This window comes from Pelobates fuscus, chromosome 2 (assembly GCF_036172605.1).
Source record: "Pelobates fuscus isolate aPelFus1 chromosome 2, aPelFus1.pri, whole genome shotgun sequence".
Classification (NCBI taxonomy): domain Eukaryota; kingdom Metazoa; phylum Chordata; class Amphibia; order Anura; family Pelobatidae; genus Pelobates; species Pelobates fuscus.
In genome coordinates, this window is record NC_086318.1 from 165,981,061 (window position 1) to 166,053,149 (window position 72,089).

The 72,089-nt window shown below is 42.2% G+C and overlaps 1 protein-coding gene across 1 annotated transcript; it reads right to left on the reverse strand.

Annotated features, from left to right (window-relative positions):
* Positions 1-16,847: 16,847 nt before the first annotated feature.
* Positions 16,848-50,883, reverse strand: GCLC (glutamate-cysteine ligase catalytic subunit). The gene is made up of 16 exons (XM_063442929.1): positions 50,397-50,883; positions 30,267-30,379; positions 29,798-29,980; positions 28,568-28,681; positions 28,405-28,463; positions 27,414-27,550; positions 26,176-26,250; positions 24,870-24,986; positions 24,228-24,366; positions 21,790-21,902; positions 21,449-21,541; positions 20,255-20,359; positions 19,896-19,977; positions 18,871-18,974; positions 18,663-18,783; positions 16,848-18,286 (listed from the first exon to the last, which is right to left on the reverse strand). The coding sequence occupies exons 1-16, from the start codon at positions 50,544-50,546 to the stop codon at positions 18,078-18,080; spliced, it is 1,914 nt and encodes a 637-aa protein (XP_063298999.1). The 5' UTR covers positions 50,547-50,883; the 3' UTR covers positions 16,848-18,077.
* Positions 50,884-72,089: the final 21,206 nt, after the last annotated feature.

Below are 72,089 nucleotides of genomic sequence, written 5' to 3' on the forward strand. Positions count from 1 at the left end.
CGCTAGGAGCATCCTTCAACGGAGGTACCCAGTCGGGGTGCCAGGTGATCCGTTACAGGTTTGGGCCCCTTTTGCAGCAATTACTGCCTCAATGCGGCGTGGCATGGAAGCTATCAGCCTGTGGCACTGCCGAGGTGGTATGGAAGACCAAGATGCTTCAATAGCGGCCTTCAGCTCTTCTGCATTGTTCGGTCTCATGTCTCTCATCTTTCTCTTGGCAATGCCCCATAGATTCTCTATGGGGTTCAGGTCAGGTGAGTTTGCTGGCCAATCAAGCAAAGTAATCTCACGGTCAGTGAACCAGGCTTTGGTGCCTTTGACAGTGTGGGCAGGTGCAAAGTCCTGCTGGAAAATGAAGTCAGCATCCCCATAAAGCTCGTCTGTGGAAGGAAGCATGAAGTGCTCCAAAATCTCCTGGTAGACAGTTGTGTTGACCCTGGACTTAATGAAGCACAGTAGACCAACACCAGCAGATGACATGGCTCCCCAAATCAACACAGACTGTGGAAACTTCACACTGGACTGCAAGCATCTTGCAGTGTGTGCCTCTCCATTCTTCCTCCAGATTCTGGGTCCTTGGTTTCCAAATGAGATGCAAAAGTTGCTCTCATCAGAAAAAAGCCTTTGGACAACTGAGCAACAGACCAGGTCTGTTTTTCTTTAGCCCAGGTAAGACGCTTCTGACATTGTTTGTTGTTCATGAGCGGCTTGACAAAAGGAATATGACATCTGAAGCCCATGTCCAGGATCCGTCTGTGTGTGGTGACTCTTGATGCACTGACTCCAGCCAGTGGCGTACACACAACCCATGGGGCCCCGGAGCGAAAACTGATCCATGGGCCCCCCCCCCCGCCCGCTTACTCTGCGCGAACTGGCGGTGGGCACCTGGTCAGAGGGGTCACAGGGCTGCGACCCCTGCGACCGCGGTATGTACGCCAGTGCATGCAGATAGACATACACTTAAAGGACCTATACGGACACCCAGATCACATCAGCTCAATGAAGTGGTCTGGGTGCCAGGTCCCTCTAGTTTTAACCCTGCAGCTGAAAACATAGCAGTTTCAGGAAAACTGCTATGTTTCACTGAGGGTTAATCCAGCCTCTAGTGGCTGTCTCATTGACAGCCGCTAGAGGAGCTTCTGCGATTCTCACTGTGAAAATCACAGTGAGAAGACGCTGAACGTCCATAGGAAAGCATTGAGTAATGCTTTCCTATGGGCGGTTTGCATGCGCATTCGGAGCTGAGTGGCGGAGAGATCCCCAGCGACAAGGGTGTCCGGCGCTGAGGAAAGGTAAGTGCTTAAGACATACACACTCTCATGAACAGACACATACACACTAGCTAACAGACACACACACTCAGTGACAGACATACACACTCACTAACAGACACACAGTAACACACTCACTGACACACTAACACTAACACACACACACTATAACACTAACAGACACACACTCACTGACACACACTCACTAACACTAACAGACACACACACTCTCTAACACACTAACACACACACACTCACTAACACACACACTCACTAACACACACTCACTAACACACACACTCACTAACACTCACACACTCACTAACACACACACACACACACACACACTCACTAACACACACACACTCACTAACACACACACACACTCACTAACACACACTCACTCACACACACACTCACACTCACTAACACTCACTAACACACACTCACTCACACACACACACACTCACTAACACACACACACTCACTAACACTGACACACTCACTAACACTGACACACTCACTAACACTGACACACTCACTAACACTCACACTCACTTTTTTTTTTATTTAATCCCCTCAGCCTCCCTACCTTTAGAAGTGCTGAGGGGATTCCCTGGGGTCCAGTGGTGGTGGTGCTGCTGGGCGGGTTATCTGGCTGGCGGGCGTTGGAGGGAGCACTTTCCCCTGGGTGCTCCCTCTTCAGCTCCCTCGCGCGCCGCGTACTGATACCGGAGCCGGAAGATGACGTCATATTCCGGCTCCGGTATCAGAACGGTGCGCGAGGGAGCTGAAGAGGGAGCACTCAGGGGAAAGTGCTCCCTCGCGCGCCCGCCAGCCCGGTGATACCACGGCCAGCCTCTGGGGGCCCTGAGGTGGCCGGCTCCTGGGCCCCCCCAGGGGAAGAGGCTGGCCACAGTTGGTACATACCGGGTCGCAGGGTGGCCGGGCCCCCTGGTGGGCTGGGCCCGGTCGCAGCCGCGACCCCTGCGACCCTGGTATGTACGCCACTGACTCCAGCCTCAGTCCACTCCTTGTGAAAGTCCCCAACACTTTTGAATGGCCTTTTCCTGACAATCCTCTACAGGCTGTGGTCATTCCTGCTGCTTGTGCACCTTTTACTTCCACACTTTTCCCTTCCACGTAACTTTCTATTAATGTGCTTTGATACAGCACTTTAGGAACATCCAACTTCCTTTGCAATTACTTTTTAAGGCTTTCCCTCCTTTTGGAGGGTGTCAATGATGGTTTTCTGCACAACTGTCAGGTCAGCAGTCTTCCCCATGATTGTGATTCCTACTGAACCAGACTGAGAGACCATTTAAAAGCTCAGAAATAGAGTTGAGCGGACACCTGGATGTTCGGGTTCGGCCGAGCTTCGGCAAAAAGTTCGAGTTCGGGACTCGAACTTGACCCGAACGTGACCCTGAACCACATTGAAGTCAATGGGGACCCAAACTTTTGGGCACTAAAATGGCTCTAAAAAGTCCTGGAAAGGTCTAGAGGGCTGCAAAAGGAAGTAAAATGTATTGCCTAAGTACTAATATACTTACCCAGTGGAAGAAGAAGAATGTTACACTATATACAATTTTAAATAGAAAGTATACAAACATAGCCAGAATTCAGCTGTAAGCATTTGCAACACTTACAACAATCAAGTAACACACATTCATATAAAATGTAAGTTACATGGCCAGTCAATGTAATGACAGGAATGAATAAGTAGATAACTCCCTAATTCCCACGGTATTAGAGAGCTATCTACTAAAAGGTTTAAAGATTACTTAGTAATGTGTCATTTTACACAGCGTGGGAAAGTTATTTGGAATTTTCCCACGCTGTGTAATTTGACTCACAACAAATAACTTTCCCACGCTGTGTAAAATGACAAAGAGCACTCTCATTGGCTTAAACCAACCAATCAGAGTGGTCTTAGCCTAATTGCAGGGCGGGGCAAGGCTTTATAAGCCTGCCCCCGCCCTGCAGAGCTCAGTTTGTGCGGAGCCCTCCATGGGTGAAGATGGATTTTTTTTTTGTGTCAGGTTTTTTTTCTTTTTCGTCTTTTTTTTTTGCGCTTGGATTTTTTATTTTATTTTAAGTTTGACGGGTATGATAGTTTTTTATTTGCCCTTTTTTGGGGCTGAAAAATGAAGATTTTAGAAGAAAGAAGACATCAACTGGTAAGTTGTAATTTTATTTACAGGTTAGTTATTTTATTCCCCCCTCACTATTGAGGGGGTAGGTAGGGGATAGTTTTTATTTGGGTGGGGGGGTGGGTGACTAGGGGCTTGGGGACCCCTAGTTACCTTTGAGGGGGGGGGGATTTGTCTTTCAGCCTTTTGGTAGATAGCTCCCTAATACCATGGGAATCTACTATTATAAACAGTAAATAAGGTTTGGCGTCTAAATGACGTCATCAGGTAAGGTGCATTTTCAAAATACAAAATAAACTATATATATATATATATATATATGTATGTATATATATATATATATATATATATATATATATATATATATATACACACACAATAGTAGTCATGGCAGCTTCCCCAAAAGTTTGAAGTTAAAACGAGGGTTATAAATAGGGTAAAAGTTATATTTTATAACGCGATCGGTCCGTTTTCCAAAATGGAAGCCGATCACGTGACCAACGAAAATATAACTTTTACCCTATTTATAACCCTCGTTTTAACTTCAAACTTTAGGGGAAGCTGCCCTGATTACTATTGTGTGTGTATATAGATATATATATATATATAGTTTATTTTGTATTTTGAAAATGCACCTTACCCGATGATGTCATTTAGGCGGCAAACCTCATTTACTGTTTATAATCAGTTCCCCTATATAAACCCTACCCTACCAAGCGTGTTTTTTTGTCTCCACTTGATAAAGCCATTATAGGTGAAACGCGTTGTGGATATTTTATATATTTTATTCTGTACTCCAAATAAAGGTATTTTTGCTACTTTTATATCACTCTGATTGTGCTATTTTACTCTTTTATTTATTATTTTTATTGAATTTTTGCCTGGTATCCTGATTTTATCTTTCCTGCTGAGTATTACTCCAAAGACATCCGAGGGGGGGATTATACCACTCACGCCTAAGTCATTGAGAAGTCCGCCTGCTCAATCCTATACTCCTTATATAAGATTTTATACAGCAAGCACTATTAGTTGTCTCTCTTCTCCCTTATGATCTACATATCGGCAGAAGACTTAACCCTCTACACGTATCCTACAAGGGGGGGTTATACCGGTGTACGCTAATCATACTAGAGCTGGCTTAAGCTCTACTAAACGTGAGTAAGACTGTATTAGACTCTGTTGTTATATATACCAGCTTTACCAGACATACTGCCCTACCATCTGTCTATCTCTTCCACATACTGAGTAAAAGACCAATACTTCTCTACGTATCCTATAAGCGGGGATTGTACCGCTGTATGCCATCCACACTAGAACTAGTTCAGCTCTACTACACGTGAGTGGGATTACCATAGATCTCTTCTTCCTGCATATCAACCCTCTTATCAGACGTATTTGCACTATTATTTGTTTCTTTCTTTACATACGGATCCTGGAAAGCCATCTTCACGTGACCCTTAGAGAGAATACTCCTCCACATAGGCTGTTTGTGAGTGAAATAACTTACGAGCTACTTTTTGTGTATTTGTATGTTTAATTGTGCTGCACTAGGAGCCCTCTCTTGTTTTTTGTCTCCTCTATAGATACCAAAGTGTCTATTGTTGCAAGTATATTTATTTGTTACTTCTGTTTGGTCACAAAAATCAGTTTGCTCCAGTTATTAATATTAATACACCTAGTATGCACCTAAGTCTGTAACATAGATGCATATTGTTTCTGTATAGAGGTTCTAATTTTTAAAGACACCCATAGCGAGTGTTATATTTATTGTTGCACACCATCACTATTGTAGATATATTATGTTAGCATAAATTCAAAAATCAGATAGAATAGAGTTCAGCTGTCATACCAGTTTTATAGCATTTGATCATACATTGGCTGCAGTACAAAAACAAATGTACCAGACAAATTATTTGCATGAAATAAGTAGAAAATGCACGCTGTGTTTTGCAAAAGAGATCAAAGAACATTAATCATTGAATGTCACAAGTGCCTAAGTGTGTGCAATTATAGTTTATAAAAAGTATTTGAAAGGTTAATATAGGCAATAGTGAGTCAGCTTATTTTCTAACAATACATTTTAATCCTTCCTTTAGAGGGTACAAGCCATCACTCATTTCAAGCTAAGTTTAAATCCAAAGAATTTATTTGACAACAAATTCATGGTAATCTTCTGGAGTTCAGGCTTTGTTTCCTATTACTAAATATTTTTTTCTGTCATTTCCGTCATGCACAGATTGCTCATTTGTGTAAACAGTCAGACAGGGTGATAATAAGCTAGTCCCTTCAATATTAGCATGGTTTATTTGTGCTTGAAGTTGAGGCAAGATAACATCTCATGTAAAAATGTTGCTGTGCTCTGACGATTGTGACCAGAGAATAGGTTTTAGTACAAATAAGGTCTATCAATGGCAACAGAGGGGAAGGTCACTAGCAAACTGGGGTTGTGGACTAGTATCTCACAGTGACATCAGCAGGCAAGGTGCAGTCAATTGTTAACTCAACACTGGATAGGTTTGTGCTTGTGAAGTTGGCCTGTAATCTCAGTTCTCTCATGGCCTGGATTGACCCACTGCTAACTCAAAACTGTTTAGATTTGTGCTTGGGCTGTTGACCTGCGAACTCGGTGCTCTCAAAGCCTGGACTGACCCACTGCTAGCTCAACACTGTATAGGTTTGTGCTTGGGCTGTTGGCCTACGAACTCAGTGCTCTCAAGGCCTGGACTGACCCACTGGGATATTTCCTGTGGGACAAAACATGCAGTTTCATAAAGGTTGAGAATTATGGGAACTGTAGTCAACCAGCAGTTGACAATTTGGCATGGTAATTCCACCAACTAGAATTAGTTAAAGTCAGTGCTTGCATTTTAGGTGAAGATAGCATGATAGATTTGTTATTGTAGGTTCTTGCAATATGTTGGATCATTATATACCGTATTTATCGGCGTATAACACGCACCTCATTTTAAGAAGGAAATGTCCCCCCCTCCCATAGTATTCTCCTCCCCCTCCCATAGTGTTCCCCCACCCTCATCCCATAGTGTTCCCCCCCTTTCCATAGTATTCTCCCCCCCTTCCCATAGTGTTCTCCCCCCCTCCCATAGTGCCCCCCCTCCCCTTGTCCCATTTTGCACTTTCCCTCCCCTTGTCCCATAATTACTTCCCTGTCTAGAAGCGTGGTCCGGCTTCACAGCACGCACCGCGGTACAGGAACTTAAATTTCAGGTTCCGGTTTCCGGCGGGACTGAAAGGAAGTGTGCACACTGAGTGCGCACTTCATTTCAGTCCCGCCGGAAACCGGAACCTGAAATTGAAGTTCCAGTACCGCCGTGTGCGCTGAACACCGGCCCACGCTTCAAGACAGGTAAGTAAACATTCGCTCCATAAGACGCACAGACATTTCCCCTCACTTTTGAGGGGGAAAAAAAGTGCGTCTTATGGAGCGGAAAATCTGTATATCGGCGTATAACACGCACACATAATTTGCCCCCTATTTTCAAGGAGAAAAAGTGCGTGTTATACGCCGATAAATACGGTAATAACACAGATTGCAATATTCTAGTAAAAAGTGACACAACCCTTTCAGAAATTGGTAACATTGGCTTGAGTAAATACAAATCATAACCACTTATATAGTCACTATTAATTTATTAATATTCAGGAGATGATAAGCATAGGATAGAGATATGTGTTGTCCTTTTGTGACTACAGTGATCTTGCTTTTTGCATAATAAAAACATTTTGGGGGGGAATGAGTGGAGATTTGAGCAAATCCATATAGCAGGTTTTTTTTTTGGTTATGGTCATTTTTTGAACAGGATGTTACTTGGTAAACATTGCCCAACTCTGTGTTTCTGAGAAGAGCTCACAAATTCTGACATGTTCCAAAAAAGATTGTAACTAATGTCTAGAAAGGAACAGACTTTGTATAAAAATATTAAATGGGCAGTGATCTTTGAGGTCTGGATTAATAGACAGTGACACAATTGTATAGGTATACTCTGACAGGATAGTAAGCAATATATGGGTCTTACTGACCATCAGAGGAATTTTATTTACTATTTGTTCCCCTTTTAGCCAGTCTCCACATAATTAACCCTTGCACTGCTGAAGGTTTTCAACTATTTGCCTGCTGACTGCTAGCACTGTCAGCAGCCAAATAGTTTTTCAAATGTGCATTCACTTGCAAATAGCAAGTGGCTGATAATTTGCAACACCAGTGCTGTAGATTGGTTTGGATGAGGTCGGAAAATCAATGATTTCCTCATCTGAACCAACGTTAGAGAATTGGTCAGATCGACCAAATTTGGAACTCATTTGGCTTTAGTAAATCTGAGAATTGCAAATGCGATCAGAATTTGGTCCAGGCAGAACACACAGGGTGATGACTGATGACATCACTGCTTTGGTCGGATTTTAAAACAGTCTGACCGGACATGTATGAATATGGCAGAAGGACCTAGTGTTCTGTCAAAGTTGGGGCCAGATTTTATGTATTTTTTTTTACATATACTTTATATATGTATATACAGTGAGGGAAAAAAGTATTTGATCCCCTGCTTATTTTGAACGTTTGCCCACTGACAAAGAAATGTAATGGTTGGTGTAGTTTAACAGTGAGAGACAGAATAAAAAAAAAAAAAATCCCCAAAAAATGCATGTCAAAAAAAGTTATAAATTGATTTGCATGTCAATGAGTGAAATAAGTATTTGACCCCTTCAACTTAGTATTTGGTGGCAAAACCTTTGTTGGCAATCACAAAAGTCAGATGTTTCCTGTAGTTGGCCACCAGGTTTTCACACATCTCAGGAGGGATTTGGTCCCACTCCTCTTTGCAGATCCTCTCCAAGTCATTAAGGTTTTGAGACTGATGTTGGCAACTCGAACCTTCACTCCTTTGTTGCCTTGGCTGTTTGTTCTAGGTCATTGTCATGCTGGAATACCCATCCACGACCGATTTTTAATGCCCTGGCTGAGGGAAGGAGGTTTTCCCAATATTTGACGGTACATGGTCCCTTTGACGCAGTGCAGTTGTCCTGTCCCCTTAGCAGAAAAACACTCCCAAAGCATAATGTTTTCACTTCCATGTGTGATGGTGGGGATGGTGTTCTTGGGGTCATAGGCAGGATTCTTCCTCCTTCAAACACGGCGAGTTGAGTTGATGCAAAAGAGCTCGATTTTGGTCTCATCTGACCACAACACTTTCACCCACTTCTCCTCTGAATCATTCAGATGTTCATTGGCAAACTTCAGACAGGCCTGTACATGTGCTTTCTTGAGCAGGGGGACCTTGCAGGCGCTGCAGAATTTCAGACCTTCACGGCGTAGTGTGTTACCAATTGTTTTCTTGGTGACTATGGTCTCAGCTGCCTTGAGATCAATAACAAGATCCTCCAGCATAGTTCTGGGCTGATTGCTCACCATTCTCATGATCATTGAAACTCCACAAGGTGAGTTCTTGCATGGAGCATCAGACCAAAGGAGACTGACAGTTCTTTTGGGTTTCTTCCATTTGCGAATAATCACACCAACTGTTGTCACCTTCTCACCAAGCTGCTTGGTGATGGTCTTGTAGCCCATTTCATCCTTGTGCAGGTCTACAATCTTGTCTCTGACATCGTTGGACAGCTCTTTGGTCTTGGCCATGGTGGAAAGTTTAGAATCTCATTGATTGATTGCCTCTGTGGACAGGGGTCTTTTATACAGGTAACGAGCTAAGATTAGGAGCACTCCCTTTAACCACTTAGTGACCAGGCCGTTTTTCAATTTTCTTACCATTGGGACCAGGGCTTTTTTTTTACATTTCTGTGGTGTTTGTGTTTAGCTGTAATTTTCCTCTTACTCCTTTACTGTACCCACACATATTATATACTTGTTTTTGCGCCATTAAACGGTCTTTCTAAAGATACCATTATTTTCATATCATATCATATCATATAATTTACTATACAAAAAGTATAAAATATGATGGAAAAAAAATTGAAAAATAAAACACACTTTTTCGAACTTTGACCCCCAAAACCTGTTACGCATCTAGAAATGCCAAAAAACACCTGTGGTAAATAGTTTCTAAATTTTGTCCTGAGTTTAGAAATGCCCAATGTTAGCACGTTCTTAGCTTTTTTGGGAAAGTTATAGGGCTATAAGCACACGTAGCACTTTGCTATTTCCAAACCTGATATCTGTCAGGAATTCCCTAATAACCCTTAACATGTATATATTTTTAAAGACAACCTAAGGTATTAAACCTGGGATATTTTGAATCTTTTCATGCAGCCATTTTTTTATAACCAATCTATGCCAAATTAAAAAAACAAAAAAAGAATTATTGGTGAGTTTTTTGAGACGTAATTTAAGAATATATGTACTGAGAACTTTAAGGGTTACTGCCAAAGAACACCCCAATATGTGTTCAGCACCTTCATCATCCTGAGTACAGGGATACCACCCATGTATAGGTGTGTCGGGTTCTCTGGGGGCTAAAAGACCTTATTTGGAGGGTGCGCATTCCAGTTTTCACAGTAAGTCATCATGCACCCATTTCCCATTGGGACATTTTTGAAGCCGGACAATATAATTTACCCCCATCAAACCATATATTATTTAAAAGTAGACACCCTAGGGTATTTCAAATGGTGGTATCTTAACACTTTCCATGCACTAATTCTACCACCAGCCTTTGTCAAACTTTTGGATAGTCTTTTTTTTGTTATTTTTCTCTCACATCACATGTACTTTAGGCATGGATTTTTAGTTCCGTTTATGTGTTACTGACAAAGAAACCCCCAATATGTGTTCAGCAACATCTTCCGAGTACAACAGTGCCCCCAATGTCAAGGTTTTATGGGCTTTTGCAAACTTACAGGGGTCAAATGTAGGGCTTTCCCCTTTTCCATGTTTGCACATTGAAATTTGCCAGATTGGTTTGCTGGGCCTAGGTTGCCTTTGAGACCATATAACAGCCCAGGAATTAAAATTAATCCCCATCATGGCATACCATTTGTAAAAGTAGACAACCCAGGGTATTCAAAATGGGGTATGTCCAGACTTTTATAGCAGCCACTTAGTCAAACGCTGGGCAAAGTTATAATTTCTTTGTTTTTTGCATTTTTTTTTTTTTAAAACAAAAACTGCACTTTTACTGGTGATTTAAACGTCAGAATACGTTTTACGGATTTAGAACACTCTTATTTGTGTGCAACGAAGTCTCCCGAGTATAACAATACCCACCACGTACAGGTTTTATGGTGGTTTGGAAAGGTACAGGGTCAATATACGGCTTGCCAGATTGGTTTGCTGAACCTTTGTTGCCTTTTGAGACCCAATGTGGAGGAACCCGCCTCGCCACTGGACATTGGAGAGGCCTGGCTGCCCGCCTCCTACCTGCTGACTATGGCCCCTGGTAAATTTGTACTTTTGAATGCAATATTTGGGCATGTGGTATTTTATAGTGCTGCTACTGGCCCTTTAAGGGCTATCCATGGACATATTACTTTTAGGAACAATGCCCCTTTAAGACTGTGTAGCCGATTACATTCAGGCGGTCTTAAATATTATGTATGTTATTATGTGTTCAGTAAATTGTATATGTGTATGCAGCATTCGGCTGATTGTTCTGTAGAATCACTCCATTCATTATATTGAGTGAAACTACCGAACAACCAGACCACCCAGGAATAAATGTGCCTCCAATTACCGTTTGCAACAATGTTGCAAACGGGTAATTGCCCATTTATGTAATGTGTTGTTCGTCCTCTGGGTGGCCGCCATTCGGGAAACAAACGCGTGGCGCGGGCACCATCTTTAACTTCCGAACAGCGGTGTTTTGCCGTCGAGTGTCTGGAACTAAAATCAGACACTCGACTAGGCAAACACCGCTGAGACCTCCAGACTTCCAGCAATTCGTATAGAAACTACTGAACGGCCCGCCGTTCGGTAGAAAAAAACCCACAAACAAGGGGATTCATTCGAATCCTCCCCAGGCTCCATAACCCAGGCAATTAGTGTGTTTTCATTCCCTTTTCTGTGACCGACTGCAGGGCCAAAGTACATAGAACTATTTTCGGATACTTTTGCCATGCAGTCGGTCAAAACTTTAACCCTCACCCAGATCAGTGCTACCAGGGGATGTAACATTTAAAGGGGTAACCCTATTTTTAGGGGTGCATCCAGAATCCCAGGGAATGTGTGTCTGGAATAATCGTATTATGTGTCACACTAAGAGGAGGAGATGTGTGGGAGGTAACTGGTACATTATTGGCTGTGGTACTAATTGTTGTGGATCCCTCCCTTGCATGGGAGAATGTCTTAAAAAGAGGCTGTGTGAATAAATCTGGAGTTCCTGCTTAACCCTCAAAGTGAAGTGTCGTCTCATTATTGGGGGAGGATTTATGGTATGCTGTTCCAGTTTGACTGCTAGGAGTGTAAACCTGTTCACATGGGTTTTCCTATTCGGCTGTATACAACATTCATATGCTTAAAATTACTCATATGCTTCTCCAGTTCGGTGATTGTGGTGTCTGCCAGAGTGCTTGGAGGCCTCAGGAAAGGCTAGGAGCATCCTTTAACGGAGGTACCCAGTCGATCCATTACACCCTATATAACTAATATAAACATATCAGCCTATGTGAGATGGGATCATTGCCTCTGATTTTCTTAAATTTCTACCTATTTTCTTTTAACAGCATACCCGAATATATTAATCATGCAAATCAAAACAAATAAAAAGAACAAACAATGAAGCTGAACAAATGTAGCCATCCCAGCACAACCAGTGTATTCACCATAGTCAGAGAGAGACCTGTGAATAAAACACATCCAAGTAAAAAAAAAAAGTGCAGGAAGAACAAATGTGAAAAGTGAATGAATCGCACACCCGTGTCTTATAAATAGTAAAATCGTTATTTTATTAAAATAATTGTTGAATTGGTTTAAAAGAAAACTGACAAACTCCCAGACCAGCCAGTAATATGCATCAAACCCCCTGATGTCCACCAAGCAAAGCAGCCGCTTATATAAATGAATGCACCTTAAAAGTAGCAGTATTTACACCTGCTGGGACATGATCCATTTATCCTAGCAGGCCAGAGCCGTACTAGAGACTAAGAATGGGGGCTGGCAGGAAAAAAAAAAAAAAAAAAGCGGAGGACAGGAAGGTTGCCTATAAAATATTGTACGTTGGGTGTATTCTTGTAAGGAAGAAGTATCCAAAAAAGCTGTATTAGTGACAGATCAGATGGAAGTCTTGGTGTGCTGACATATGTCAACCACCAGCCCATCGAGGGTGAAAGAGCGAACCATATAGTCTTAGCGCCCTGGACAACCACAACCTTTTGCACGAAATAAGGCAAAAGACGGTGACAAGCTAAGCTCAAACTTGCTGCATCAAAAGTTTTGAATTATAGGACCGGAAGTTGAAGAGAAACATACAGAAGATCCAGCATTGCCAAATAGCAAGGTCTGGGAAGACGAGAAAGCTGAGCACCATTTAGTAGCTCGCAAATCAAAACTTCATTAAGTCTAAGAAATTGCAGACCTGTACAAATTCACCACCTGGTACACATTCTCATACAGGACAGCAGTCATGGGGTAAAAACGGGATCCAAGAGCCGAGCCAGTTCAAGCTTGCCAAGTAGTTTGTACGATGTTTGAGAACTGAGAGCCCATGTGCCTGCAAATAGTCTAGTTGCATCCAAAACTCTCTGGACCTCCTAAGGTCCACGGAAATCAGGCAAGCCAGAAGTTCCAGAGCCCCCGATCAAGAGAAGCTGATAAGGATGGTCTTTCCGGATCCTGAAGCAGAAGGGGAGATGCTGGAGGAAGCCTGGGGCAGTCCACCAACTGATCCAGAAGTTGAGGAAAACAAGACTGCACACCTTCCAAAACACCATTGTTGCCAGCTGTCGACAAATCTACAGCAGTGTGTGCGTAAACATCAAGAACAGGGGAAATGCGTAATAGTAACATGCTCCAATCCTAGAGCAATGTATGCACCGCCTCCGGGTCCGGACACCAGCTGAAGAAACAGGGCAGTTTTGCATTGAGTCTCCACACAAAGAGGTCTATCTGGGAAGGGCCCCAAATAGACACAATCGAAGACGAGACCATGGCCTCCAGTTACTGTTGTCTGAAAAAAAATCTTGAATTTCTATCTGCTTGAATGCTGCGGAGGTCAGGGATTTATTCTACCTAAACAAAGATATTCCACTCCAAGCAAAAATTCCAGAAATCAAAGGTTCGGTTCGCCACAACTGCAGAATGAGAGCCCCTGAGAAAAATTACATATTGGACTGCTGATGCATTGTCCATGCGAAGATGAATGCAGGTGTCAGCCGGATCCCTGGAAAACCTTTGCACCACAAAGGAACCCACCAGCAGCTCCAGACAGTTGATGTGCAGTCGCCTCTCGTCCGATGCCCAATCTCCTCAGGCCATAAGACCAGCACATTGGGCAACCAAATCATAAAGCTGTTCTTTTTGACTCTGCCCTCTTCTTCACGCCTCACGTCCAATCAATCGCCAAATCCTGCCGCTTCCATCTCAGAAACATAGCGCGTATCCCACCCTATTTAACGCCTGATACAGCAAAGGTGCTTGTGCATGCCACTGTGCTCTCTCGCCTTGACTACTGTAATCCGGTTCTCAGTGGTCTTACGTGTTCCCAACTTGCCCCGTTACAGTCTAAAATGAATGTGGCGGCGAGGTTCATCTTCCTGTCCGCCCACACCTCCCCCTCTTTCAGTCCCTACATTGGCTTCCCATAAGAGATAGGACTCAATAAAAGATCCTGATACTTGCTTACAAATCTCTACACAATGCTATGACCTACTTATCCTCACTAATACACAAATATGTCCCATCTGGACCCCTATGCTCTGCCAGAGACATCCTTCTCACCTCTGTTCACACTCCTACATCTGATGCTCGAGGACAGGAAGGTTGCCTATAAGATATTGTATGTTGGTTGTATTCTTGTAAGGAAGAAGTAGTCAAAAAAGCTGTCTCAATCTACGCTCCTTCCAAAAAATAAATAAATAATCTTTGAAAACTTACTTCTTTAGGAAAACATATTAAACTGTGAACAGCTTTCCCTCCCTGCACCCTGATTCCTCTCCTGCAACGTTTATCAAAACAAAACATTAAGCAATGAATACTGTCCTAGCAACCTACTTTTCTACCCCACTCTCTCTAGCATGTAAGCTCATTGAGCAGGGCTCTCAATCCCTGTTCCTGCGCGTCCAACTTGTCTCGGCTACAAATATGTGTCTGTTAGTCCACCCATTGTTCAGCACTGCAGTATTTGTTGCTTTATTAATAATAACGATGAACACTGGCATCTTAATCTATAGTGAAGTTCGTCTGAGCTTGAAATATGGCCCGCCCATTTCAGATGTTCATGTTGTGGATCCACCAATGAAGTTAGTCTTTCGTTTGGTGTTCCAGAACCACCACGTCTGCATGCTCCGTTACATAGATGTGTGATCTTCAGACCCAGTAGTGATCAGTAGTGCAAAGGTCTTGGAAAAATGGCCTGGATCGAGGATGCCAAGATACGGATTATCTGAGGCCAAATTAGAGCCTTGCAAAACTCCTTGCAAATAGTCCATGGCTAGAGGGAGACAGAGAGACTCTGCTTCTACATCCATGAGGAAACCAAGAAACTCAATCTCCGTGGATGGAATCAGGCCAATTCCTTAAGAAATCAAGGAAATTCTCCCAATTTATCAAGAATCTGATGTTGGATAGGAGATCCATTGCCCAACTATAATGAAGCAAAAGTACATCCCAGATAAATAACTAGACTAACCCTGCCACTGCAGAGCCAGGCTGCCACTGCAGACCCTTCCACCAAAACTAAAGGAGGCCCCGAAAGGCTTGGTCAATGGGAACTATTAGGTATGCATCCTTCAAATTCAGTTTCACCATCAATTTAGGATGTATCGCAACAGATAGCTGCACTCCATAATCAAATGAGGGTGGGAAGGTACGCACGAACGGCCGACAATTCGGTGGGAAGGTACGCACGAACAATCGCTACCTATGAGCCAGGGGAACCGTCCAGTATTTTATTTTTTAGGAACTCCCAAAAGTGACTGACAACGTGTGCGGTCGGTCAAAACTTTACCCCGGTGGCGATTCAGCTGTATTCGTGAGATATGAGTGCTATTTGGACACTTTAGGTGCACAGATCCAGGGATATAAAACATTTGGGGGTTCCTATTAATATTGTATATGTTTTGGGGTGTTTTATTCACTGTACCTATTAGTTTAAGTAAACTTATCTCCCAAACACAGAGTTTTACATATATTTCCATGCTGGAGGTTTGTGTATAAAAGTGGGCCATCAGGCCATAATAAAAAACATTCCTGTTGTACCCTTCATCAAGTCTCGACTGATGTTTGGGTATGCGAACGACAGCTATAATTGTTGGCGGGAGATGAGTGGAGGCTGAGCCTGAACTAGATCAGAGGGACATCTACGTTGGAATCAGGCAAGTGACAGATGGGGCTTCCTGTTAATGTTATACTACGGACTCTTCTGAATGATTACGGATATGTGAGGTAATGTGAAGTTTTCGGTTTGGCTTATTTTTTGCTAATATTGGAGAAGGAAAGTTAAAAATAGAAGCTTCTTGAAAGAAGTATTTTATCTTCAGAAGTTCAATACACTTCTGATGTGCCATCTTCTTAACCTTCTATATCAGAAACTGCATTTTCTACAGGTTACCATTAGATGGAAGGGTTTGTAATTTAAGATTAGTAATAGCTCACATTGCAAATGCATTACATAATATTAGAATGGGTCCCTTAGATAATCTGACAATCAACACAGCACTCTAGATTTTGAGGACTATACCTCCTCCGATGCTATACCAAGCTTATGGCTGTAAATGCGTTATGGGAGATTTCTTTCACAACATTTGGAGTGCCCAAGGTTGCCAACCTCTGGAATAGGTTTCAAACGGAAGTGTTTAATCAGGCGGAGAGAGACTCCATAACAGTGAAACCTGTATTAATGCCTTGGTGGTGTTCAAAAAAAAATAAAAAAAATGAATAAACCAAAAGAGCAAAGGTGAACCGTTAAATGTCTACCACTTAAACATTTGCTTTACTCATACCTTGAAAAGAACTGGTTTCAACCAATGTTAATTTTGTTGACTAACAATTCTAGTCAACTAAAATTTTAAAATTTAGTCTACTAAAAACAATTCAGATGACTAAAATACAACTAAAACTAAAAATTTAATTTTAGTCAAAAGACAAACTAAATTGAGATTTGCCACCAAAATGAACACTGGTTTCAACGTATTTTTTTCCCCAAACCTTGTGCCTGTACTTAGGCCAAAACACTCTTTGATAATTAAATACATGCTTGTTATTAAAACAGTTGTAGACCAAAAGCCAAGCATTAGAAGTCTAAAAGAATTTAACAGTTTGAAATATATTTCAATTTTATTTTCCTTTCAACAGAGGGTACCAGCTATAATTTTTTCAATGTACATAGATATTAAAACAGTGTTGTATGACTTAACTACATTATTTCAGGTTTTCAAAAACACATCCTATGTAAATTTGTATAGCAAACCTTGCAACAAGGAAACATGCCTTTCCCAAAGACCGTGCAGGGCATTGATAAAAATATACTTTTCGCATCACATACACCTGAAACCTAGAGTCAAGATATATACAGCTCTTAAGCACTTTTGAGTGTTACTTGAACCTAATCAGCATACAAATTTCCATATCACAAAAAGGAAGGAGCATTACTGCAGACAATATTTACACAGTGGACAAACTATAGTTCATTAAATTTCATTCTGAAAGAGAACAATGTAAGGCCAAGTAAGGTTTCCCAAAGAATCTTTAGTGTGTTTAAACAAACACAATTTTGGAACCCCAACAGCAATGCCAATACCTGCCAGTTTAACAATCCACGTTTGTTGAAAGTCAGGAATTCTGAAGATTTGATGGGCTAAGCAGTTTTTATCCTTCAACAGGCAGAACGTGTCTAAACTAAATTGTGAGAATAAAATGCTGTGAAAACAAATGGAATTCAGATCCAGCTTCCCTTCGGCAATACCAGTGCACCAATGGGCATAAACGCTTACTTCAGCAATTAGGTCTTTCAGCTCACTGCTTAATTTTGGGGATTATATAAATAAGTGACACTCTTTCTTTGCCAAGAAACTAGCAAGATAACTTGTGTGCGCATACAAAATTAAAAATTACAAAATAAAATAATCAAGTATATTCGTAGTTGAGGCATTAGGTATTGTACAATGCTTGCGTATTACATTCATTAGTAAAGATACAAATTAATGAAATAAAAAGGGCTAAAAATACACAAACTGGTACCACACTGAAAGAAAAAAACCAAACATTTACCCCCAAGAGCATACATAAAAAGTTTACTTCACAGTAATGATTTTTTTCTTTCTTTCTAGATACAAGGTTAGTCATAAAAATATTTTACTATTTACATATACATCGTATAAGCTTTGACAATAGGAATATGTTACTTTTTAAGAAGAAATCACTGCATGAAGCCATTTTGGCTTAAATTGTAAGCGCAGTGTGAGTTTGGTCATTAAACCAAAACAATGCAGTTTCATTTACAAACTACATTTTTGTGGTCTACTGTACTTTTGCACATCATGAAGATACATTTTTAGTTCCACTTGTCTTGAATTTATTGATTGTAAAACCAAGCAATTCTGGGCAGTTTGCCTCTTCATTTGCAATTTGGTTGCATTTCACAATAAGGTCATAGTTTATTTTGTCTGTGATTACACTGTCTTGCTTGTATTCTGGGTGGTTTGACACAAATTCTCTCATCCACCTAGCTGCAGTCATCAACTCACCTAATTAAAATTAAAATGTAAAAAAAAATTAAAGCAATGTTATTGGAAAACAAAATATACAAAATATTTATAAGGCACTATAAATACGAATTATAAATTTTACTCTAGACCAGCAGAGAGGGAAATGGTGTGGGACTGGCCACAGTGTGGCCTATTTTTAAGCTTTGAATTGTCATTATACCCTATGGCACCAAAGCCATATTTTTATTCTTTGTTTACAGAGTAAAACGTTGGAATTTTGAACATTTAATAAAGGACTTTGCCAATGATAATTGGCTTATAGCATAGCACAAAACCGCAACCAACGCTGAATAAAGTTCAAAGGAATTACATTTAACTATGAATGTTTCGTAAAAACATAACACTGCATACATACCGGAAGCCCTTTTCTTAATAAGCTTAAGATAGTTTAAGATTGTACAGCGGGTATCCACATCCACTTCCATGTTTTCAAGATAAGAGTTTAAGATTGGAATTAACCCTGGAAATACACCTTCCTTTAGGAATAAACATAAAAATAATGAGAACTCATAGCTGTATTCCATAAAGATAGATAGGGTAAACATGAATATGTGAGTATTCACCTTTCCATTGATGATTGTATCAATGCTCATTAGGGTATATTCTTCTGGGTCAGTTTCTGTGCCATTATATGCTGTACAACAACCATCAACTACAGGATTTCCCGCTATCAAACAAATTTACATTTTACAAGGCATATCAAAACTATTACACTAAACACAGCATTCTCCTACATTACCACAGATGTCATACACATATTGAGAAAAATATTTACATAAACATTTTTTTTTTTTTTTTTTAGGAATTTCTCTTACAAAAACAAAACACTTAAGCTTGATAAAGTGTTTTACGTATATCTGAAGTCACAGCCTATATAAAAAAAAAAAAAAAAAGTGCTGAATTCAATAAAAATAAGAAGACAGTCTATTAGACGACAGTCTGGGAGTTTTTTTTCCTGTCAGCAGATGGTGTGCTGGGCTACCAAGTGCCTGCCTTTCCTGTTCTTAATCTATACTGCAACTCATACAAAAGCATAGAAAAGTGGAAATAGCATGCGGCCATACAGCACAGAGGCTTCCCAATGAGAAAGGTTTGCAAAGATTGCATGTTTTGCAAATAGGTTTTTCATGTACTTACAGATAAATCATGCCAAAGGAATACATGCACGTTTTCTGTAGGGGTACAACTACTAAATGGTTTTTAAAAAATTAATAAATAATAATCCGTGTTCATTGAGAAGAAGTTACATATTTGTTAAATCAACAAAATAAAATTTATAGCGTGGCATGCGCAGGGATTTGAGATCTGAAAATATCTAAGATTGTAGTTTAAAAAACAAGATAAAACACTGCAAACATCAAATATAGACAATATGGAATCACAGATTCATAATGTATAAAACAATTAAACTCCAATATAAGACACTTAAAACCTGTGAAACACCGCCAAAACCCACAACCTTGCATTGCGTCTATATAATTAAAATCTGCTTTTGAGTGTGCAGTTGAGAGTTAATGAGCACAATATTTGAATCATTGGTTTATACATAAGATTATGCCCAGTCATTTTTAACTATAAAGCGAGTTACCTTTACATATATCTTTTTTAAAGTAGAACATTCCCTGTCGCACTGCATCTCTTTTCTGGGCCTCCTTCATATTATCATCCACCTGTAAAAATTAGTCATTAAAAACATTTTTACAGTCAAATTAAAACCGAATATGTGGACTATAAACCTAGATTACACAGCTATCTCCTAATATTAAGACTATAAAGCAATATTTGTAGGACTTTGCAATGTGTAATATCAATTGGCAACTTGAAAACCACTGGAAGAAAAACTAAACCACACATTTCCGCTCTTCACCTATTTGTAAATGGATAGATATTTTCTGCCAATATTTTTATTGAAGACCACAGACATTCCATTATATTGACTGCATTTACCTTTGACAAGGGGATGAGAAAATCCAACTTATAGGAAAGAATAACTCTTGTCAGCAAAACTACAAACACAACATAAGCAGAGTTTTCAAAATCTGTTAACTGGACCTAGAGAGAAAAAAAAATAAAATAAGAAAACGTAACAACTGCACATGACAGAAATAAACATGCTACAATAAGAAAATGCATTTAGGCAACTTGTTGCGAAATATCAAGCAGAGACCACCATTCCTGAGGAAGTCTAGAAGACGAAACGCGTCACATATACACCCTTCAAGGACTGTGTATACCTGTTCTGATTTTGTTTTTATTTGAGTTATATACTTCTTTGAGAGGTTCTATCATCTCTAAGATTAGTGTCCATTCTGAAGCTTCACCCATCAATTAAGTGGTATCTAGGGATCCATATATTATGGAGAGATGCTGTATTTTATCTATCTTGTAAGTGCATTTTTAATAAATCTATTGTGAATATTACCATCTGCATTTTTTCTGTTCTTTTTACGTACAAAAAGACCTCTAGCCAATTGGAAAACATATCTATCACCCCAATATGGAAGGATGATAAGCCAGAATATTCTCAACTTGTGAGTTTTTAGCATTATCGTTGAGTGTGTACATATTTGTTATGTGATTACACTATTTCCAGTTTGTTCTTCCCTATAGATTCATCTGGCCATTGTCCTAGCGTTGATACCTAGGTGGTATTTATTTATTTTATATCTTTTTCACACCTACTACTCTATTTGCTTCAAATATCAAGCACCAGCAAATAAAAATGGCAATTTCACACCAAAAAGGAAATCAGTAAATTTCTATAAGGTATGGTCAAAAACCATAGAACTTCTAGAATATAAAACCTGCATTATGAGGTTCCACATGGGCGCCAATACTTTAAGTATTGCTTTAAATATTCATCTACTGGCACAATATTCCAACTCATTGAGAGAAAAATAAATATTTTATTCAAGTAAACATACTATTTATTTTTGAAAATTCCCCCCAACGTTATCCTTGTAAAAGCTCTTAATGCCAGAGGTAATTTCAAAATGGGTTACAACTACATAAGGTACAAAGACCATATTCAAGTTATTACATTTACTTTACAGCTTGTCTAATTTGTGCCTTTTGTTATTGGGGCTCACACGTTAATATTATTCAACTGTTTTTTTTTTTTTTAAACGATCATTTGTATACCTCCATTGGGCGGAATTCCACTCTCCAGCCTATATCAGAATTTGGTGGGGGAGGCTTAAATCTCATGGTCTGCCAGTTTGTTGACTGAATGTTCTGTAAAATGGAGAATAAAAAATAAGTTTCCAGGTTTTTGTTTTTTTAACCAAACTGTGCAACATTTATATTTGAAGATATCTGGTTGGGTTTGTTTACTGTAAAATTAAAAGACTGACTATACAGGGGTGCATAATTAGCAACACTGATTCACAGTACGGACAATTGGATATTTAAAGCAATGTCATTCTCTATACATACACACACACACACACACACACACACAAACACACACACACACACCTTACCTCAAAATGGTCTGATTCATTGACATCATCCAGGTGTATTTTTTCCTCAAATAAAGTCAGTGGGTCTCTAATAAAAAGATGTGCAATGTGTTGGGCTAATAGATGATCAATTCCTGTACCAAGAGAGAACAATTGGGGTTCACAACATAGCTAAGGCTTACACATGTTATGGAACTATTGTAAACTATCCTGTCTCTTGATTACAAGCATTACACTAATGAAAGCAAATCAAACCATCTCCCCACACGTGCCTTTTTTGTATTAATGGATATAATAGTACTAGGAATACAAATCTGTATTCCTAGCCATATAGCTCCCTCAGTCTCCCGACGCCCCACCAGTAGATCAAGGGTTTGTTTACTTATGAGAGTGTATTAGACCAATTCAATATACATTTTGTACTAAAAATATATTTTTGTTTCTATATTGTGGTATTAACAGTGCTTTGACATGCAAGCAAAACATAAAAATATAGCATTGTGAATAGCCCAATGCATATATTAAAATATCTGGGCAACATTGTGCACCTCTACCACTTTTAAATCCCAAAGGGCAGTATGCCATTTGCAAAATAAGAGTACAAATATATACTGCAGAACACAAACAAAACCTTCAGCTAGTTCAACAGAATTCATTTTAACAGACATTGGATGCTCAGCGTTGTTGTATCAACAATTCCTAACAGCAGAAAGATATATGAATGCTAGAGGTGTAAACACTGTAACCTACCTGCATACTTTATATTAGAGATCATCAAAACAATAACTGCTCTTATTTTATTTTTTACAATTACACACATATATACATAAACACACACACACACACACACACATATATATATATATACACACACACACACACACACCTCTTGCTCGTCTTGTGTAAAGAAACATACCTATAAAGGCAGTTAAACTATTTAGGTCTACTAAAATTTGTAAACCAACATCACTAATTTCATACCAGTACTATTATATACAGCTTCCCAGTAATCCACTCAATATAATTAAGAACATGCAGGCCTGATTCCGGTAGCAGGGACATTTACAGATGAATAAGAAAAATATGCTAAAATACCATATCATGTTATTAAAATTTAAGTTGCTACCTGGTTTTACTGCGTAGCATATTCTATTAAGTTTGAGCCATTTCCCTTGTCATCGGCCCCCCCCCTCCATCCTGTTCAAATACATGTATAAGACGACCCCTATTTTTGAGCCCAAAATTAAGAAACATATTTTTAACATCTATAGTACTTAAGTCCCCACCAGTCTGGCCACTGGTTCCCTGGACTGCCATCTTGCTGTTGGCGGCAACTTTGCCCACCGCCCACGGTACCCCTGCGTCTATCTGTAGTGCAGAGCTGTAAGGTCTTGGCGTGGTCCAGAGTAATGCGAGAAAGCATGCGGTTGCGCAAGATCTCCCAACATCTTACACAAGTATTCAAATTCAAGGAGAAGGGCCTCCTCTGCTTAAAGTATGTCAAAAAGGTCGCAGACGAGTACAACACAGCCTATGCCCGCAGGAAGCTGGCAGTAGCGAACCCAACAGTAAGCGGAGTGTTCTGTCAGCTGGTAGCCAAGTTTTGTGCCCAAATTGCGCTAAGTACCGTAAGTATTTGGCTTAATAATTAGCTTTTTTTTTTTTTTTTAAAGGAGCTCCAGCCACATGCAACTAGCTTGGTTGGCTGTCGGGCCCTGCACACAAGTGTTTATTTTAACCCGTGCAGTGACATTCAGTGTATAAGACGACACCCAATTTTAGACTAAATTTTTTTAGAAAAAATAAGTTCCATACGTGGAAAAAAACAGTACTTTTCTTGGCTATACTATTTCTGCTTTCTCTTTTATCCTTCTGTTTGATATGCACCTCAAGCGGTGATGTTGCTTTATATTCTAGACAAAGGAGAAATTTATCTTCCAAATCAGCTCTTTCCTTTTTTCCTCACACACACTTTTTTTTAGGGTTCTGATAGTGAGGCTGCCTTGTCAGCTGTTGACATATTGATCTCTAAACTATTACATGTCCACAAGCATACTGTCACCTTCATTAGATAGATGTGATTTTCCCCCTTATCTTTATATGAAGCATTACTGAACTGTGCATTGCTGTAATTTCTGCAATTCATGGCTTACTACTACAAATACGCTAAACGTTAACAGTCTTACTTTATCGTACATACATTTTCACATACTGGAAAACAAAGCTAAATATCATACAATCTCATGGAATGGTCAAAGTTTCAGATTAATTATACGTCTTGCATATTTGTTATTCTATTGGTCCGATGTCGCCATTACTACCAATGCCAACAGTACTAAATCGGTGGTGTACCAAGTTCTAAGAAAACCTTTTGTATTTATCCTACTTTGTTTTAAATTTTGTTCACTTTACATTTATGAAAAATAAATCAAGAAAAAAAAAAAAAAACAACAACTTACCTTCACTTGTTAATTGACTATAGATCTCTTTGTCTATTGTCAAGTCAATATCATTGTATTTTTCTCCACATTTAGACAAATAACTGTCTATGGAATCATAACGAGATTTACTTATTTGATATTTATTATTGTTCAGAGGCTGCAAAGACAGAAGACACCATGGTCAATATACCATCCTCATCACACACTTCTACAATGACTGATATTACATGGAGAAGTGGGTGATAGTCAAGATCAAGTAACTGCAGGTTTTGAAAATTGTTACATGTACATAAAAACACTAAACAAAAAAACAATCATGCTTGTTGTTATTGGGAATACATCTACCATTGAGTAATTAATACCGTGTGAGAATGTAACAGTTTGGTAAACAACTTGCCAGATTTAGATAAAATGCAAGCCTATTCACAGAAGTATGATATCCTTCAAGAAAACATTGGCAAAAGTAACTGCTTTAACCCCTTAAGGACACATGACGTGCCTGACACGTCATGATTCCCTTTTATTCCAGAAGTTTGGTCCTTAAGGGGTTAATCAGGGACCCTAACTATTCCTTGTTATGACTGGCATTTATATTGCACCAAATACTTTATTTTACTTCTACTAATTTTAATTTAACCACTCGTGGCACCTGAATCATACCTTCAGCCCCCTTTCTTCTTTAGTTCGATCATCAACTGATGCAGAAATTACACCCCAGCGGCAGTCTCTATCAGACACATATCCTCTGTAAAATGGTGCTGCAGCACTTAAAGCCATCTAGAACATGAACAATTTAGATTTGTTAACTCAAACAGACAACATGCAAAACATTGAGAAAAACACTTCAACTTACATAAATTTATCAGAAAAATAAGGAAAAAGGTTGTCATTAGGCTGTAGTGGTTCTAGTGACTATAGTGACCCTTTAAAAATGATTTAAAAGTTCAATCTAGAAACCAAGGAATTTGAGCTTAACATCTGTGAGCTGAAGGGCTTTTAAAGGATAATATTCAATTAATAATTCATTTTGACCAACAATATAATTCGTATTTATTCACGTGAACAAAATACAAAATGTTGCTTCTTTACTTCTTTACAAATCAGTGATAATACTCCCCAATTAGTGCGATTTTGGGCACCAACTTTCAAGAAAGATATTGTAGAGATAGAAAAATAAATTTCAGAGGGAATATGATTGCACTACACTGATATATACAGGGATCTGCAAAAAAAAAAATGAATATTCAAGGATAGAATATGTAATGTATACATAATGTTGATCCAAGGAGAAATCAGGTTGCCATTGTGAAGGAAGGTTGCCTCCCCCCCCCGCCCCCCCCGTCAAACTGTAAATTGCTAGAGTTGTGGGGTTGTTTCACATTCTTTTTAATCAATAACATAAAGGGATAGGTTTTAAAGGTTGAATGTTATAGACTTGAGTTTTTCAATCTAGCTTACAATGCAACTATGAGCTGCATTTGGAAGTCTGTGGTTGGAGAAAGGATCTGCAGTTTTTGCAAGCTCTTTTTGGATTTACTCCCAATGAAAAATGCATTATTAGATGCATGCAAGTGGCAATCTCCACAATTGTTTACATTTTTTTTGTATTGGTGCAGGATGTCCCTTTGCCACCAGCGGTGTAAGTATCAGAACTGGCTTTTTCATTGTAAATAGTTTGCAAACACACACACCTGCCAGACATCACTGCAGTTTGGCACAGATTGCCATCTTACATTTAAAAAAAAAAAAAAATCCAAACAATTGACTGGCAGCGTGCCTCCCAAACCCCACCCCACCCCCCCCCCCCTTTTTTTTTAGCTCAAAACCGGTTTTGTTCAGCCCTAAAACCAAAACACACACTAACCCCATTAACATCAATGTTCCTTATACACATAGCCTTATAAAACAAATGCAGATCACAGCAACATTTGCATCTGTAAATGCCTTAATTAGCAGGAACACTTACCACAATAGGACATATGGTAGCTAGTTGATCATACAAATATCTGGCTTCAGAAATGCTGCATGCTTGAAAAGTTACCTATTGAAAATAAGATGAAAAAAAAACCCAAAAACATGTAGTTTAAAGAATCAACAGCAAGGAAGCCCTATGCAAAAAGCATAAATATATAAATCGGCAAAACAATATCAACATAAGTTAAACATAAAAGACATATAGAATGTGACGGCAGATAAGAACCATCCGGCCCATCTAGTCTGCCAAAAGACATACACTATTTTAATGTTCAGTAAAAACAAACAACCCCCATTATTATATATTTGTGATTGTATTTTTTTGTAAGAGGATTGCAATGAGAAGCAGTGGGTATCAATATTGGTAGTTGTGCAAATACAAAAATATAAGTCCTGCGCTCACTCCCATCATTCCTGGGCGGCACCAACGACCACAGTACACATCAGCCCCAATATATAGTAAAAACCAAAGGAAAAAAAAAAAAAAAAGTTACCTGCGCGCTCTCCTTAATCCCTATGTATATTTAGACATATGGAGGTGATTTAGTTACTCCAATGGCCATTGGATGGAATGCCCACCTGCCAACGTCAAGGCAGACCCCCCTAAGCGGGTTCCACACTGACTCTTCACCTTGCTTCCTTGAGCTTCTGGCAAAGATATCTCCACTGAGACAGAGAGGGGTATTTTTTTATATCCACCCTCCATTTGTCTAAATATACATAGGGATTAAGGATAGAGTGCAGGTAACTTTTTTCCCTTTGGTTTTTACTATATATTGGGTCTGATGTGTACTGTGGTCGTTGCTGCCGCCCAGGAGCGATGGTAGTGAGCGCAGGACTGCTCTTTTTGTATTACACAGCTTTGTTACAATGCTGCCACCCATCCCATATGTTCCCTATTAAGGGTTAATAAGTATATAGAGGTGTATATAAAAAATACCCATCTCTGTATCATTAGAGATATCTTTGCCAGAAGCTCAAGGAAGCAAGGTGAAGGGTCAGTGTAGGACCCGCTTAGGGGGGTCTGCCTTGACGTTGGCAGGCTGGCATTCCCTCCAAGGGAGTAACCAATTTTTTTTTTTTTTTTTATCTCAATACATACAATTTAAGTATTACAGGTGAACTTGTAACAGTTGCAATGATAATATATAGAATACTTATTTATTTTACAAAAACTTCGGAAGAAAGGACATGTTTAAACATCAGTCATCTTAATTTTGCAAAGCTTACCTGAAGGCAGCAGTTGCCCATGCCAAATCCCATTGCATCCATGTATATATGATTTGGCAAAGCTGCTTTGGCATCATCTCCACTATCATTATGAAATCTTTCAATAAATGGAGATGGTGTGTTTCGATCTTTAAAAACTGCAGATGGTGAAAATGGAAAAAAAAAAAATGGGAAGATTAAAATAGAGGCAGAGGAAACAAAACAATACAATTTATAATGGCCAATACTTACTTGGTACATTAATAGCCACCTTTTCCCCTCTTCTGTGTCGAATATTTCTTGTTAGGAATGAGCGCAGCATAAAATCCCTTATACTTGGGGATTTCAATATACCAATCAACAACCCCAACTGCACTGATGCCTCTCGTCTGCTCTCTGTTAACCTCCTCCTTTGGCCTTATGCAATGGTCCAATTTAGTAACCCATACAGAGGGAAACACTCTTGATCTCACCTTCACCAATCTCTCCATCGCCTCTAATCTCACCAATATTCCTTTCTTCTGACTACCATCTGTTGACATCGGCATACCTAAGACCCAATTGACACCACCGTCTGGACATCAATCTCACAGAAACCTCCAATGTCTTGACCTAGAGCATTTCTCCACTGATCTCCAATCTCTCCTTTTACCTATCTTAAACCTCACCTGTCCTAGCTCTGCAACCTCCTTCTACAATTCCACCCTCTCCTCTCAACTAGACATCATGGCACCTCCTACATTTAAACGCAGCAAGTGCCCCCCAACAACAACCATGGCACACCAAGCTGACTCAATATCTCCAAATATGCTCCAGAACTGCTGAACGCGGTTGGAGAAAGTCTCCCTGTGCATCTGACTTTCTCCACTATAAATTTATGCTGCGCTCATACAGCTTAGCTCTCCTCTACAAAAGTTAATTACTTCTATAACCACACTCTCCCACGAACCCAAATGACTATTTCACACATTTAACTCTTCTTCGCCCTATTCTGCCTCCTCCACATACTTACTTGGTACATTAATAGCCACCTTTTCCCCTCTTCTGTGTCGAATATTTCTTGTTAAAGTACTTTGGAGAGAAAAAGAGGAAAAAAAGAAAAATAAAATACATTGGACTACAGCCAATTTAGTTTTTTGTGCAAGCTCAAGTCCATAAAGAATTCTTAAACTTACCTAAATCTAGGGTGTTTGTTAATGGCTTCATCAGGGAAGAAGAGGGACTTTGAAGCCCCTTGTTCCACTGGCGTTGGTGGAAATTCAGGTAACGTAAATCCTGGACATCCAAGCCTACGAAGGTAAAGCATACTATGTACAGCAGTGTTCACACCATATGTATAGGTCTTAAAGCATTATAACGACTACACTCAATGTACAATTTCATATAATCACTTTGCACCTTTAAATGTAAAAAAACAAAACAAAAAAAAAAACCCGCAGTAAATTATCTAGGGCAATGATTACTACCAAATACTTAATTTTGCAAGATTACCTCTAATTTGAGATTCTGTTACACAACTTTACAGTTGATTTCAAGCGGACATACAAGAGAAAATACATTGCATCTCTACATACACTGATCATTAAAACCACCTAACATCATGTAGGCCCCCCCTTGAGCTGCCAAAATAGCTCTGATGCGTCAAGGCATGAACTCTCTAAGACCTCAAAATGTATCCTGCGTAGGATTCTTTACACACCCCAAAGATGCTTCAGATAGAGACCTTGGAAATTTGGAGGCAAGGGCCCTAAACTCTTTGTTATGTTCCTCAAACAATTCATAAAAAACTTTTTTTGAGGTGTTCATTATCCTGCTGAAAGAGACCGCTGCCATCAGGAAACTCCATTGCCTTGAAGGGGTTTAAGTTGTCTGCACCAATCTCTAGGTAGATGGTACATATCAAAGTATTATCCAAATTAATGCAAGGACCCAAGGTTTCCCAGAGCATAACACAGAACTGGACCATGGAGCAATGGAAGAAGGTTGCTTGGTTTGATGAATCAGACATCCCCATTGAAAGAGCTTTCGGAAGTGGTTATTATAGCCATTCTGGCTTTTGGCTATGCAGCAAACTGCAAGGCACTGTATGTTTCGACATCTTTCTATTGTGGCCAGCATTATGTTTTACAGCATTTTGAGCTACAGTAGCTCTATGTGATTGGAATATATAAATATATATATATATATATATATATATATATATATATATATATATATATATATATATATATATATATATATATATATATATTTTTTATTAGAAAGATGGAAAGACTGAAGAAAAAAAAAAAAAACTAATTCACAAATGCTGGCCTCTAAAGCACTTAAATACTAAAAACGTGTGATGTAAGGTTTATTTTTGAAAGTGGGAAAAAAATAAAAATAAAACTAGCCAATTTAGTTACCTTGGAAAGGATGTTATTGTGCAAATTGATGTATTCTCTCCCAGTAATGAGGAGGCTTCCAGACGTCTTTTCCTCATGTTGTCTTCCACAGTGTTAAATTCAGACATGGTACCACCATAAGGTTGTCCTGGCGTACCCTCAATCATGTAACTACCATATTCTGGTCTCCAAAGTGTTGGATGGCTGCATCCAGAGAAAACATTTCATATGTTAAAAATGGTGTCTAAAGATTGTTTAGAATTAAATCAGCCATTATGAAACAGTTCCAGAATATAATATAGAAAATATTGCAACAGCCATAGTTTTGTAGGTTCAAAATGTCAAACAATTCTTGAAATTACTTCATGTGGTATTAAGTGAATGAAAATTTAGAGCCACAAAGAAATAAAATATACACTAGAAATATACACTGTTTGTGTTACATAAACAGAGCTCAAATACAGGCAGATCGCAATTGTTCTACACTTACTTAGGATTTATTTTTTCTCCTTGGTCTTGAAGAGTGTCCAGCATTTCCTCTCCTTTAAGCACTAGCCGTACTTTTTGGTGTTCATGATCAAACGACACTAACATGTACTCCACCTGAAGAAGAGAAAAAAAAATAAAAAAAAATAATGTCTCACACACTGAACTGTGGGGATTGATGCAAGAAATTAAACCTGACTAATTATTGGTCCTTTAGAAAACTATAACTAATAGGCTGTGGGGAATAAACAGTGGGAATAAAACACAGGGGGAGGGGGGACAATAAAAAAACACAAAAAAAAACACAAAGGGGGCCTGGGGGAATAAAACACATGAATGGATGGGCTGTGGGAATGCGACACATACAAGGGCTGAGGATGAGAAATAAAACATGGAATGGAAGTGCAGGGACACAGAGAGAGGCTGGGGAAGAAAAAAAATAAAATAAATCAAGACAGAGGGGTGTGGGAAGGTGAGAGACACAAAGGGGGCTGGGAGGTACAAAAAGACACAGAGGGGATGGGGAAAGGGCAAAAGATAGGGGCTGATTTTCAAGTTGATAATTTTGATAACTAACCCTACCTCATACTCAGAGTACACAAACACGAACCATATACTTGCCCTAACCCAACAGTTGCTAACCCTAAAACAACATTACCCTTACACTATACTTTTCTAAATCCTACCTCTTTAGTAGGCTGCAGCACTAGAATTACTGCAGCTGATCACAATCATTCAGCAGAGGTGTTCTGAATGGATTTGAAAGGCTGCATACAACTCAGTCAGTCTGGGGCCTCCAAAAATGACCCAAAGTGATAGAGATTAGTTAGTATTGACTAACACGTGGAACTACCTGATGTGTGCAGGCATTTGAGCACCACAACTGCAGGATGTTACATGCCATCCTTACAGTGTTAAAGCCCACTCTGTGGATGATGGCATTGAATGTCCTAATGTTGGGCAGGGGTTAATGGTAACCTTTATTTCCTGACCCTCAATGTTAAGTACTTGAGCTACATACACAAAATATATTTTCCCAAATGAAGACACTCAGAGTATGTGCTCTTGCACTGATGCTTGTCGTTTTGCAGGATTTAAGTAGACAAAACCTGGTGAGCACGGGGATAAATCCCAAAGTGCCCCAATGTGAGGCCAAGATTTGTAGAAATGAAATCTGATTATACAGGAAAAATCATGCAACAAGGCTGAAACAATCGTCTGCGGTTGCTGTATCTCTCGTGCAGAGGGAACTTGCTGGCATTTCGGATCTGGACTGCCCGTTTGGGTGGGACCAGTCTGATGTTTCAGAGATGTTCTCTCTGTAATGGCACAAGATGAGCTAAAACATGCTTGAGTTCTGAGCGGGGACCCACCGAAGGGCAGGCTATTTATGTTGCTGTCCGTTCTCAGAATACTCTTGCGATCCTTTTTTTTGCTCTCCAAAACATGCAACACTTTAAAAATTAGCAACTGCTTCTCACATACATTAAAGGGACATTCTAGTCACCAGAACAACTATAGCTTAATATAGTTGTTCTGGTGAGTGTAATCACTCACTGCAAGCATTTTTCATGCAAACACTGACTTTTCAGAGAAAAGGCCGTGTTTACACTGCCTCCTTGGGACACCTCCAATGACTACTGGAGGTACTTCCCGGGGCAGTGCTGCACAGTATGCAGAGTCTCCACGCTCTTCATGAAGACGCTGAATTTTCCTCATAGAGCTGCATTGACTCAATGCATCTATAGGAGAATATGCTGACTGGACAAAAATAAAATAAAAGAAGCCTCCTCCTTTGCCAATTTCAGCCTATCCTTGTGGGAAAGCATTGGAATGGCTAAAAATCGTACATTTTTATGTCACCAAGGAGAGATCGGGGTGGGGCCAGCGCCTGCATACTTGCGCGGCCTTTAACATAAGGTGCTCTTTAACCCCTTCTAAGGGAGACTTTGTGCAGTTCCTCATACTGCAATTATCCTATTTAAATATATTGCTTTACTGGTATTATTACAAGATGCACTAGTTTCAAAAATGAATTTAAAAAAAAATTAAATGTTTAACATGGTGATGCAATTTAAAAATTATCACTTCCATATGTAAACGGATGGTTTAAGAGCCAACTTCACTGTAATAGGGTTCTATAAAAATATTGATCAGGTTGAAAAAGTGGTTTAACCAGATTTAAAGCAACTAATGGCAAACCAAAAAAAAAAAAAAAAAAAATTATATATATATATTCAACTGACTTTAATCTGAACTTGGCACAATCAATAAGGAGATTTCATAAATTTCCACCTTAAATATAAACTATATCTCTAACCAGCACAAAAATGTGTGGAATACAACTGTAAATCAGTGTCAAGATCATGCTGCACTGTGTAGAGAGACTTTGTTTAATAAGTATGCAATAAAGTTTGAAAGCCAAGTTGAGAATGGATTCAACAAAATGTGTGAGAGAGGAATGGAGTGAAATTAATTAATGAATTACTTCATTAATACAAGTCTTACAGGAAATATTAATTTATAGCTCCCATTAGGTAGTGTTCTGCAGTCACGTGGTAAACCGAATAGGTGCACTTAACGGAGGTATATGATTGATTTTAGGAGGAGTACAGTTAAAGTAATTACATTTTAGCTAACGGAGAAATCCACAATAATACAGCTATCTGGCATTAAAGAATGTTTTGCTTTATACTGGGAGTGAAGAAAGACTTGTTAAAACTAGAGCTATTAGATGCACAAAATGTTAGAGCCATGGTTTTATAGCCGTATGTGCCAGAGATGGCCACCAAAGAAAGATAGGATTTGAGCTATATATGACAGATTACAGATGCCAATAAAAGGTGAGTAAAAGGCACAAACAACTGTATCAAATACATAAGATGAGTCAAGAAGGCTGATAAGGGCATTTTAGATTTAGCCTTATTAAAAGACATGCAAAAGTAGACCTATGACCCCTTAAGGACACATGACATGTGTGACAATCATGATTCCCTTTTATTCCAGAAGTTTGGTCCTTAAGGGGTTAAGAGTTAGAGATGGTAACAAGGCATTAGTAAGCTAGGTGTCTAAGAATTTATAATGCCCTGGGAAAGAGTAAGGTTTTAACAATATTCAATGACTGCAAGTTCATACAATGGTTAACCCGGTCTGATAAACACCAAAGGGACACTACAGCCACAGCTTAATGTAGTACTGCTGGTGTTTGTAGCCTGTACCTGCAAGCTTTTTAATGTGAACAGCTTTTTCATAGTATTATGTTATTTATATAGCGCCAACAAATTCCGCAGTGCTTTACAGTGGGTGGACGAACAAACATGTAGTTGTAATCAGACAAGTTGGACACACAGGAAGAGGGATTGAGGGCCTTGCTCAATGAGCTTATATGCTAGAGGGAGTGGGGTATAGTGACACAAAAGGTAAGGATAGTATTAAACTAATGACAGTTGCAAGAGAGGAATCAGTCGGGAGCTATTACCAGTTTAATTGATATGCTTTTATGAAGAAGTGGGTTTTTAATGATTTTTTTTGAAGGAGTGGAGACTGGGTGAGCATCTAACAGAGGGGGGGATGTGAGTTCCACAGGAACAGTGCAGCCCTTGAGAAGAAGTCGAGCATCAGAGGTGAGAGGAGGAACAGAAGATAGACGCAAGTCTTCAGCAGAGCGTAAGGGTCTACACGGGACATACTCGAGTATTAGAGAGGATAGATAGGTGGGAGCAGCATTATGTAGAGATTTGAAAGCAAGAAACAGAATTTTAAATTGAGCTCTATATCTTACAGGAAGCCAAGGTAGGGACTGACAGAAGGGTGAGGTGTGGGCGGTGCGGGCAGACAGGAAGAGGAGCCTCGCCGCCGCATTCATTATGGACTGTAACAGTGCAAGTTGGGAGCACGTAAGACCACTTAGAAGCAGATTACAGTACACAAGGCGAGAAAAGACAGTGGAATGGACCAGCACCTTAGTCGCATCTGGCGTTAAGTAGGGTCGGATGCGCGCAATGTTTTTGAGATGGAAGCGGCAGGATTTGGCGATAGACTGAACATGAAGCGTGAACGAGAAGTCGGAGTCAAAGAGAACACCTAGGCAGCAAGCCTGCATGGTGGAACGGATGGTAGCACCATTGACTTGGAGGGAGACAGACACAGGAATAGCAACAATTGAGGGAGGAAAGACCAGAATTTCCATTGGTCAAGTCGAGTTTCAGGAAGTGGGCAGCCATCCAGTTAGAAATAGCAGAGAGGCAGTCAGAGACACTAGTCAAGAGGGATGGGGAGAGATCAGGAGAGGACAGATAGATTTGCATGGCATCTGCATACAAATGATATTGGAAGCCAAAGGAGCTAATGAGTTTACCAAGGGAGGTAGTATACATGGAGAACAGTAGGGGACCAAAGACTGAACATTGTGGGACACCAACAGAGAGGAGATAGGGAGAAGAAGTAAAGCCAGAGAAAGAAACACTAAAAGAGCGCTGGGAGAGGTAGGAGGAGCACCAGGAGAGAGCAATAACTTGTAGACCGATATTGTGGAGGATTAGAAGAAGCGGTTAATGATCAACAGTGTCAAAAGCCGAAGAAAGGTTGAGGAGAATTAGAATAGAGTAGTGACCACGAGATTTTTGAAGCGAGTAGATCATTGGATACTTTGGTCAGTGCGGTTTCTACTGAGTGCTTAGCGCGGAAACCAGACTGAAGCGAGTCTAGCAGAGAATTGGACTTGAGGTCCAAGTCTGTCAATCTCGCATACACAACTCTTTCAAGGATCTTTGATGCAAAAGGCAGTAGCGAGATAGGACGGTAGTTTGACAGTGAGTTAGGGTCAAGGTTGGGCTTCTTTAGAATTGGGGTTATAGTTGCATGTTTGAAGGGCGATGGAAATAGAGGAGAGAGATTGAGAATTTTAGTGAGAGGTAGAGAAAGAGAAGAAGCCAGTACGGATGAGATGCGAGGGAACTGGATCTAGGGAGTAGGTGGTGGGGCAGGAGGACTAGAGCAGAGCAGAAACCTCTTCCAATGTAGCGGGTGCGAATAAACATAAAACAGCAGAGGGAGTGAGGTTACGGGAAGTAGTGTAAGGGGAAGAAGACAGATGTGCGATATCTTCCCTGATTGAAGAGATCTTGTCAGTGAAGTGAGTTGCAAAGTCTGAGGTGGTTAAGTTAGTAGGTGGAGGAGGTAGAATAGGGCGAAGAAGAGAGTTAAATGTGTGAAATAGTCATTTGGGTTCGTGGGAGAGTGTGGTTATAAAGTTATAGAAGTAATTAACTTTTGCAGAGGAAAGAGCCAAGCTGTATGAGTGCAGCATAAATTTATAGTGGAGAAAGTCAGATGCACAGGGAGACTTTCTCCAACCGCGTTCAGCAGTTCTGGAGCATATTTGGAGATATTGAGTCAGCTTGGTGTGCCAAGGTTGTTGTTGGGGGCACTTGCTGAGTTTAAATGTAGGAGGTGCCATGATATCTAGTTGAGAGGAGAGGGTGGAATTGTAGAAGGAGGTTGCAGAGCTAGGACAGGTGAGGTTTAAGATAGGTAAAAGGAGAGAATGGAGATCAGTGGAGAAATGCTCTAGGTCAAGACATTGGAGGTTTCTGTGAGATTGATGTCCAGACGGTGGTGTCAATTAGGTATGCCAATGTCAAAAGTCAACAGATGGTAGTCAGAAGAAAGGAATATTGGTGAGATTAGAGGCGATGGAGAGATTGGTGAAGGTGAGATCAAGAGTGTTTCCCTCTGTATGGGTTACTAAATTGGACCATTGCATAAGGCCAAAGGAGGAGGTTAACAGAGAGCAGACGAGAGGCATCAGTTCCGTTGGGGTTGTTGATTGGTATATTGAAATCCCCAAGTAGAAGGGAAGGATTGAGAGGAAGTGGGGAAGCCAGGAAAAAAACAAAAATAAAGAAAAGTGCTCAATAAATAGCCTAGGATGACTGGGGAGGCGGTAGATGATAGCAATTCTTAAAGGAGTGGGTTTAAATAGGCGGACAGTGTGAACTTCAAAAGAAGAAAAGGATAGGGCAAGAGAAGTTATGATTGGTGAAATGTACATTGATGGGAGAGAAGAATGCCTACACTACCTCCTTTACAGTTGAGTCTGGGAGTGTGAGAGAATTGGAGTCCACCAAAACAAAGAAGCAGTAGTAGCACTATCAAAGGGGGACAGCCAGGTCTCTGTAAGTGCCAGTAGTGCGAGTTTGAGATTAAAGTTGTGTATGGCTGTTGATTTTAAATTACTGCAGGTGGAACGGGCGTTCCAAAGTGCGCACTGAATGTTGGTGAGTGAGGGTAAAGGGCAGGGTATTGTGATAAGGTTTGTGGGGTTTCTGGTTTTCTTAGTGTGTGCAGAGAAGGTGAAGTGCCCTGGATTGGGAGAGACTTCACCAGCTGCTAGAAGCAGGAGGAGAGAAAGTGACAGGAGGTGTGAATGGGTTTTGTATGCATGGGGGTCTAGGATGAGATTGATTGTGGGTAGGAGTGAGAGAGTAGAAAAATAAGTGCAAGGCATGAGATGAGAGAATAGGTGAGTGTAGTAGAGAGGGGCATATGTAAATGGAGGGATGAATGAAGTGGGTGTAAGGAGAGATTTTTATACGGAGGGAGAAAGAGACAGATCATTGCTAAACTGGGAAAAAGTAAATTGGAAATAATTGGAATATCAAGAGCAGGTGAAGGTAGGGTAAATATTAAGTTTAATGAGAAAGTGCAGGAGTGTACAACTGTTATTTTTACTCATAAAATTTGGTGCGACAGACCGTCTATAAATGTAATAATGAGCATGGGGTGGGGTGATGAGGGGAGGGTGGGTATCAGACTTTTTTTTATAGCAGTATTGGGGCTTTATAATTCTGAATTCAGGCTGTTGAATAAAGATATGTGAGGGTCAGATAGGCTTGTAATAAAGCTGAGGGAGGGGGATATGTATCTAGGCACATAGATGAAGGGTTAGTTATTCAAACAAAAACAAACATATCCATACAAGAAGGGAGGGGTGAGAGGTCAGTCAGAAATCAGAGGTGAAATAGAGGAATGCATATAGGTGAATAAAACAATTACATACAGGGCTAGCAAAACTAGACATTAGCATGACAGACAAGATATAAAGGCAGGAAAATATAAAATACACACAAGATATATAAAATAAATGTACAGGTTGGTTAAAGTAAATATAAATGATGCTATGCAGGATGAAGTCTTAGTGTGGTCTTCCAGAAGGCTACCTTTGCTTAGTGTAGACGATCAGCTGATGGAGCTCAGACTTTCTTACAGCAGTAGTGGGGCTTGATAGTAAAAAGAGTTTACATTGCTCCCTAGTAACACCTCTAGTGGCATTCACACAGATGGCTACTACAGGTGACAACTGGGTCAGTGCTGTCCAATGTGCAGTACGGACGTTCAGAGTCTCCACATTCTGCATGGAGGCACTGAACTTTCCTCATAGAGATGCATGTCTATGAGCAGAGGCTGACTGGTGCATTATGGCGTTTAGCGTTGGGATAAAAGGTGAGCAAACTCCCCTTTTACTTTTACAAAGGGGCTGGGGGGCCTAAACGGCACATTTAGAATGTTTGTATTCATGACACTATAGTGTTCCTTTAACCTATCTGCCAAGATCCAGCTAGATCAAAGGGTTACTGCAATTAGATGTCCCTTTTGAATAGTCTTTGCCATTTTCTGCCCTTAACACCACTGCTCTATGTAACCTTCGTGCTCTTGAGGGATCTAACACGGGCTATTTTTCCTACTAGCCCCACCAGAGCATTATCCCTATCCAGAGATGTTGAACAACTACTAGTTACACAAGGACCCCGGTAGGGAAATTCAAGAACAGTCAAGAGGTTGGCCTGGACTGACACACAGTCCAAATTAACGGTATAATTGATGAATAATAACTCTAGGCTAAAGAATGCATCCTGCGGATTTCCATTGGAGCTCTTCTGCAATGTGTGGTAAACCTTATGTTTGCTGTTGTATCTGCATGCACGTCAGAGTAGGCCATTTAACTTTATTCCTCCCATAGCTCCACTTATCTAATGGATTTCCAAAAATAAGTAATTGACTGCACTCTGCTGTCCAGTAATTGAGTTTCTGGTTACACAGCACTTGTATATGCAAGCTTACAGTGCATATAATTGTTAAATAGGTAGAGGAAATTAAAGCAAAAAAGTGTATAATGAGATTTCATAAATTTCCACCTTAAATATTAACTATATCTCTAACCAGCACAAAAATGTGTGGAATACAGCTGTAAATCAGTGTCAAGATCATGCTGCACTGTGTAGAGAGACTTTGTTTAACCCTTTAAGTCCGGAGGACGTACTATTACGCCACGCAGAAACCGGCTCTAAACGCCGGCGGGCGTAATAGTACGTCCTCGCTTTTATTGCCGCCCACGTGGCCGGCGGTATTCTCCCGCTGCAGATCGCGGTCGGGGGGGATGCCTGGCCCCCCGGGCAACCCCCCCTGTGGCCGGTGACCGCGATCTGCAGTCTCTGATCGCAGTGACAGGCTGTCACTGCGACCAGTATTCAGCATGTGTCAGCCGATTTCAAATCGGCTGACACATGCGGCCGGCGGCTTTCCCCTTCTGCAGATCGCGGTCGGGGGACTTACCTGGCCCCCCAGGCAGTCCCCCTGGGGTCAGTGACCGCGATCTGCTAGGTCTGAGATCGCAGTGACAGGCTGTCACTGCGATCTCAGAGCGCTCTGATCGCAGTGACAGCCTGTCACTGCGATCAGTGTTACATGTGTCAGCCTATTGGCTGACACATGTAACTGGCACAATGATCCCCCTGCAGATTGGAAGGGGGGAGTGCTTGTACCACCCAGGCACTCCCCCCTGTGGTCAATTACCCAATCTGCAGGAGGTGATCACAGTGACAGGCAGTCACTGTGATCACTGATCCTGTGTGTCAGCCAGTGATGTGACATCACTGGCTGACACTGTCTCTGCCCCCTGTCCTGTAAAAAAAAAAAATATTAGTTCAAAAAATAAATAAAAAAAATTACAGTTACAAATAAAATATACTTAGATCATATATATTATATATATATATATATATATGATCTAAGTATATATATATATATATATATATATATATATATATATATATATATATATATATATATATATATATATATATATATATATATATATATAAATATACACATACACACATTTACACATACACGACGTGTATTTAAATATTAATATATATATATATATATATATATATATATATTAATATCAAATTACACGTAGACTGATACTGATTAAATATATATATAATTATTGTTATATATATATTTATATATAATATAAAAAAAATATATATGTAAATACGTAAAAAAATAAAATTAAAAAATATTTAAAAATAAATAATTAAAAAATATATAGATGTGTGTTATTTCGTTCTAACTGTATTGTGATAATAATATATATATATTTATATCAAAATACACGTAGAACAAAATAATATATATCATAATATATATATCTATATACATAAATATATACGTATATATCACTATATATACCTATATATAAATAAAAATATTAAAAAAAAATTATATATATATATATATACACGTATATATACACATATGTATATATATATATTAATTCTACACATATATTTATGTAATAATTTTACATAATTAGGTATCCTAATTAATTACAATTAGCGGGACCTGCCTGACAACCCATGCCGAAAGTATAGGGAATTTAATTTGCTAGCACTATATTTAACCCTATAACTTTCCAAGACACCATAAAACCTGTACATGGGGGGTACTGTTTTACTCGGGAGACTTTGCTGAACACAAATATTAGTGTTTCAAAACAGTATAATGTATTACAACGATGATATCGCCAGTAAAAGTGACGTTTTCTGCATTTTTCACGCACAAACAGCACTTACACGGACGATATTATTGCTGCAATACTTTTTACTGTTTTGAAATACAAATATTTGTGTTGAGCGAAGTCTCCCGAGTACAACAGTACCCCACATGTACAGGTTTTATGGTGTTTTCAAAAGTTACAGCGTCAAATATAAGGCTTGTGTTTCAGTTTTTTCACATTAAAATTCGCCAGATTGCTTACGTTGCCTTTGTGACCCTATGGTAGCCCAAGAATGAAAATTACCCCTATGATGGCATACCATTTGCAATAGTAGACAACCCAAGGTATTGCAAATGGGGTTTGTCCAGACTTTTTTAGTAGCCACTTAGTCACAAACACTGGCCAAAATTGGCGTTTTTTGCATTTTTCACACACAAACAAATACTAACGCTAACTTTGGCCAGTGTTTGTGACCAAATGGCTACTAAAAAAGACTGGACATACCCCATTTGCAATACCTTGGGTTGTCTACTATTGCAAATGGTATGCCATTATGGGTGTAAATTTAATTCCTGGGCTACTATACAGTCTCAAAGGCAACGTAACCAATCTGGCGAATTTCAATTTCAAATGTAACACGCTATATTTGACCCTGTAACTTCCCAAAACACCATAAAACCTGTATATAGGGGGTACTGTTTTACACGTGAGACATCGCTGAATACAAATATGTGTATTGCATTGCAGTAAAAGCAAACAGTATTTTGACATCCACAGTTAAAATGTCACATAGAACTAAAAAAAAATAAAAAAATCTTTTTTTCTCCCATTTTTTAATATATTTTTTATATTAAATTATGTTCAATACCTAAATATTTAATGTTAAATGAAAGCCCTGTTTCCCCTGAATAAAATGATATATAATAAGGGGGGATGCATTTCATATGAAAGAGGTGAATTACGGTTGGACAGACATATAGCGCAAATGCCAGGTTTTGTTTACGTTTTGTTCTGTTCACAACTTGTACATTTGGCTGCGGTGTTAAGGGGTTAATAAGTATGCAATAAAGTTTGAATAAAGCTTGAAAGACAAGTTGAGAATGGATTCAACATTATAGACAAAAATTGAAAAAATGTGCGGGAGAGGAATTGAGTGAGAAATTTCATTAATACAAGTATTGAAGAAAAGATGAATTTATAGCTCCATTTAGGAAGTGTTCAACCATCTGACCAATATAGTATTTGAGGCTAGTTTACCTTTATTAAATCTTGTAGAGAACAAAAATGCTCTAAATTAACGGAATGAAGCGGTATATTCTGTAAGTTACTACAAGATACTTTAGGTCTGAGAAAAAAAAATAGCAAAAGACGTAAAGAACTTTGAAAACATGGTAGATAAAATGAGAAAAATCTCCTAAAGCCTGAATTCTCCCAATCGCTTCGTGGATGTAACATCCACCAGAAAATTTCCCTTGAATGTTAAAATCTGGAGAGAACGAGCTTGACATAATGAGAGAACCCAAGTTCAAGACCCAAGGTAGTGCAATATCTAAAAATTTTAAAAATGTTGGCGATAACCAACAAATCTTATGGCTGACCAAAAAAAAAAAAAAAAAATTCCAAACCTCTAAAATACTTGGAATTGAGGCATGCAAATGATCAATAAAGACTTGCACCAATAAATAACTTTCTCCAGATACGGTGATATATAGAACTGTTGGGAGTTCCATTCTCCCTGCCTAGAAAGGAATTATGGCAATAACTATTGGCATATAATGTGATCATCTTAAAAACCTTTGGAATTAATATGAGAGGGGGAAAGACATGGGGGCAAGGTGAAAGAACCACTGAATCGAGAATGTGTCAGGAAGCGTAGGATTCCCAATTTTTATTGCATCGACAAGCAAACGTGTGTTTTCTTGTTCACATATGGAGCCAAAAAAAATAATTTTGGGAATCCTAAATAGACAGGTTCTCGTGAAAAATTCTTAACAGTGACCATATCTTTCCCGTACCAAAGAATTCTGAGGCTTTTATGTGAATAGCGTTAACGCCAATATAACCTTATAGTGTTAGTAACCAGGTGCATACTGTGCCTACTTGTTTATGTATGTCACTGTACTTGCACTGTCTGAACCAAATTGACTTCATTTTTGAAGAGCCTTTCAAGACTGATTTTAAAGCTCTGTAATCAAGAGGACAAGAAGCAATCCTCAAATGACAAATTCCTCTTGCCATGGATCTGTAGATGGTGAGCACCCCAATCATGTTTCAATGCATCCCACATGACAATCAAATAATTCCTCTCTCTCTCTATACGCCAGTATACAGAAATTGCGTCATTACCCAGCAGAGGAGTTGAATTTTTGTGAATGACAAAAACTGGATGAAATCTAGAGAAGTTAACTTGATGGCTTGTCTGACTGAGCAAATTTTCCTGCAGCACAATTCTGTCTTTATATTGTTTGGTTTGACTTGAGGAAGTAGTTTCATGTATCTTTTGTCTATTAAGATTAACAAGAAAAACATTATGTAGGAGTTGGATGAGATGTTTTGGTTTATTAAAAATGAGGATACTGTGAAGATAGTTTTCTTTTAAACGCTCAACTGATCTTTTTCTCTTAAAGCTGCTGTTAGAACTACTAAAATCTTTGGCCAAAATAGAGCTATGAACTACTAATACATAATTTCCTTGTTTTTCCTTTCGGCAAACTTTAAAGGGAAACTATAGTGACAGGAAAACAAACTGTTTCTTAGCACTGTAGCTTCCCCTTCTGTCAAGGTCCACCCCTATGGTGCAGAAGGTGTTAATAACCACTTCTTTCACTTACCTGGGCCCACTCCTGATGTCCCTCGGCACTGACTCAGCTCTGCCCACGTTCCTCCCCGCCGGGGAAGACCTAATGCGCATGCACGGCAATGGCCGGCTCGCATAAGGGTCTTACCATTGCAAAGCATTATTATATGCTTTCCTATGAGGATTCCGTCAACGCTGGAAGTTTACGACCAAAAGTCGCCTAAGCACCTGGAGGTCCCTCTAGTGGCTGTCAGGTAGACAGCTACTAGAGGAGGAGTTAACCCAAGCAGGTCAATATTGCAGTTTATAAAAACTGCAGTAATTACATGCTCAGGGTTTAAGTGTGATGGGAGTTTGCACCCAAACCACTTCAATGGGCTGAAGTGGGCTAGGTACCTACATTGTTCCTTTAAACATTTGGCTGTTTTGTTGATATTGTTATGTGAAGATATGCATCCTTTAAATCTCGAGATGGTACAAAAAGTTACCACTCCAGATGAATTGACACAATGGTATCCAATCTGAATTTCTTTTTCATCACCATTAACTATTTTTCCCCCTTTAAATCTAATATGGGTCAGAAGATCTGTCTGATTTCTTTACTAGGAAAAAGTCTTGAGTACTCTCTCACAAATGTCTTATGAACTGAAATTTCCTCTCTAACTTTCTTATCTTAGAGTTCCTTGACATGTTTTTCTTCTAGATCTTTGTGAGAGAATGACTGAAAAAGTTTTGAGAAGGAATTAAATAAAATTCTACTTTTGCAGCAGATTGAATGATTATTCTTAAAACCAAATGATGCGAAATGGTCTTTTTTTTCTCAAGTGTTCAGCAACTAGGAGTATCAGCCTCTCACAGGCCCGGCATCAAAAAATCTTGTTTGCTATGTCTGTAAGGTGTGTCTCTTTTTTTTTTTCTTGTACCTGAAAAGAACATATTGGTAATCATGACGTTGCTAATTGACAGAAGAAGTAACCAATATTTCAACCTAAACATATCCAGTAAACTGCTCAAATTATAAAGACAGGAAGAAAACTGCACTCTTACTAATGTAACATTTGCAGGCTAAGTACACATGTCTAAACACTTAATAGCCAAGCCAGTAGGTATGCGGGCCAAACTAGATATGAAGGATGTTAGTAGAGACAATACAGTTCTGTAAAGAATATAGAAAAGCTTAGTTACAAGTAAATATCTTCAGGAGGCCCCTCTAAACGGGCAGAAAAGAAAACCTTACAAGGAGGTATAAAAATGAACTAAACTGCTTTGCAAGTAGTATCAGTAGAAGCACAGCAGGGTATCTTGCCAGAAATGGGTATTCCTGGACTCTGCCTATGCCTTGCTCGGGCCGAGCACAGACAGACTCCACTGACGCTATACCTCCTTTCCTTGTGCTGCCCTGCTTCAAGTTGGGTCTCAGTCCGTATTTTTGCACCATTTGGGCCTGAGTATAATGAAGAGTTTTCTCCTTTGGCATATTCCACGGGCTCTCAGCACTTTTGGGGTCCCTAAGTACATTGGGTGCAGGCGTGCCTTCAGCCTCTCCCAAAAGGTCTCCAATAGTCTTGTCAAGCTGTGCAGGACATTGCAGGCACCTGCGCAGGGATCGGAGGAGCTATCGGGTGCCTTTTGCTTGTGTAGCGGTTTTGCCGCACGTCCACTAATAAAGAACCCTCCAGAGAGTGTACCGGGATCACCCTCACCGGTCCAAGGGAGGGGGGAAATTGGGGCACCAAGCAGCAGTGTGGTCAGGAGCCAGCTCACAATCCTCCAGCAGCGTGGACACCCAAGACATCAGAACACGCTTCAGGATCATTCCAGTCGATTTAGGAGCACCACAGGAGCAGCTATAAACCTCGATGGGGGCACAACCTGCAAAAATAGCTGCTCTCAATAGATTATGTGCTGGAGCTCATACAAGATGCGTCTGTCTGGCATGACAGTTAGGCCCTGCCCCCTTCTGGTCTTTTCAACCAAAGTTTAATTATGTGGTTACCTGGATATTTTCTTTGAAAGGATGAATCTCTCCAGGGTCTGATGAATAACAAAAACCTTTTCTTACCATACTGTGGTAACTCTTTCCTTCCTTCCACCATAGATTTGAAAAGAACTAAGGGTGAACCAAAGAGACATGCTTCCTCAAACAGTAAATCAAATAAGGATAATTTTGAAGGAGCATCTGCTGACCAGGAACGTAGTCAGATAACTCTTCTTCCCATAGTAGTCAAACTCATTTCTGGCTGCTAAACACTTTCAGTTGTAGTGTCACAGAGCAAATCTGAAGTTAAATTCACATTGGGTAAAAATGTGACTAGATCTTCATCCGTATCTTTTGATAAAGCCTGCTTTAAATTCTCTAGCCAAATTCTTTGTACCCTGGTGATCAAAGAACCTGTTTTCCCAACTAAGCCACTCAAACATCAACTTGAGGCATTATCCCAAAGGAATTATCTTCTAAAATGTTTAGAAGGTTTGCTCTCTTCTCTGGATTTTTCCATTCACAGTTCATAATTTCCTAAAATGTACAAGGGAAAAACTTTTGCTTTTGAGAACTTCCCTCCTCTTATTCCTCCATATGCTATCTCTTTAATAAGTTTAAACAGATTATCTTCCTCCAAAATGTAAAAATAATCTTCTGAAGATTCGGATGAATAAGAAAAACTAATAAGCAAATTCATCTGAATCAGATGAAAGATACTGGTTCGCTTTAGTTAACCACAGAATATTCTGCCAAATCTAATTGTGGTACCAAATTTAGCAGGGTAGCAGATTTAACAACTTGAGAGGTCTTTGTAAACTATGCAGGAACCAACTCAAAACTAAAACATTTAATCTTTTTTCTGCTTCAGCAAATTATTTCAAACAAGCACTGAACTGCTTTCTTTTACATTCATCATGTAAGGGAATATTGCATACAGAACAAGACAAATCTTTTTAACCAGGGCTTTTGACCCTTTTTCAGGGTTATCAGGAGATTCCTGTTTTTCCAGTGGTTAGGTAAAAAAAAAAAAAGTAACTACAAAGGGCCAGGAGGCAACTAAGAAATTAAAATTATTTTCTCGCCCTAAAGCCAACTCTTAAAGCGGCACTGTCATGCCGAACTTACCTTTCCTCAATCTCTTCCTCTTCTCCCCCTCTCTCAGGATCTGTTCTCCGTTTCTTCCTGTCTGCTATAGTTTTCTTTAAAATCATAAGACAAAGTAGGGATTCTTTGCCTTATGGAGGATTCCTCCGCTTGACCAGCTCTGACCAGCGGAGGAGCAAAGTGTGCTTAATTTCCGCTGGTCAGAGCAATTTTCCCATGATCCTTACCTTTACTCCCTGTTCCCACGATGCTTCCTGTCATTTTAGTCGAAACTGCCGAATTGCGTTCTAACTGAATGAAAACAGTATGTTCGTTTGTTTTAGAATGCAATTCGGCAAATTGTCCGGATCGCAATTTCATTCGAATGAATGAAACTCCGATCCTATTCGTGCTGTGGCTGCATCTTGCAGCCGCTTAGTAGATAACTCCCTAATTCACACGGTATCAGAGTTATCTACTAAAAGGCTGAAAGACCTGAATTGGTCTTTCAGCCACATTTACTAATACTAAGTAAAGATTACTTAGTATTAGTAAATAATATGCCCCTACTCGCTATAACGCGAATAGGGGCATGTCTAGTAAGAAGTGAGCAGCCTGTGGCTGCTAACTGTAAAAAAAAAAATTTTTTTTTTAAATCTATTGGCCCCCACCCCTAAACGACAGGTGGGGGCCCTAAAGTAAAATAAGTCAAATAATCCATCCAATCACAGTGCTCTGTGTCATTTTACACAGCGTGGGAAAGTTCTTTGGAATTTTCCCACGCTGTGTAAAATGACAAAGAGCACTCTGATTGGCTTAAACCAACCAATCAGAGTGTTCTTAGCCTAATTGCAGGGCGGGGCAAGGCTTTATAAGCCTTTCCCGGCCCTGCAGAGCCCAGTCTGCGCGGAGCCCTCCTTGGGTGAAGATGGATTATTTTTTTTGCGCTCTGGTTTTTTTCTTTTTCGTCAGGTTTTTTTCTTTTTTTAAGTTCGACGGGTATAATGGATTTTTATTTGGCCTTTTTTGGGGCTGAAAAAATGAAGATTTTTAGGGGGTAGGGGCTTTTTATTTGGGTGGGGGGGTGACTAGGGGCTTGGGGACCGCTAGTCACCTTTGATGGGGGGGGGGGGGTTACTTTTGATTTAGTCCCCACCCCCTCATTATCATTATGGCCCCCACCCGCCGCCCAGGGGTGGGGGAGGACAGTAGGCCACCCCCATTATCATTATGGCCCCCACCCGCCGCCCAGGGGTGGGGGCAGGACAGTAGGTCCCCCCCCTCGTTATCTTTATGGCCCCCACCTGCCACACGGGGGGGGTGGGGGGGGGGAGGACAGTAGGTCCCCCCACCCCTCATTATGGCCCCCACCCGCTGCCCACACAAAGATGGCGGCGCCCTGAATCTAGATCAGGGCAGAAAATACAGATTAATAAATAGGTAATCTGGGGGGCTTAGGGGCATTTGGGGGTGACTAAGGGGTCAATTGGATGTAGTGGAGGTGGGAGCGGGGTTAAAAAAAAAAAACGGGATTCAGCATGACAGTGCCGCTTTAAATACATAGTGCAAAAGGTGATGGCATTTGTGGCATGAAGACTATACTAGGAGTCTTACAGCCCTCATATGGCCCTCATATGGCTATTTAAATCTTCTAGGACAGGGGTTCCCAACCCATTCAACAAGTAACCCCTACCCCTTGAAATTTAAAAAGGGGGAAATGCCAACTATAATCTGTCCTTAGGAGGACAAACAAAACTGTGGATTATTTGGGGGCATTCTCTTTTATACGTATAATCAGGTGGAGTTGGGTGGGCCAAACCTTTCCATTAAAGTTTTAGGGGTAAAAAGCTGAGCACATTAGATCCATCAATCCAATAATATAATGGATTACATACCAGTCAACTGAAATATAACTGAGGTGAAACGAAAATCCTGACATCGACTCCCCCCCCCCACTATGTGTCTTGGGACAAAATTTCATGGAAGCATTTTGTAGTAATTGTTACTATTTGATTACTTTTCATAAACCAGGTTATTCACCAATGTAAGCATTCAATGATGATTTTAAAATAACAAAACTTGTCCAAGATAGCTATGCTTTCAGGTTGGGCATTAAAGGGACACCATAGTCACCAGAACTACTATAGCTTAATGTTATGGTTCTGGTATCTAGAGCCCATCCCTGAAGCCTAGTAATGCAGAGAAAAGACTGTTTACATTGATGACTAGTTACTACTCTAGTGGCAATCACTCAGGCAGCCACTAGAGGTGTTTCCTGGGCGCAGCACTGGCATTCAGCGCCCCCACGCTCTGCATGGAGTTGCTAAAAATTCCACATAGAGATGCCGACTGGCGCAGCACATAATTTTGCCACGCATGCGCAATAGCCTGTAGGAAAGCATTGGATTGGCTGAGATCATCAATGACCAGCTGCAGCAAGATTGGTGCAACGTGATAAAAAAAGGTGAGTAAAATCACCATTAGTCTCCATGGACAGGTGGGTCTAAATGGCAATACCTACACTGTACTGTCAATACGTTTGTATTTCTGACACTAGAACTTTCCTTTGAATTTAACATTTTCACTTTAGCACATTAACGAAGAAGTACTGCAATAAAGTCAGGAAAAGCTTTAAATTTAATATAAAAATACGGATTTATTCTGTAAACCCCTAACTATAATGAATTGTAAATTAAAATCACAAAATGTAGGCTAATTGTCAATCTGGGAGAAGACAAGTCATAGTTGGCTCATTTTAGCCTAGTTGTGCAATTTGGGTTACAATTAACTACAATTAGAAATTTAAAGAATAAACCTATTAAATGAATTCCCAGGTATGTGCGAAGATTAAAAAGCAGGCTTAATCAACAACTGATGACAAAACTCCGATTAACCCCCTTAAAGATGGCGGGCGTGCTATGCCGTCCTTGGGGACCTGACTCTAAACGCCGGCGGGCAGGGGAGGACACTTGCCTGGCATCCCAGGCAGTCCCCCTGCGTCTGATCCGGCCCTCAGGACCTCACAATCACATGAATGGAATAGCCGTCCATAGCAGTGCCAGGAGGGGGACTGCCTGGAATGACAGGTAGTCCCCCTACTGCCTGAACTTTATTTCTTACAGAAAAAAAAATAAAAAAATTTTTTTATATATTTATATATATATATATATATACATATACATACATACATACACATATACATACATATACACACACACAGTGTATTGTAATACAAATTATATATTAGAAAATATATAAAAAATTAAAAAAGTGTAATTTCATTCTAACTGTATTTTGATTATGAATATTGATATCAAAATACACAGAACGAAACATTTATATTATATATGTATCTATCACTATAGAATAAAATTTATATATATATATATATATATATATATATATATATATATATATATATATAAATAATTCTACGTATATATTTTTTACATATTTAAGTCATTATTAATTACAATTTTCAGGACCTGCCTGATAACCCAGGCAGAAAGTCCAGAGAATTTAATTTGCTAGCAATATATTTAACCCTGTAACTTTTCAAAACACCATAAAACTTGTACATACAGGGTACTGTTTTACTCAGGAGACTTCCCTGAACACATATTAGTGTTTCAAAACAGTTAAATGTACAATAGTTGTAGTTTTTTGCATTTTTCACACACTGACAGCACTTACACGGACGATATAATTGTTGTGATACATTTTATGGTTTTGAAACACTAATATTTGGTTTTATGGGATTTTCAAAAGTTAGAGTCAAATATAAAGCTTGTGTTTCAGTTTTTCCACATTGAAATTTGCCAGATTGTTTACGTTGCCTTTGAGACCGTATCGTAGGCCAGGAATAAGAATTACCCCCATGATGGCATACCTTTAGCAAAAGTAAACTACCCAAGCAAGGTATTGCAAATGGGGTACGTCCAGTCTTTTTTTAGTAACCACTTAGTCACAAACACTGGCCAAAATTGGCGTTTATATTTGTTTTTTGCATTTTTTACACGCAAATATTAACGCTAACTTTGGCCAGTGTTTGTGACCAAGTGGTTACTAAAAAAAGACTAGACATACCCCATTTGAAATACCTTTGGTAGTGTACTTTTGCAAATGGTATGCCATCATAGGGGTAACGTGCGGCAGCGCTACGTGCAGTGTGCGGCAGCGCTACGTGCAGTGTGCGGCAGCGCTACGTGCAGTGTGCGGCAGCGCTACGTGCAGTGTGCGGCAGCGCTACGTGCAGTGTGCGGCAGCGCTACGTGCAGTGTGCGGCAGCGCTACGTGCAGTGTGCGGCAGCGCTACGTGCAGTGTGCGGCAGCGCTACGTGCAGTGTGCGGCAGCGCTACGTGCAGTGTGCGGCAGCGCTACGTGCAGTGTGCGGCAGCGCTACGTGCAGTGTTATGTGCAGTGTCTCACCTCGTCCCCCCATTTGAGGACATCTTTCTGTCGCTCTTTGACCCGGTTGTAGATGTGCAGGAATTGCAGCACGCCGTGTTGCCGGACATGGTCGGCGTATTTCTTGGTCTCTTCCCAGCTGAGCGGGGAGCCGTGAGAGAGTAGACCCATGGCCGCCGCTGCCCTTTACTTCCTGTGTGTCCGTAACAGACGGAGCGAGCGGCCCGCGGTGACAGGGGGAGGAGGGGTGTCTGAGGAGCTGGCCGGGGGGGCAGCGCGCGGGATGGAGCGGTATAGCGAGGCGGGATGGAGCGGTATAACGAGGCGGCCAAGCAGTGACACACGATACTCCGCTTCTCCCGCGCGCCTGTCATACAGCGCTCTCCTCTGCAGGGGAAGCTGCGCCGGTCACGTGATCTCCAGTCTGTCACCCGCTCCTTCCTGGTCCTCACACAGGGCAAGCTGAGCGCGAGACACTGACTGCAGCCGCGTATAGCAAGCAGGCTCTCCCAGTGCCGGGGGGCGGAGCATTGCGTCACTCCTCGCCATGACTTGGCAGTTTTACTGCTCTGGCAACCTGTGTGTGGAGAGGGGGGCGGGGTTAACCCCATAGCTCCCGCTCGCAGTGTACTAAACAGAGACACAGTGCAGCCTGGTATACAGAGACACAGTGCAGCCTGGTATACAGAGACAGTGCAGCCTGGTATACAGCGACACAGTGCATCCTGGTATACAAACAGTGAAGGCTGGTATACAGAGACACAGTGCAGCCTGGTATACAGACACAGTGCAGCCTGGTATACAGACACAGTGCAGCCTGGTATACAGACAGTGCAGCCTGGTAGACAAACAGTGAAGGCTGGTATACAGAGACACAGTGCAGCCTGGTATACAGACACAGTGAAGGCTGGTATACAGAGACACAGTGCAGCCTGGTATACAGACACAGTGCAGCCTGGTATACAGACACAGTGCAGCCTGGTATACAAACAGTGAAGGCTGGTATACACAGACACAGTGCAGCCTGGTATACAGACACAGTGCAGCCTGGTATACAGACACAGTGCAGCCTGGTATACAAACAGTGAAGGCTGGTATACAGAGACACAGTGCAGTCTGGTATACACAGACACAGTGCAGCCTGGTATACACAGACACAGTGCAGCCTGGTATACACAGACACAGTGCAGCCTGGTATACAGACAGTGCAGGTTGGTATACAGAGAGTGCAGGCTCTGCATGGTATAATGCATTGTATAAATGAATCAGCAATAAACAAGCACATGCTATGGCTATAAAAGTTGCACTGACTACATTAAAACTGGCATACATAAGTGTATAACATGGTGACTGTGCAGTTTTCTTACAGGATTTCTTTATTTTACATTGAATTTGTATTCTTGGTCCAGCTGGATAACGTTAAACATAAAAAATAAAACCCTGCACACAATCCCCCACTACTCATACACAGAAACAATTACTATAGTACACATCAGCCCCTATACATACAATAAAAATAAAAGAAAAACAAGTTATTGCACACTATACTACCTGGAAAACTACCAAGTTGATTTACCGAGCTATAAACAACAAGGACTGGATTCTATTACAGAGATTAATTTAACGGAAAACTGTCACTCAAGCACCCCACCACCTCCTCATGCCCCCATCCCAACCATTGCCACTTTGAAGCAGTTATGTCACAGGCCATGACATTACCTTTTTATCAATCCCTCCCACTCTTTTAACCTTTACTGCCTGGAAACAAGGACAAAAGAGGGGGGGGGGGGAGGTATGATAAAGAGACACACAGAGGGGGGGGGGGGTAGAGAAAGAGACACAGAGGGCATGTGGGTGCAAAGAGATACACAGAGGGGCTGATAGGACAAGGAGACACACAGAGAGGTTAGGGGGACAAAGATACACAGAGGGGCTAGGGGGACAAAAACACACAGAGGGGGTGGGGAGCACAAAGAGACACACTTAGGACTGAGGGAGAATGAGACAGTAGGGGATGGGGGTCAAAGACACACAGAGGGTCTGGGTGGAAGAGACACAGAGGGGAAGGGGAAAAAGAAACACAAAGCAGTTGGGGAACACAGAGAAAGAGACACAGAGAAAGAGACACACAAAAGGGCTGGGGTAGTATGCAATTTTGCTTTGGGTTAGGGGTGCAAGAAGCTGGTCATGTGCACAAAATAGTCTTGCACCAGCCATGTGGACAAACATAGAATGGGGGAGGACAGACTTAAAAGTTGGGTGAACAGAGAATTAAAGATTTGGTGGTGAACAGAATGAAAATGGTTGTTTAGAGCAGAGAATGTGGGTTTAGGGCCATCCTTAATGTTGATTGGGCAAGCATTTGCTTGGGCCCCCTGGACCCTGTACCCCCTCACTCCCTAGCATGCTGTCACACCCTTCGTACCAACACCCATCCCCCGCCCCACCCAAAAAAAAACAACAACACAGAATTACACATATATAGATACAAACACTGATACACAGGGGCATGCATACAAGGACACACATGCAGATACATAGACACTACTTTAAAAAGAAAGACACTCAAACAGATACACAAACACTTTACAAAGATGGCCAAAATATTGGTATCACAAAGTCATTGTCCCCCTGATGAGCCTCAGAGTTAGGCGAAACGCGCGTCGGGGCGCGACATTTTTCTCGTGTGCTCCTGGATATAACTTGCCAAGTGGACATTTAACACTAAACTTAGACGGCAGCAAGCCGCCGAGGCACATCAGATCCTCAAATTGATTAAGGCACTTGATATTACTCTGTATGTGCCTCTCATGTTCCCTTGCTATGGTTAACATGCCGACGACTACATACCACGATCTGAGTATATATTCACTCTCGGGACTTTGACGGCGGTTTGCCGACCGGGGCCCATTTGATGAAACTCTAATACCGATCAGGGTTCTATAGTAAATTGACAGTCTCTCTTACTATAACTGGGTTGACTTATTCCATTTTAGCAGTAGGATTTGTTTCTATGTCTCTATTAGTGATGTCGCGAACACAAAATTTTCGTTTCACGAACGGCGAACGGGAACTTCCGCAAACGTTCGCGAACCGCCTTTGGCTTCAATGGACAGGCGAATTTTAAAACCCACAGGGACTGTTTCTGGCCACAAAAGTGATGGAAAAGTTGTTTGAAGGGGACTAACACCTGGACTGTGGCATGCCGGAGGGGGATCCATGGCAAAACTCCCATGGAAAATTACACAGTTGATGCAGAGTCTGGTTTTAATCCATAAAGGGCAGAAATCACCTAACATTCCTAAATCGCAATGAATTGACACCTGACATATGACATATTGACACCTTGACATATGGATTGACACCTGTCCTCAGAGACCCTCATACACACTGACACAGAGCAGAATAGAGACTGTTCCCCTTACATAGGGTCACTTGGCAGGTATGAATTAACACCTGTCCTCAAAGCCCCTGATACACACTGACACAGAGCAGAATAGAGACTGTTCCCCCTACATAGGATCACTTGGCAGGTATGGATTGACACCTGTCCTCAAAGCCCCTGATACACACTGACACAGAGCAGAATAGAGACTGTTCCCCGTCCTCAGAGACCATGATACACACTGACACAGAGCAGAATAGAGACTGGGGGTCTAGTAGCGTGGACACCCAGCACAGGTCGTTCTCCTTCAGCCTTTTTATACAAGGGTCCCTCAACAGGCATGACAGCATGAAAGACCACATTTGCACAAAGTTAGATGCCGAGCTACTCATTTCCCGTTCCTCCTCCTCACACAGAGTAGAATAGAGACTGTTCCCCGTCCTCAGAGACCATGATACACACTGACACAGAGCAGAATAGAGACTGTTCTCCGTCCTCAAAGCCCCTGATACACACTGACACAGAGCAGAATAGAGACTGTTCCCCGTCCTCAAAGCCCCTGATGCACACTGTCAAAGAGCAGAATAGAGACTGTTCCCCCTACATAGGGTCACTTGGCAGATATGGATTGACACCTGTCCTCAAAGCCCCTGTTACACACTGACACAGAGCAGAATAGAGACTGTTCCCCCTACATAGGGTCACTTGACAGGTATGGATTGACACCTGTCCTCAAAGCCCCTGATACACACTGACACAGAGCAGAATAGAGACTGTTCCCCGTCCTCAAAGCCCCTGATACACACTGACAAAGAGCAGAATAGAGACTGTTCCCCCTACATAGGGTCACTTGGTAGATATGGATTGACACCTGTCCTCAAAGCCCCTGATACACACTGACAAAGAGCAGAATAGAGACTGTTCCCCCTACATAGGGTCACTTGGCAGATATGGATTGACACCTGTCCTCAGAGCCCCTGATACACACTGACACAGAGCAGAATAGAGACTGTTCCCCATCCTCAGAGACCATGATACACACTGACAAAGAGCAGAATAGAGACTGTTCCCCGTCCTCAAAGCCCCTGATACACACTGACACAGAGCAGAATAGGGACTGTTCCCCGTCCTCAAAGCCCCTGATACACACTGACACAGAGCAGAATAGGGACTGTTCCCCTACATAGGGTCACTTGGCAGATCTGGATTGACACCTGTCCTCAGAGACCCTGATACACACTGACACAGAGCAGAATGGGGAATATTCACTAAATGCCACACATTGTTATACAGGGGAATAATCAGTAAATAAGGATAAGGTGGGGGACCTACTGTCCTCCCCCCAGCCCCCACCCCTGCGCGGTGGGTGGGGGGCATAAATCACAATGGGGGGGACCTACTGATAGTGTACTATTCTTATCAGTTTAATACCTGTTGCGTCTCCTATCAGTGGACGTGTATATGGCAGCGATTTTAGGAACCGCACACCTGGGACCCGAGCAAGGTCACCTCGTTCAACAGGCTACAACATTTGTCCCTGGAAACCTAGCCTGGACATCATGCACAACTTGAATGGAAAACGGGACTAACAGGTCAACCTTGCTTACGGAGACTCTCAGGTCATTGATCGTGTCAAGAGGAGGGGAACAACTTCAAAAAAAGATTACTGGCAAATTCTTAAAAAAAAAAGGGGAAACTGCTGCTGCCGAAAATTCCAATACCTGACTAGAACGCTAAAGAACCCATTACCCAATGCGTGCTTGTGACGTCTACAAAGGACTCTCACTAGCTTAGTGTGGGCACACAAAAAAATCAGGATAGCCACTAGCATACTCACCAAACCCCTAGAGCAGGGAGGGCTAGGACTACCAGAGGTGAGAACCTACTATAGGGCAGCGCTGATGACCACCGCCCTGCAGGCACACACAGCCCACAACACACCACAATGGGTGGACATGGAATCAACGTGGGCTTGCCCCAAGGGCCTTAGGTACTTATTCTGAGTCCCACATAGACATCGCCCTAAACTACCAGACACACCGGCCACTACCGCAATCCTGCTGAAAACCTGGGATACGATTGAACCACAATTAGGTTATACAGATAAATGGGCGCTGGCCACACCACTATACTGCATACACAGGATGAATCCCACATTTGACCATCGACTATGGACCGAGCGACGATGCACGTTGGTTAGACACCTCTATAATCAAGGACAGCTGAGACAATTCCCCGACCTGCAACAGAGTTACGATTTGCCACAAAGAGCGATATTCTCCTACCTACAACTAAAGGGAGCACTGACAACCCCGACCCACACGCGTTGTATAGAGAAAGCATGTGAATCTAGAACAATGCCCAAGAAACCGCTTTCACTCATGTATGCAATTCTAAATAATCCTACCCAACAGCCACCACCGCAGCTAGACAAATTCAGAGAGGCATGGCATAAGGATTTGAGTACAGTCTTCTCAGAAGAACAATGGAACCAAGCCTTTATAGCCCATAAAGGTAGATCCAGATGCGCATCCCACCTAGAGCTAATGCGCAAGATACAATATAGGTGGTACTTGGTACCGACTAGACTAGCGACCATATATCCCAACACCTCAAGACTTTGCTGGAGATGTTTAATAGAGTAGGGCACAATGCTCCACATCTGGTGGGCCTGCTCGGCCATCAGAGGATACTGGAAGGCAGTTGAGGGGGTGATACAAACGGCACTGGTCACCAGAACCAACCTGAGACCAGAAAATGCCCTACTCTTCATCTCGATTGACCCATTCCCAAAAGCACATGCCGACCTAACATATCATATTTTGATTGCTGACAACTTATTAATAGCCAGAGGGTGGAAACAACAACAGCCACCGGAGAGATCTAGCCTTCTCCAACAGATCTCCCTAAACCTAGCATATGAAACAAAAACCTGCCAGCGGCTACACCCCCCACACCACATAGTGAAAGCCAGGAACATATGGGAGGCGTATCTGAGGAAGGAGGAGGAGGGAGTCGTGTTAGAACAATAACATATCACATATATATATATATATACACGAAGGATGAATAGTACCACTCCTAAGACCTAACTGCTCTGACGCAGAGAGACAACGACTCCAAACACCATGGTACAACAGCCAACATTGAGGTATACCAAGCTGAGGTTAAACAATCTACAGGGCATAACGGAACAAACACCCACATTGTACATAGTTAAGTAGTTAGATAAGGAATATATGTGTGGATGAATCCCTGATGAAGTATAAGGGAAGGCTGGTATTCAAGCAGTATGTTCCTTCCAAGCGCTCTAGGTATGGTGTAAAGATGTATAAGCTCTGTGATAGCGAGACTGGGTATACTCAGGCCTTCCGGGTGTACGAGGGAAAGGATAGCCACCTTGACCCTCCAGGTTGCCCAGAACATATGGGATGGAGTAGGAGGAGTAGAGGAGGTGGCAGCAGGCCTGCCTGCAAGTCGTGGCGGTGTCCCCAACTCCTCTGCAGAGCCACGCATTCCATGCTTGGCAGCCGTCCGCAGGTTTACCCAATGCACAGTGTAGGTGATATACCTGCCCTGACCATGCTTTGCAGACCAGGTATCAGTGGTCAGATGGACCCTTGCCCCAACACTGTGTGCCAGACATGCCATTACTTCGTTTTGCACAATCGAGTACAGGTTGGGGATTGCCTTTTGTGAAAAGAAATTTCGGCCGGGTACCTTCCACTGCGGAGTCCCAATAGCTACACATTTTTTGAACGCCTCAGACTCCACCAGCTTGTATGGTAAAAGCTGGCAGGCTAATAGTACAGACAAGCCAGCTGTCAGACACCGGGCAAGGGGGTGACTTTCTGACATTGGCTTCTTACGCTCAAACATGTCCTTGACAGACACCTGACTGTGGGCAGATGAGCAGGCCTGATACACAGACGCTTGGACACAACTAACTGCTATTCAATCTATAACAGTGAAAAAGTTTTTTGGTTTTTAAATGCAAGCTATTGGGACACCAGATATGAGTGGCAAAGTACACTGGCAGAGGTCTGCAGAGAACACGCTGAAGGCCTGACACACCCGCTTGAAGACCACTAACTGCTATTCAATCTATAACAGTGAAAAAAAGTTTTTTGGTTTTAAATGCACGCTATTGTGACACCAGATATGAGTGGCAAAGTACACTGGCAGAGGTTGGCAGAGCACACGCTGAAGGCCTGACACACGCTTTAAGGACACTGACTGCTATTAGCACTGACTGCTATTAGCACTGACTGCTATTTCTTTGTAAAAGCACGCTATACAGACACCAGATGAGAGTGGCAAATTACACTTGCTGAGGTTGGCAGAGCACACGCTGAAGGCCTGACACCCAGACGCTTGCAGACAACTAACTGCTATTAGCTTACAGTGAAACCCTTTTTTTGTTTTTAAAGGTACGCTATAGTCACACCAGATATGAGTGGTGGCACTGACTGGGCAAACGGGCACAATATCCACTGAGCCTGACAAAGAAGCTGGCAGACAACTAACTGCTCTTCAATCTATTACAGTGAAAAAAGTTTTTTGGTTTTAAATGCACGCTATAGAGACACCAGATATGAGTGGCAAATTACACTTGCTGAGGTTGGCAGAGCACACGCTGAAGGCCTGACACCCAGACGCTTGCAGACAACTAACTGCTATTAGCTTACAGTAAAACCCTTTTTTTGTTTTTAAAGGCACGCTATAGTCACACCAGATATGAGTGGTGGCACTGGGCAAATGGGCACAGTATCCACTGAGCCTGACACAGAAGCTGGCAGGCAACTAACTGCTATTCAATCTATTACAGTGAAAAAAATGTTTTCTTTTTAAATGTCAAGCATAAGCTATTGTGAAAACAGATATGAGTGGTGGCACTGGGCAAATGGGCACAGTATCCACTGAGCCTGACACAGAAGCTGGTAGACAACTAACTGCTCTTCTTCAATCTATTACAGTGAAAAACTTTTTTTGGTTTTAAATGCAAGCTTAAGCTATTGTGACACCAGATATGAGTGGTGGCACTGGACAAATGGGCACAGTATCCACTGAGCCTGACACAGAAGCTGGCAGGCAGGCAACTGCAATTACATTACACAGAAAAAAAAAAAGCAGACTGATGTTCTAGCCCTAAAAAGGGCTTTTTTGGGGTGCTGTTCTTACAGCAGAGATCAGATGAGTCCTTCAGGACTGTAGTGGACACTGAATACCCTAGCCTAGCTATCAATTTCCCTATCTAATGAACAGCAGCTACACTTTCCCTCCTCTCAGTAAGCATGCAGCTTCAGAATGAATCTAAAATGGATGCTGGGAGGGAGGTGGGAGGGTGTGGAAGGGAGGGTCTGCTGCTGATTTGCTGGAATGTGTCTGCTGACCGTGAGGCACAGGGTCAAAGTTTGCTCAATGATGACGAATAGGGGGCGGATCGAACCGGCGGCGAACCTGAACACGCTATGTTCGCTGGGAACTATTCGCCGGCGAACAGTTCGGTACAACACTAGTCTCTATCATTCTTATTTGCCTTTCCTGTACCAGGTGCCCTTGAAGGCACCATTCCTATTTTTTGCTTATCTATACAGTATTCCTGACATTTACTACCGGAATTTCTTTGGGGAGATGGAGTTACAGGACGATATTTCTATCGCTATCAATTGATATATCATCATTTAAGCACCGATTTAGGCACCTTAGAGTGTTAATTTACATTGTATTATATCTGAAAAATAGTTACTTTGTATGAGATTCCTTTTACTTTGGATACTTTTTATTACATTGTACTGTATTATACTGCCCAGCAAACAGAGTTTATAATTTGTATACCGTTGGTGAATGGTACAAGGGCATTTATGAATACAATCAGAGACTATATTGCTAACTTGACTTCTTTGATAAGCCTACTTGGAGCATTACTAACGCTTTTACTCCATCCTATTATTCTCGGTACATCGCTACAGCGATGATTAGCAACCCGGTCTAACATTGTTCAATTTGACTGTATAATTTTTTTCTTATTTACTTTTTTTTTTTTCTACTTTGTGTGTTCTCGGGTTTCTGACTGTTACTACTGACCTGTTCGTAGTCAGTCAGTCACAGCTGGGATAGTTTTTTGATGTCTAATTATTCACCAATAAAGGATTTTTAATTGTTTGTATATATTTAATATTAGGAACAGATCTTTTTCTCTTTTCCCTCTCCCTTCTTTTTTAGTAGATACACAAACACACAGCTAGATACAGATACACTAACACGCAGATTCACCTACACAGATAAACATGCAGACACACAGATACACATATAGACCCACAGAAGGATACACATACAGACACACAGATATACACAGATATGCTGACAGACACACATACAGAAGCATGCAGATATACAGACACACACACATTCAAATACAGAGACACAAATACACAAATAGACAGACAAATACACATACACCTATACACACACACATATGCACATACTTATACACATACAGACACATATTTACACACAGACACACTGATACAAATGCAGACCCACAGATTCACAAACACATAACTAGATACAGCTACACTAACACACAGATTCACCTACACAGATAAACATGCAGACACACAGATACACATATAGACCCACAGAAGGATACACATACAGACACACAGATATACACAGATACACTGACAGACACATGCAGATACACAGACACACACACACACACATTCAAATACAGAGGCACAGATACACAAATAGACAGATAAATACACATACACATATGCACATACTTATACACATACAGACACATATTTACACACAGACACACTGATACAAATGCAGACAAACAGATACATATACACATATTCACTAACAGACACAGATACATATACAACCACACAGATTCACATACACACACATGCAGAAACATATATTCACATTCAAACACACATAGTCACATACAGTCACACAGGTACATATACAGTCGTGCAAAATGTAATTTTTTTTAACCACCCTCCTTTTTTACTACCTTTTAGGTGGCTTGCCTGGGGTCCAGTGGCTGGCTGATGCTGTTCATAGTCAGAGGCTCTTACTCTGCACTCCCCTATTCTTCTCCTCCAACCTGAGTGGCACTCGGTATTAGTCACTTCATCCGAGCACTGATCGGTGATCCTAAAATAAATTGTTGCAGGCAGAGGGCCCCGTTTGCCCCACGTGGATAAAATATTGGTGTGAGCTTGGACAGACAAAGAGTGGGTCTGAAAATACAGAATAGTCATAGTATTGTGCTTTGAAACCCAGAGCTTCCTTGCACCATAGCCACTACATTAAGCCATGGTGGCCATGGTGCTGGAAGTATCAAGAGTGTGTTCGAAAGCAGAAAACTGCCCAGGTGGCAAATATCCTATATACACCTCTGTGTCAGACTCCGCTGTTAACTGACCAACTACTGCTCGATTCAACTTTGCTGCGGTGATTGCTCTGTGTGAAACTTCAGCAGCAGGAAAGTTAGGTTAAGCAGTTAGTGAGATAACAGTAGAGTCTGACACAATATGGCTGCTCAGCCTAATTAAAAAAAGTGAAATTTTTTAACATTATTTTAAAAATATAATTCAAGGAACACTATAGGGTCAGGAACACAAACATGTACAGTGAGGGGAAAAGTATTTGATCCCCTGTTGATTTTGGATGTTTGCCCACTAGTGATGTACCGAACTGTTCGCTGGCGAATAGTTCCTGGCGAACATAGCGTGTTCGTGTTCGCCACGGCGGGCGAACACTTGCGCGGTTCGATCCGCCCCATATTCGTCATCATTGACTAAACTTTGACCCTGTGCCTCACAGTCAGCAGACACATTCCAGCCAATCAGCAGCAGACCCTCCCTTCCAGACCCTCCCACCTCCTGTACAGCATCCATTTTAGATTCATTCTGAAGCTGCATTCTTAGATAGAGGAGGGAAATGCTGCTCATTTGATAGGGAAATGTATAGCTAGGCTAGTGTATTCAGTGTCCACTAGAGTCCTGAAGGACTCATCTGATCTCTGCTGTAAGGACAGCACCCCAAAAAGCCCTTTTTAGGGCTAAAACATCAGTCTGCTTTTTTTTTTTGTGTGTAATCTAATTGCAGTTGCCTGCCTGCCTGCCAGCTTCTGTGTAAGGCTCACAGTGGATACTGTGCCCACTTGCCCAGTGCCACCACTCATATCTGGTGTCACAATAGCGTGCATTTAAAACCCAAAAACTTTTTTCACTGTAATAGATTGAATAGCAGTTAGTTGTCTGCAAGCATTTGTGTGTCAGGCCAACAGCCATAGGCGTGCGCACGGGGTGTGCCGGGTGTGCCTGGGCACACCCTAATCCCCGCGGCACGCCTTTGGATTAAGTCCTGCAGGAACAGAGTTCCTGCACTTTTTATGAGCAGGAACACCGTTCCTGCAGGCACTCAGCGCCCCCAAATGCCCCCCTTCCTCCCCCTGTCATGGGGGGGCAAGAGGTGATGGACCCCAAACCCCCCCCCCCCCCACCCCGGTCGGGCACCTGTCTTCATCTCAGCCGCGGCGAGGGAGCTGTGTGCTCTCTGCTTCCTCTCGCCGCGCGCGGTTTGCTGATGCCGGAGCCGGAATATGACGTTATATTCCGGCTCCCAGCTACAGCAGACAGCCCACGCGGTGAGAGGGAGCAGAGAGCACACAGCTCCCTCGCCGTGGCTGAGATGAAGACAGGCGCCCGACCCACTGGACCCCAGGGACAAGTCCACGCCAGCACTCCAGGTAGGGAGGCTGGGTGGACATTTTTTAATTAAAAAATAATAATTTGTGTGTCTGTGAATGTGTGTGTGTATATGTGTCAGTGTATGTGTGTGTCTGTATGTGTGTGTATGTGTGTGTCTGAATGTGTGTGTATATGTGTCAGTGTATGTGTGTGTCTGTATGTGTGTGTATGTGTGTGTCTGTGAATGTATGAGTGTGTGTCAGTGTATGTGTCTGTGAATGTGTGTGTGTGTATGTGTATCTGTGAATGTATGAGTGTGTGTCAGTGTATGTGAATGTGTGTGTGTGTGTGTATGTTTGTCTGTGAATGTATGAGTGTGTGTGTCTGAATGTGTGTGTGTCTGAGTATGCGTGTCAGTGTGTGTGCACATATATGTGTGTATATATATATATATATATATATATATATATATATACACACACACACATTGGAGTGTATATTATTTTTTTTGGGGGGGGAATCTTGGGGGAGTTCCCACACTTTATTCCCCAGGACTTTATTCTCCCCTGTCGGCTCACACAGAACCGGCGCTGAGTGCCGGCTCTGCTCTAAGCCTCCATGGGCCGGCGGGGAGACCAAAGATTTACCTCACCGGCCCACAGCAGCATGGAGGGAGGCAGGAGAGGACCCGGGGAACTCCAGACAGCAGCTCCGCCAGGTTCCTCTCGCGATATCTTAGCGTTGCCGTGGCAACGCTCAGATCTCGCAAGAGTTAACTCTAGCCCCGCAGGCTAGAGTTAACTCTCCACTGGACCACCAGGGATGGCACATGGCAGCAAGGATCCCCCCTCCCTACATAAGGTACGAAGGGAGGGGGGATATTTACTAATCTGCCCCCACCTCCACAATCCCTCCAAACATACAGAACACACACACATACAACACCCACACACAAACAGCACCTACAGAAATACAGCACCCTCACACAAACAGCACACATACAGCACCCACACACAGCACGCTCACATACACAGTACACTAACCACACTCTCACAAACACACAACACCCTGACACACAGCACACTAACAGCACCCTCACAAATACACGACACCCACACACATCACACAAACAGCACCCTCACACACACAGCACACTAACAGGACCCTCACACATACACACCCTCACACCCAAACAGCACCCTCACAAACACACACAAACACCCTCACCCACATAGCACACTACCAGCACCCTCACACACACATCACACAGCAGCACCCTCACACATACACACACAGCAGCACCCTCACACATACACACACACACACAGCAGCACCCTCACACATACACACACACAGCAGCACCCTCACACATATACACACACACACACACACACACAGCAGCACCCTCACACTAACAGCACACACACAGCACACTAACAGCACACACACAGCAATGTATGTATATATATATATATATATATATATATATACACACACACACACACGGCGTATGTTTGTGCTTTAGGGTGCACACCCTAATGCAATAGGCTGCGCACGCCTATGCCAACAGCGTGTACTCTGCCAACCTCTGCCAGTGCACAGTGCCACTCATATCTGGTGTCACAATAGCGTGCATTTAAAAACAAAAAACTTTTTTCACTGTTATAGATTGAATAGCAGTTAGTTGTCTTCAAGCGGGTGTGTCAGGCCTACAGCGTGGACTCTGCCAACCTCTGCAAGTGCACATTGCCACTCATATCTGGTGTCACAATAGCGTGCATTTAAAACCAAAAAACTTTTTTCACTGTTATAGATTGAATAGCAGTCACTGGTCTGCAAGCGGGTGTCAGGCCTACAGCGTGTACTCTGCCAACCTCTGCAAGTGCACATTGCCACTCATATCTGGTGTCACAATAGCGTGCATTTAAAAACAATTTTTTTTTTTCACTGTAATAGATTGAATAGCAGTTAGTTGTCTGCAAGCATCTGTGTGTCAGGCCAACAGCGTGTACTCTGCCAACCTCTGCCAGTGCACAGTGCCACTCATATCTCGTGTCACAATAGCGTGCATTTAAAAACAAAAAACTTTTTTCACTGTTATAGATTGAATAGCAGTTAGTTGTCTTCAAGCGGGTGTGTCAGGCCTACAGCGTGGACTCTGCCAACCTCTGCAAGTGCATATTGCCACTCATATCTGGTGTCACAATAGCGTGCATTTAAAAACAAAAAACTTTTTTCACTGTTATAGATTGAATAGCAGTTAGTTGTCTTCAAGCGGGTGTGTCAGGCCTACAGCGTGTACTCTGCCAACCTCTGCCAGTGCACATTGCCACTCATATCTGGTGTCACAGTAGCTTGCACGCATAGTACCACTAATCCCCAAAAAAATGACAGGCAGAGGCAGGCCACGCCGCAGGGGCCGTCGTGGTCGTGGTGCTGTGATTCACTTTTGCCCTAGAATAATGCCCAATTTTCAGAGGCCACGTACCCTGAACTTGAAAAGTTCTGAGGACATAGTTGACTGGCTAACACAGGACACCCAATCTTCCTCCAGCTTAGGTTCGGGCACCTCTCAAGATACCACTCACCCGCCTGCCGCCACCACCAACACTAGCACCACAGCCGCTTCACTTTATCTGTCAGAGGAGTTATTTACACATCCGTTTGAAGAAATGAGTGATGCGCAACCATTATTGCCAGAGGATGTAGATAACAGGGATATGTCTCAGTCAGGCAGCATTACACACATGGACGTACGGTGTGATGATGATGATGTTGTAACCGCTGCTGCTTCCTTTGCTGAGTTGTCAGATACAAGTGAAGCGGTTGATGATGACGGATAAATCAGCGGATATATGACTGGATAAATCACGATCAGATTTCGATATTTAGAAATCTTAGTTACTAAAGAATATATAATTATGGCATCCCAATCTGCAGATGGGAAAATATTAATTATGTATTTAATGTGACATATCACATGTTAGCATATCGTGATATTTATCCAGGTGTATTGATTTGCTCTAAAATAAGAAAATATCTGTTTAGGCAAGTTAAAATTCTGCTTATAGAACATGGTAGATTACTTTTATTGGAAGGTTCCAGGAAATGACTGGTTTAAATGTTATTTTTATTTAAAATTACATGAGAATAGATCTTAATTACCTAGGAGGTCTAGCCAGCATTGAAAGGGTTATTCTAACTGTCAGCTAAAGTGTTTATGGCTATTCGCTGGAAGCTTTCTGTAGCGGAGAGCCGATCTTGCACAGCTATTCTCCACTAGAGATTCCAGTGAGGCTCAGGAACAAGGTGATGTTAAGTCCACAGGCAAGGTTTCCAGCAGGTAAAGTAATACAGCAGTATCCCCATCGCAATCCCAATAACTGGACGACACACAGTTTCAGGAGTAGTCTGACAAGCTTTATTCCACAGTTCCTTATAAAGCCCTCTCCCATGCAAGGGAGGAGGTTCTATCACTTAAGACATTATCCAATCTCTAAGTAGTAACCTCCCACAGATCTCCTCCCCTCCTCTAGCATCATAATCCCCTTATTGTGTACACAGTTTTCCCCGAGTTTTGGATGTACCCTAAATACTTGGGGTACATCCACAAATCCAACATCCCCAGATAGCTCTATTCTGGGGGACCAACATACTTAAAAATTAGCCCATTCGGATGAATGGTTCGTGAGATATGGGGTTCCAAAGATTTGACCGACCGCATGGGTAAAGTATCCGAAAACAGTTCCATGCATTTTGGCCCTGCGGTCGGTCACAAACAAGGGAATGAAAACAGGCGAATTGCCTGTGTTATAGAGCCTGGAGAGGGTTTGAATGAATTCCCTTGTTTATGGGGCTCTTTCTACCGAACGGCGGGTCATTCGATAGTTTCCATACGAATTTCTGGAAGTATGGAGGTCTCAGCGGTGTTTGCCTAGTCAAGTGTCCGATTTTAGTTCCAGACACTCGACGGCAAAACACCGCTGTTCGGTAGTTTAAGATGGCCGCCGCCACGTGTTTGTTTCCCGAATGGCGGCCACCCAGAGGACAAAGACCACACTGCACTGATTGCCAATTACCTGTTTGCAACATTGTTGCAAACGGTAATTGGAGGCACACTCATTCCTGGGTGGTCTGGTTGTTCGGTAGTTTCATTCCCTTGTTTTATTTGAATGATTCTACCGAACAACTAGAGGAATACAATTCTTTACATACATTTAACTGTCATTATACCCGGATACCATGCTTTCTATACATGTACATACACATTAAACCAGCCATATGACCAAATACACTTATTCTCATACATGTCGTGGGACAGCCCGGTACCAATCCGCTACACTGCTCCCCCTTGCCCACAAGCCGGCATACACAGTCTGATCCAACACGGATCGGCTTGGGGATGTCCGGGGGCTCACGGATCATTTCTCTAAGTCAGTTTGTCTTGACAACCCGTCAGCATTTCCATTCTGCTTACCCGGCCGGTACTGGATATTAAAGTCAAAAGGCTGTAGCGCCAAACTCCAGCGCAGCAGCCTGGCGTTGTCTCCAGCCACCCGGTTCAGCCAGACTAACGGGTTGTGATCCGTGAGCAAGGAAAAGGGCTGTCCATATAAATAGGGTTGTAGCTTCTTTAGGGCCCACACCACAGCCAGGCATTCCTTTTCGATGGCGGCGTAGCTTACTTCTCGAGGTAACAGTTTGCGACTGATGTAAGCCACTGGATGTTCCCCGCCATCGGCCCCGACTTGACTCAGTACTGCCCCCAATCCAAACATAGAAGCGTCTGTGTGAACAAGAAAACGTTTAGTTGGATTGGGAGCTGCCAAGACAGGGGCATTTATCAGTGCATTTTTCAATTGTTGGAATGCCTGCTCACACTCCGGGGTCCAGTTTACTTGGCGGGGAAGGTTCTTACGGGTCAGGTCAGTGAGGGGTTTGGCCAGGGCGCTATAATTGGGAACAAACTTCCGGTAATACCCTGCTGTCCCTAGAAACGCTAAAACCTGGGTCTTAGTCCTAGGGGTGGGCCACTGGGCTACAGCCTCTACTTTGGCGGGTTCGGGTTTTTGTTTACCGCACCCTACTCTATGTCCCAGGTATTGTACCTCAGCCATGCCGATACTACACTTGGCCGGCTTCAAGGTCAGACCTGCTTCCCTTATCCTATCTAGTACAGCTCCGATGTGAGCTAAGTGTTCCTGCCACGTATTGCTAAAAATAGCAATATCGTCCAGGTAGGCACATGTATAGTCCTGGAATCCATCTAGGAGTCAATCCACCATCCTTTGGAAGGTGGCTGGGGCGTTTTTCATCCCAAATGGCATGACCTTAAACTGGTACAAGCCAAATGGGGTGACAAAGGCCGACTTCGGGATGGCGTCTGGGGCCAGGGGGATTTGCCAATACCCTTTACACAAGTCAATAGTGGTGAGGTATTGGCCCCTGGCCATTCTGTCCAGTAACTCGTCTATCCGGGGCATCGGATAGGCGTCAGATACAGTCTTCTCGTTCAATCTCCTATAGTCCACGCAGAAGCGGGTCGTACCGTCTCGCTTTGGTACGAGGACTACAGGAGATGCCCAAGGACTGTCTGAGGGTTCAATCACCCCCAGTTGGAGCATTTCGTCGATCTCCTTACGCATGTTTGCCCGTACCGCTTCTGGAATGCGGTATGGCGTCTGGCGCATGGGTAGTTGCCCTGGGGTCTCGACCCGGTGAGTTGCCAGAGGCGTGTATCCAGGTACATTAGAGAACGTGTCGCGTTTCTCTTCCAATAGTTGCTGTACCTCGATCCGCTCCTGTGGGTTCAGCCGATCTCCCAGCGTAACCTCCCCTAAATCTCCGGACAGCTGCCCATCCCCCAGCAAATCGGGGAGGGGTAAGCTGTCAAACTCTTCCGTGTTAGGGGCACAGATGGCGGTTACCTCCTCAGTACGCTCGTGGTAGGGCTTCAGCATGTTCACATGGAGCATGCGTCGCCCCCCAGTCCCTGTGCAGGGGCCGATAATATAGGTGGTATCGCATCTTTGCTCCACCACCTTATATGGGCCCTGCCAGGCGGCCTGTAACTTATCATGTCGGACAGGTTTTAAAATTAGTACCTTCTGCCCGACCTGAAAGCTACGGTCCCTGGCTCCCCGATCATACCATGTACGCTGGCGGGTCTGGGCCTCCTGAAGGTTTTCCCGTACCGTCTTGGTCAACGCTTCTAGGCGGTCCCGAAAGGCCAACACATATGGTAGGATGGGAGTGCCATCTGTGCTCCGGTCTCCCTCCCAATGCTCTCTAATAAGATCCAATGGGCCTCGGACCCTCCTTCCAAACAATAATTCAAACGGGGAGAACCCTGTGGATTCCTGCGGCACCTCCCGGTATGCAAATAGGAGGTGCGGCAGGAATCGTTCCCAGTCCTTGTGGGTCTCTGCGAAGGTTCGGAGCATCTGCTTCAAGGTACCATTGAATCGTTCGCAGAGCCCGTTCGTCTGGGGGTGGTAAGGGGCGCTGATAATAGGCTTTATGCCACAGATCCTCCAGAGGTGTTGGGTGAATTCTGCGGTAAACTGGGTACCCTGATCCGAGATAATCTCCCTGGGTAATCCCATCCGGGAGAATATCCGCATGAGGGCATCCGCGACCGTCTCAGCGTGGATGTTGGTCAGAGCCACTGCCTCTGGATACCTGGTGGCATAATCTACGACCGTTAAAATATACCGTTTTCCTGACGGGCTAACTTTATTGAGGGGGCCTATCAGATCCACCGCTATTCGGCTAAAAGGTTCCTCTATTATGGGTAAGGGGTGAAGTTTAGCCTTCCTGCGATCCCCCCTTTTTCCCACTCTCTGGCAGGTATCGCAAGTCGTGCAATATCTGCGTACTTCCTGGCTAATCCCTGGCCAGAAGAAACTCTGGGTTAGTCTGTACCTGGTGCGACTAACCCCTAGATGTCCGGATAGCGGAATATCATGCGCTATCCGGAGTAATTCAGCCCGGTACCGCTGTGGTACCACTAATTGTCTCCTCGCTATCGGGTCTAACCCCGTAATCTGTTTGGTTGTTTCCCTGTATAAAAGTTGTTTATCCCAGATAAACTTCTCTCCCTCCGCCCCGGGGGAACCCGTGCCAACCTTGTCCCTATACACCTGAAGCGTGGGGTCTGTTGCGACTTCAGCTACAAATTCATTAGGTGGAGCCCAGGGGACACATTCTAGAGGGGGGGTAGGGTTGCTTACCTGGACCTCCGGCAGTGTGTTGTGGTCCTGGGTGCGGGCCTGTTGTCGGGTGACTACAGGGTTGACCTCTCCTGTGGTGGGTGACTGGGGCTCAAAAGCAGAAGTGAGCCTCCCCAGATCGTTCCCCAATAAAACCTCCGCCGGTAAATGTGGCATCAACCCCACCTCCACTTCCCCTGCCCCCGCTCCCCAATGTAAATGTACCCTTGCTGTAGGTAGCCGGTACACTGCTCCCCCAGCTACCCGGACGGCAACAGTTTTGTTCAGTTTTGCCTGATCTGAAATCAGGTGGCTCTGTACCAAAGTGATGGTGGCTCCCGAATCTCGTAATCCCCGGACTGCTGTACCATTCAGATATACCGTCTGTCGATGGTGCCGTAGATTATCCACATTGGCCTGGACCGGATCTGCCTCGTGCAGTACCTCCCATTGTTCCACAGTAGTAATGGGGACTGCGGAACCATATGGGGTGGTGACTAGGTCCTGGTAGTGGTGGGCTGCGGCCGCCCTGGGTGGAGGTGGGCCTGGACGAATCCAGGTGGAACGGTCCCGTAGCTGTGGGCATTCCCTTTTATAATGTCCCCACTTCTGGCAGTGATGACAGGGGCCAGCGGTGGGTTGTCGGAACCGGGGCTGTGCAGCGGGTGGTGGAGGTGGTGGTAGCGGTCTCGGTGGAGCTGGGGTGTAGTTGTTTCCCCCGAATGTTTTAAAGGTTGCTTTTGGAGCTGCAGGTTTTTGTGACCTGCGTGCATCCAGGTAGTCATCCGCTTTCCTAGCTGCCTCGGTAAGGGAAGTAGGGTTTCTGTCCCTTACCCATTCCTGGACCTCATTGGTTACTCCCTCATAGAACTGCTCCATCAGCAACATTTGTATTACATCCTCCATAGAACGTGCCTTGCTAGCTTGCACCCACCCGAGCGCTGCCCCCTGTAATCGGCATGCCCACTCTGCGTGCGAGTCCTTCTCTGTTTTCTTTAGATCCCGGAACCTCCGCCGGTATGCCTCGGGTGTTATAGCATACCTGGCGAGTATAATTTCTTTCACTTTACTGTAATTCCTTATTTCGTCATTAGGTACAGTCCGATATGCCTCTGCTGCCCTCCCGGTTAACCTTCCGGCCAAAATAGGTACCCAGTCCTCTGCGTTAATTTTATGCAGTGCACACAGTCTTTCAAAGTCTTGCAGGAAAGCGTCTATATCTTCCTCTGCCTCCACATATGTTTTAAAAGCCTGGTATGGTATTTTAGGCTTACCTTCCTGTGGCACATTAATTGCAGAGCTTTGTTCTGGTGCCTGTGTCCTTAGGATGAATTCTTGTACCTCGGCCATTGTCCTGGTAACAATTTCTGTTGGGGGGTTTTCCCCATAAAAGGATAGCCTGAACTGAACCTGCCTCTGGAATTCCGATCCTTGTGGTGTTCCTCCCGGCTCCCTCTGTGCCGGAACTGAATCGCCCTCCATTCTGTACTCTGCCATGAGTTCTGTAACAAGTACTGCTTTCTTCTTATTGCTGGCTTGTATACCCCTTGCCTCTAGGAGGTCCTTTAGCGTGGAGCGTTTTAGCGCAGAAAAATCAATCTCCATCCGTACTCCATTTACGCTTGTTCCTCTGTGAGTTTGGATCCCAGCGCTGCCAACCAATGTAGCGGAGAGCCGATCTTGCACAGCTATTCTCCACTAGAGATTCCAGTGAGGCTCAGGAACAAGGTGATGTTAAGTCCACAGGCAAGGTTTCCAGCAGGTAAAGTAATACAGCAGTATCCCCATCGCAATCCCAATAACTGGACGACACACAGTTTCAGGAGTAGTCTGACAAGCTTTATTCCACAGTTCCTTATAAAGCCCTCTCCCATGCAAGGGAGGAGGTTCTATCACTTAAGACATTATCCAATCTCTAAGTAGTAACCTCCCACAGATCTCCTCCCCTCCTCTAGCATCATAATCCCCTTATTGTGTACACAGTTTTCCCCGAGTTTTGGATGTACCCTAAATACTTGGGGTACATCCACAAATCCAACATCCCCAGATAGCTCTATTCTGGGGGACCAACATACTTAAAAATTAGCCCATTCGGATGAATGGTTCGTGAGATATGGGGTTCCAAAGATTTGACCGACCGCATGGGTAAAGTATCCGAAAACAGTTCCATGCATTTTGGCCCTGCGGTCGGTCACAAACAAGGGAATGAAAACAGGCGAATTGCCTGTGTTATAGAGCCTGGAGAGGGTTTGAATGAATTCCCTTGTTTATGGGGCTCTTTCTACCGAACGGCGGGTCATTCGGTAGTTTCCATACGAATTTCTGGAAGTATGGAGGTCTCAGCGGTGTTTGCCTAGTCAAGTGTCCGATTTTAGTTCCAGACACTCGACGGCAAAACACCGCTGTT

Excerpts from the sequence above, each read along its gene's own strand:
- GCLC (XM_063442929.1), bottom strand. The coding sequence starts at position 50,546 with ATGGGTCTACTCTCTCACGGCTCCCCGCTCAGCTGGGAAGAGACCAAG. Across the intron at positions 29,981-30,266 it reads GGAGAAAAAATAAATCCTAA|CCATCCAACACTTTGGAGAC; the intron begins GTAAGTGTAGAA and ends CTCTGGATGCAG. Across the intron at positions 24,987-26,175 it reads CTACCATATGTCCTATTGTG|ATGGCTTTAAGTGCTGCAGC; the intron begins GTAAGTGTTCCT and ends TTCATGTTCTAG.